The following is a 72,089-nucleotide window of genomic DNA, read 5'->3' as shown; positions in this document are numbered from 1 at the left end:
TTAGAATAGCGGTGGTCAAAATAACTATCCTGACCAGAATCCTGTATTTCTATAGAACTCTACCGATACCATTTAAAAATAAAGATATAACTGATCTTTAGAGTTGCATCACCAGAATTATCAGGAATAACAAAAAGCTGCACATTAATCTCAACACCCTAATAAGACCAAACCAGGAGGGACGCCTAGCAGTACCACATATAAAATCCTACAGCCAGGCGGCCTAGATGGCTCAGCTGGCGCTGTGGCATGTTTCACCCAGCTCCGTAAGGTGGGTTGATATATAGAAGACTCATACAGTACGCTAAATTTATACAGCTGAAATCTTCTGGATACCCCCATCTCACAGAGAGGTGGGTGACAACTTTCACCCTACAACCAGACACTCCCTGCAGGTGTGGAGTACAATAAGTTTAAAATATAAATTGTAGCCTGATGTCTCCCAACTCCACCATGCAACCACTATTTAATAACCCAATGTTTTGATTGGGCTGTGAATCACAAAACTATCATTGGTGGATAAAGCAGGGCCTTAGCAGAGTAGGAGACTTGTGGTGGGTGGTGGAATTCACCTTCAAATTCAGAAGATGCATCTGAGACCCAATTTGGAACTCTTCAGATAAATACAGCTAAGAAATTTTGTCACGCAACAAATAACTAAAAAAAACTAGCTAATAACACAACATTCAAGGAGATTTGGGTCTCAAATCCTCCACCACAGGACCCTTCCACTTGGGTGGATGGGTGAGAAGTGACATCCTCTATATCCATAAACACTAATATAAAGGAAAAAGCATATACTGTAAAGTGCTATATTGATTGTACTTGACCCAGACAGATTACACAAAATATATGGGAGTGGCTCTTGTTTTTGGATCTGTGGGCAGAGAAGGTCAATGGCACATATCTGGTCAAGCTGCACGATGATATCGGGCCTTTGGACAGAAACTGCTGATCTAATAAAGAGAGTCCTAAATAGAACGTTGAAATTGAGCCCATGGTCAGCCCTACTAAATGAGCCCCCAATTAACCAACCATACCAAGAGATCAAGCTCAATTTGCATATTTTGGCAGTGACTAGATGCAACATAGCTGCCTCCTGGAGGGGTCCTATACTGAATATAGCCAAAATAATTAATAGAGTCTGGCTTACATTACATTATGAAAAATGACAGCAGATTTAACAGACTCTATGCACAAATTTAGAAATATCTGGGGAACTTGACTAGACAGTATGGCAGAACCAGGGTTTGTAGGTCAGGAACTGGAGCTCTAGAGCCTGAGTCTAGTTGAGGAAAATAATTTTGGAAGGAGGCCCAGCACCTCAGCATTGTATCGGTCAAAATGATTATGGTGATGGCTCTTGATGTTGTCCTTTGGGAGAAGATCAAAATGGTGGTGCATTATAACAAAAAAAGCCATAAATAGTATTTAACACTCAATGTGTGTTAATTTAATTTATAACTGGCAGCAGTTGTTTGGAGGTAGGTGGCCCCTCCTCCCAGAGCTCACCCCTCCACACCTTTTAAACTTGGGAGGTGTTTACATTTTGCTGTATGAACAGGACCTACTATGGTTGTTTCCCCTCATACAGGGGTAAAAGGAAAGGTTCACAGTTTTAGTGTTAGGGCCTGCACAATTTGGTTATACCTTGACGTTGTTATGCAGGCGTATGACGCTTTGGCCAAAGGGTTTAACTAAATAACCAAGAAAAATATTATTACTGAAGTATTTACACTTTATATTTATTACTGTACCATATATGTTTTGTCAATTGGATTTAGCATTGGGCACCCCTGTCTTTTGTTGCATAAATAGAATTTATACAACAAAACTTATCACATAACTATGATTTGTGGCCATGCAACTGTTGTAACTGGTTCCCAACCACCCCAACCTTATACCCTTCCCATCACCCCAATGTTATATGAATATTTTAAACTTCTGTGTTGTCATTTACTATGTTACAAAAGAAATAAAAATACAAAGTAAAAAAAAAAAATCCTCACTTCAGAACTTCCACCAAATATACTGTATGATGTTTCTCCCTTGCACAATAAATAGAATGAGGAGAATTCAATGAGGCCCGGAGATATTACCCACCATTAATGCCCATTGACTTTTTGGTGTTAAGTGAAACTTTTGGATCAAAGCAAACATTTTTACTGAACTTAAATGGGTGAAATTCACAAAGTTTGGTTTGGTGTGCAAAAAAAGTTCACATAGTGTTGGGTAAAACATGCTGTCACCATCTAAATGGTGATTTTGAAGAAGAAAAAAAAGCCTGGACCTTATCTAGTAGTAATATAAACTGGTGTTGGCAAACCCTTGTGTGTTGTAGATGTACAGCTGCAGATAGCCTCACTTTTCTTCCAGGTACTTCAACATACACACACACCTAGGAATATCACAGTTTTCCAAATGACGTAATGTTGCTGCAGCATACTGCAGTATGCCCAGGAATACCTAACAAAAAGGAACTTTCGTTCAGAAGCCACGGAATGGAATGTGAGAAAAAACTCTATTCTCTATGGCAAATCGCATCTTCTAAACCGCTTATATAAAAAGTGACAAACCGCAAACCGCAAATCGCCCGGATTGTACTTGATTTAGAAGTGGAATGGCCTAAAGGTGGTGCTAACTCCCTCCAGAGCCTGAAATGGTGAAACGGGCTTCTGTGTGGTGGTGGTGGTGGTGGTGGTGGTGGTGGAGGAGGAGGAGGAGAGAAGGGGAGGAGGTGTCCTTTAGAAGTGGTTTGTCACAATTCTGAGCTACTGCAATAGGCCCCTATATCTGCACAGTATGTGCATTTCATCATTGTGTGCTTACAGTACCTACATGTGTAATCTTCGATTTCTTATATATGTAACGGATTTTCTGGCTTAGCCTGACCCACCCAATCTCATATTGGCCCCTGTGGTCTAACCAGTCCCCATTACAGTGTAGTGTCTGGTAGTGCACCTGTTGGCAACAGGGCTCCTGAGTGTTGTGTGGGGATTGCCAACCCAGACAGGCAGCTGAGGTAGTGTGCATGAGTCCTACCTATATCCAGTGCAGCGCCTCCACCTCATCAGGATCCCAGCGTCCGCTTGTGGATGGTCCTGGTGAGGAACTCCTTTGTGGTGCACTCCTCTGTGTAATCACTCCACACTTACACACGAGGGTATGGTTTAACAGGATTATCTTTATTGACTTGCGGCGGGCCAGCTGCCCCTCACAGTGGGTGTACTTAGCCTCTCATGTTCACCGCACTTCCCTTTGAAAGGTGTCCTTTCCCCAAATTGGTGGATTCCCTATCTCCCCTTAGGGAGATAGTCTCTGTGCCAGGTCCCTGGTCACAGTCTTATAAGCTGTCTCCTCCCAAGCTTGCACTCAGACTTGCTCCTTGTCTCATAACCTCTTACATAACCTTCCAACAGCTTAGCAACAACTTCTGAACTACTAACTTTTGAGCAGTGCTGTGCCTTATGTATCCTCTGGGGGCTGGCACAACTCTGACATCACTAATCATGGATTCAGAGCATGTGACCACTACCATCCATACATAGGGAACCTCACCAGGTTGTGAGGGCAAACCTCCATACTTACCGCTGGCATGCCCATAATTTACCAGGCCTTACTGACAGCAGGAGAGATGACTGTAGCCATTTTACAGCATGGTTACATATAGTACTTACATGAATTCATGAAAGAGCTTTTTTCAAATGCTGCTTGCTAAGAGCAAACACCGTATGCTCCCCTGTTCCTTAATCTGACATCTGCAAAGAAGTAACTTGTGCCATCAGTTCATAGAGTGGCCAAACCGGTCGCAATAAGCAACATGTTGCAAAAGCCTGGGCTACAATATATACAGAAAGGTACCATATTTATTAAAAAAGTGGAGTTGATACAGAAAATGAAGTTCCTGTTTGAAAACTTGGTTGCGGGGCCCCAGGATTTCTACCACAGGTCAATAGTGAATGTTACTAAGACAAGACAGAAAGACTGGGCATACAGTACTGTATGTTCTGCCCAGCACCACTGGCCTGAGAGACATAGAGCGCAAAGTGCTCTTAGAACGTGATTTTGCGCTCAACCCGATGCACTAAGCAACGCAAACAGGCACTTTGCGCTCTAAAACTGACTTTTTTCAGGAATTTTTTCTAAGTCCAACTTTGCTCGTTCGTAACCCTGTTTGCGTTAAATTCTGCCCTTAAGCGGGATGCACTAAGCAACGCAACCTTAGCGTACGCGAAAGTTGCGTTGATCAGAACACGTCAGGTCAGAGTAGACGCAAAAAAGCTGGACTTAGAAAAAATTATTGCTTCTCATTTTTGCATGCGCAAAACCCATACAACAGGCCGGCGGGTGTCCCCGGCTGACCCCGCGGGGGTCCCCGAGGGAGCCCGGGGGTCCCCGGCTGTCCCAGCGGGAGACCCGGGGTACCCGCGGTACCAATGTTGCACCTCCAAAAATAATAAACAATATTTATAACTAAATACACCCCCCTAACACATACCATACAGTAATGGGCAAAATTACTATTATCCACATATGGATAATAATGCATTTGCCCATTTTAAATACATATAAATTACAAAAAATACAGTAAAAACATATTACACTTACCTTTTACAGGCACCCACGATGAAGGCCGTCTTCATCCTCATCTTCATCCTGCCCATGCCCCTCCGGTGCTGCAAAACATGGACAACAATAACAATAGCCAATGTATGTCCCCTAACCCCTTAATCATCATAGCGGTTATTAACCACTACAGTCATTAAGGGGTTAACCCACCCTCACCCACCACTCGGGAGGCCTACATACCCTCCCCCACTAACCCCCCACCCCGTGAGGCCTAACCACCCTCACCCACTACCCAGCCGGGAGGCTTACCCACATACCCTTGGGGCCAATACCCCTCCCCCCACCCCCAGTACCCACAATAAAAACAATACACGGCCCCACAATAAACATCATTCTATTTATTAAATACATAACCCACCCCCTGTGCCCCCCATAAATACATGATTTATTCTTTTTCATACAGGGTTCATACCCCAGGCCCACGTGAGTCCCCAGTGGGCCTGACGGGTCACCTCACAGACCTACAGGTTACCAGCAACTTGTTTCATACAGGGTCTGGAGGCCTGTCTGTGGGTCCCGCCAGGTGCCATGGCCCACCAGGTGGTCTCCGCGGGTCACTGTGGGCCACAATTGGGTCCCCCCGGTAGGCCCGTGGATGTCTGGGGGCCCTGGGCCAGACCCACAGGTGTTTGAGGGGCCTCGGGTGGTTCCCACGGGGGTCTGGCGACCCACGGGTGGTCCCTATGGGTCCGCGGTGCCCCCACAGATGTGTGGCCACCGGTTCTTCCCCGCAGGTGTCCCCCGTGGACCACACAGACTGATACCCGTGAGAAGCCAGAGGATACCTCAGGTGGTCTCCAGAGGTCTCTCGCAGACCAAAGGAACCAACCCTGTATGTAAAAAAAATAAACCGGGCCTATACATTAAATACATACATCCACCCCCACCCCCCTACCACAATAATGTGCAAAATAACTATGATCCAGATAGGGATAATAGATTATTTGCCCATTATGAAACACATAAAACATGCATAAATCAAAACATGAATTCTTAATCTTAAAATCACCGCATTGCATGTTAAAATAAATCCAGCATCGATTGTAAATATAAACCAACAAACCAGCAGCTACACAAATGTATATGAAATGTCACACAATTGCATTGAGTGTGTACATGATGCAATTAATCTGTGCATCATGTAACACTATGCAAAATATATGTAACAATAAAATACACTATGAACAATGTCCCCTAACCACCAATGCCATTATGAAAATCAAATAGAAACTAAGCAACATCAATACAATTAGCATCAATCAATGTTACGCCGGAGTAGCCCGCAGACCAGACCTGTCCCTAGAACTGAGGTGGCAGATATGAATACACACACCGACAGAGCGAGGGACGTGTCCGGGTTGTGGTATTAGATGGTGCCAGGCCAGATGGGGTGTATTGCGAGAATACTTGCCGATACCGTTTTCCCAGAAGAATGGTCGTTGCCGTTGCCGAGATCAGGGGTAGGAGATGTATGGAGGAAACGAGATGAGTGCCGAGGTCGAAGGGAGCCAGAAGGTACTTAAACAGGAACAATCCGAAGTCGAGAGCCAAAGGGGGTAGTCTGCCAAGTCGCGTCTAAACCGAGAGAATCAAAGAACAAGCACTGTGAAACACCCATACAAAAACTATGACGAGCGAGGAAGCACAGAACAGAGAGGGTATATAAAGCTGGAACAGCCAACCAGGAGAGGGGACGTGCCTGGAGGAGCCCAGGGAGCTTCAGTGCATTGGTTGCTGTTCTTAGGGCTCAGGTGACACTCAGCAAGAGCCAGATTGTAACCATGCGGTTTTTGGGGGCGGAGCCTGAGTGGGAATAAGTTCAAGGGCTTTTGTGTGTGCACTGTAAGTCCAACGTGGTTTGCATGAGAGGAAGCAACGTGGGGTGCGCATGTGCATGCGGAGCGGCGATTCCGCGCCGACGGCTGCGGTGCAGAGCGTGGAGGAAGAACCTCGTGGAGCGTCCCACCATGCCGAGGGGTAAGTGATGAAGCTGAAGGGGGCTTGCGTGGTTGTAGTGGAAGGGTCTGAGCAGTGTAAGGAGAGAGCCGTGAGCTCCGCCTGAGACGCTGTGTGCTCACATTCCTAACAGTACCCCCCTCTTCAGGATCGGCCTCAGGACGATCCAAAAACGGCTTATCTGGAAATTTCCTCTTAAAAGTCTTCAGGAGGCTGGGTGCATGGATGTCTTTGAGCGGAACCCAAGACCTCTCCTCGGGTCCGAAACCCCTCCAGTGGACCAAAAACTGAAGCTGCCCCCTGGAGATGCGGGAGTCCAGTAAGGATTGTACCTCGTATTCCTCGTTATTGAGTACTGTGACTGGATCTGGCTTGCTGGTCTGTTTAGGAAAGAAACGATTGGCAAGGTGGGGTTTTAATAGCGAGGCATGAAAAACGTCTGGGATCCTCATGGAGGGTGGTAGTTTAAGGCGAAACGCCACTGGGTTAATCTGCTCCACGACGGGAAAGGGTCCCAAAAACCTAGGTGCCAGTTTAGGGGAAGGGACTCTCAAGCGGATGTTTCTTGACGAGAGCCAAACTAAATCCCCTGGCTTGTAGTTGGGTGCCGGCCGACGGTGGCGATTGGCCTGAAGTCTAGCAGTATCGGCGGCCTTGTGGAGAGACTTTTGTACCTTGGACCAAATGTCTTGGAGAGTGGAAATCCGTTCGTCTACCGCCGGTACCCCAGAAGTCAGATTAGAAATGGGTAGGCAGGGAGGGTGAAACCCATAATTGACAAAAAATGGAGATTCTCGGGTGGATTCACTTCGGGCTGAATTGACCGCATACTCTGCCCACGGGAGGTGTTGGGACAAATCATCCTGGGAATCGGAGATGAAACATCTGAGGTATTTCTCCAGCGACTGGTTAGTTCTCTCTGTCTGTCCATTGGACTGGGGGTGGTATGCAGAGGAGAAGGAAGAGACAATTCCCAGTCTCTTAGTGAAGGTCCTCCAGAACTTGGAGACGAACTGGGATCCTCTGTCAGAGACAATGGAAGACAGAATGCCATGGATCCTAAAGATATGCTCTGAGAAAATGTCTGCTAGGGCGGGAGAGGAGGGCAGTCCCTTGAGGGGGATGAAGTGGGCCATCTTCGAAAACCTGTCTATGACAACTAAAATGGTGTTGAAGCCCCTAGACCTAGGGAGGTCGACTATGAAATTCATGGAGATATGGGACCATGGACGAGCAGGCACTGGCAATGGGAGAAGTCCCTGAGGTCTCTGTGGAAGTGTCTTGTTCTGGGTGCATACAGGACAAGCGCGAGTGTATTCCGCAATGTCTTTAGACATACTGGGCCACCAAAAGTTCCGACGAATTAAGTCTAACGTCCTTCTGAAACCTGGGTGACCTGCAGTTTTAGAAGAGTGTCCCCAATCTAGAACCTCTGGAATGAATCTGGGCGAGACGAAGAGCCTGTTAGAGGGGATCGCCGTGTTTGAAGGGATCTGTTGCTGGTCCCTTTTGATCTTGTCTAGCGATTTGAAGGTGGAAGTAGCCAAAATTCTCTCGGGAGGTAGGATAGGTTCCAAAGCTGCCTCAGGCCTGTCTTCCGAGGAGTATTGTCTGGACAACGCATCTGCCTTCACGTTCTTCGTTCCCGGGATATAGGATAGATGATAGTTGAAGCGAGAAAAAAAAGCACCCAGCGAGCTTGCCTAGGACCGAGGCGACGTGCTCCTTCGATATAAAGTAAATTTTTGTGGTCCGTTAAAATAGAAAATGGCTCCCTTGACCCTTCCAACAGATGTCTCCACTCTTGTCGCCATTTTAACGGCCAATAACTCTCTGTTGCCGACGTCATAATTCCTCTCGGCGGAGGAAAATTTCTTAGAGAAATACGCACAAGGGTGAAGTTTATCCTTGGGCGAGTACCTCTGTGATAGTACAGCCCCTGCACCGCAGTCCGATGCGTCAACTTCTATGACAAAGGGAAGATCTGTGTTGGGGTGGCGCAGGATCGGTGCCGTGACGAATGCCTCTTTAAGGCCTGGAAGGCGGAGATAGCTTCGACGGACCAGGCAGAAGGATCAGCCCCTTTCCTAGTCAACGCCGTGATGGGGGCCACTAGAGTGGAGAAATTGCGAATGAACTTCCGATAGTAGTTCGCAAATCCTAAAAAGCGCTGGATAGCCTTGAGAGTCTCTGGTCTGGGCCATTCCGTAACTGCCTGGAGTTTACCTGGATCCATCAAAAAGCCTTCGTCCGAAATAATGTAGCCCAGAAATTGGGTAGAGCGTTGATGGAAGGTACACTTCTCTACTTTGGCATACAGGTGATGTTTGAGTAGCCGTGATAGGACGTACGAGGTGTGATGAATGTGATCCTGGAGATTTTTGGAGAAGATCAAAATGTCATCTAAATAGACAATAACAAAGATGTTGAGCACCTCCCGAAATACGTCATTAATAAAGTCCTGAAAGACAGCCGGGGCGTTACATAAACCAAAAGGCATGACGAGGTACTCATAATGCCCACAGCGGGTGTTGAAGGCCGTCTTCCACTCATCGCCCTGCCTGATGCGGACCAAGTTGTAAGTCCCACGGAGATCCAATTTGGAAAATATCTTAGCCCCACGCAGTTTATCGAAGAGTTCCGTGATCAAGGGGAGAGGATAGCGGTTCTTGATGGTGATACAGTTCAAGCCCCGGTAATCAATACATGGCCTCAGAGTACCATCCTTTTTCTTCACGAAGAAGAACCCTGCTCCCGCCGGGGAACTGGAGGGCCGTATGAATCCTTTCTCAAGATTCTCCTTTATGTAGTCTTCCATGGCTTGAGACTCAGGTATCGACAATGGGTACGTTTTGGACTTGGGCAAGGTGTATCCTGGGAACAAATCGATGGGGCAATCGTAGGACCGATGAGGAGGCAATTGTTCTGAGCGGACCTTGTTAAAGACCTCACGGAAAGGGTGATACACAGGGGGAAGAATGGAGTCCTGAGTCATTGTGTTAGCCAAGAGTTTGGGAGACTTCCCTGACCTCGGTTTCCAGGTGATGGGGGTAGGTGAGACCCAGTCAATTGGAGGGTTGTTCTTCTGCAACCAAGGTAGGCCGAGGGTTACTGGGTACCTGGGGCCTGGATGGCGTCAAGTGCCAGGGTCTCGCTGTGGGAGTAGGTAGATAGCAGGAGAGGTACGGTCTGTAGCGAGATTAAGGGTGGAGACAGCGAACGACCATCAATCCCAACCAAGGCAATAGGTTGGGCCTTCTTCACCAAAGGTATCCGGTTCTGTTTAGCGAAATCGAGGTCTACAAAGTTTCCTCCAGCACCGGAGTCGATAAAGGCAGCAGTAGATGTGCGAAACTCAGCACCTGCGAGAGAGATAGGAATCGTAAGTTTCTTAGGCAGTGCCTCCTTGGGGAGGGGACGAGGAGAGATAACACCCAGTGAGAGCCCCTCCATACTCACTGAGTGTTCCCATTTCCCGGACGCAAAGGGCATGCACGGACCAGATGTTCAGGGGATCCACAGTAGAAACAGAGTCCGCCGGCGTAGATGTGTTGTCGTAGTGGATTCCGGATCTGTTGCACCCCTAATTGCATTGGCTCGGGAGGCTCCAGTGCCAGCTGCTGTGAAGGAGGTGGTCTAGGAACAAGAGGAGAGTTGGGGAAGGGTGCTTGGAAGGTTAGTGGCCGGGTATTCTGACACTCCGAGCATCGTACCTGGATGCGTTGATCAATACGTACGGCCAAGTCAATGAGCGCCTCCAATTGGTCTGGCCGGGGTTGCCGAGCAAGCTCGTCCTTGATGGACTCCAAGAGACCTTGCCAGAAGACGGAGACGAGCGGCTCTTGTCCCCAGTTCGTCTCGGCGGTGAGCGTGCGAAATTCCACTGCATACTGTGTCACCGATCTTCGCCCCTGAGTTATCTGGAGGAGGGAAACAGACGCCATCTCCCAGCGTGCAGGGGAATCAAAGACTTGTCGGAACTCACACTTGAAGGCTAGGTAGTCTTGTGTCAGGTCCGGGCGCAACTCCCAGACTGGCGAGGCCCATGCCAGCGCGCTGCCCGTCAGTAGGTTGTACACGTAGGCTACCTTCTTCCGGCCGGTGTCGTACTGAAGGGGTGCCATTTCAAATTGAACCTCACACTGGTTAAGGAAACCTCTGCACTCCTGCGGGTTGCCAGCGTACGGCTTGGGAGGCGGTATCTTCACGTCCTGACTGCTGGGTCTGACTGGTTCTGCAGCCTGTGGAGGAGAAAGAGGAACAGGTGCTTCCGGTACCAGAGCCGAAAGTTTAGCCATTTGGCGTATTAGGGCCACAATCTGATCAGCCATGGCCTGGTTTTGCTGTATCAGCGTAGAGATTGCTTGCCTCATTTCGGCCTGGTCTGCGTCTTGTGGGCTCGTCATAATGTTACGCCGGAGTAGCCCGCAGACCAGACCTGTCCCTAGAACTGAGGTGGCAGGTATGAATACACACACCGACAGAGCGAGGGACGTGTCCGGGTTGTGGTATTAGATGGTGCCAGGCCAGATGGGGTGTATTGCGAGAATACTTGCCGATACCGTTTTCCCAGAAGAATGGTCGTTGCCGTTGCCGAGATCAGGGGTAGGAGATGTATGGAGGAAACGAGATGAGTGCCGAGGTCGAAGGGAGCCAGAAGGTACTTAAACAGGAACAATCCGAAGTCGAGAGCCAAAGGGGGTAGTCTGCCAAGTCGCGTCTAAACCGAGAGAATCAAAGAACAAGCACTGTGAAACACCCATACAAAAACTATGACGAGCGAGGAAGCACAGAACAGAGAGGGTATATAAAGCTGGAACAGCCAACCAGGAGAGGGGACGTGCCTGGAGGAGCCCAGGGAGCTTCAGTGCATTGGTTGCTGTTCTTAGGGCTCAGGTGACACTCAGCAAGAGCCAGATTGTAACCATGCGGTTTTTGGGGGCGGAGCCTGAGTGGGAATAAGTTCAAGGGCTTTTGTGTGTGCACTGTAAGTCCAACGTGGTTTGCATGAGAGGAAGCAACGTGGGGTGCGCATGTGCATGCGGAGCGGCGATTCCGCGCCGACGGCTGCGGTGCAGAGCGTGGAGGAAGAACCTCGTGGAGCGTCCCACCATGCCGAGGGGTAAGTGATGAAGCTGAAGGGGGCTTGCGTGGTTGTAGTGGAAGGGTCTGAGCAGTGTAAGGAGAGAGCCGTGAGCTCCGCCTGAGACGCTGTGTGCTCACATTCCTAACAGTACCCCCCTCTTCAGGATCGGCCTCAGGACGATCCAAAAACGGCTTATCTGGAAATTTCCTCTTAAAAGTCTTCAGGAGGCTGGGTGCATGGATGTCTTTGAGCGGAACCCAAGACCTCTCCTCGGGTCCGAAACCCCTCCAGTGGACCAAAAACTGAAGCTGCCCCCTGGAGATGCGGGAGTCCAGTAAGGATTGTACCTCGTATTCCTCGTTATTGAGTACTGTGACTGGATCTGGCTTGCTGGTCTGTTTAGGAAAGAAACGATTGGCAAGGTGGGGTTTTAATAGCGAGGCATGAAAAACGTCTGGGATCCTCATGGAGGGTGGTAGTTTAAGGCGAAACGCCACTGGGTTAATCTGCTCCACGACGGGAAAGGGTCCCAAAAACCTAGGTGCCAGTTTAGGGGAAGGGACTCTCAAGCGGATGTTTCTTGACGAGAGCCAAACTAAATCCCCTGGCTTGTAGTTGGGTGCCGGCCGACGGTGGCGATTGGCCTGAAGTCTAGCAGTATCGGCGGCCTTGTGGAGAGACTTTTGTACCTTGGACCAAATGTCTTGGAGAGTGGAAATCCGTTCGTCTACCGCCGGTACCCCAGAAGTCAGATTAGAAATGGGTAGGCAGGGAGGGTGAAACCCATAATTGACAAAAAATGGAGATTCTCGGGTGGATTCACTTCGGGCTGAATTGACCGCATACTCTGCCCACGGGAGGTGTTGGGACAAATCATCCTGGGAATCGGAGATGAAACATCTGAGGTATTTCTCCAGCGACTGGTTAGTTCTCTCTGTCTGTCCATTGGACTGGGGGTGGTATGCAGAGGAGAAGGAAGAGACAATTCCCAGTCTCTTAGTGAAGGTCCTCCAGAACTTGGAGACGAACTGGGATCCTCTGTCAGAGACAATGGAAGACAGAATGCCATGGATCCTAAAGATATGCTCTGAGAAAATGTCTGCTAGGGCGGGAGAGGAGGGCAGTCCCTTGAGGGGGATGAAGTGGGCCATCTTCGAAAACCTGTCTATGACAACTAAAATGGTGTTGAAGCCCCTAGACCTAGGGAGGTCGACTATGAAATTCATGGAGATATGGGACCATGGACGAGCAGGCACTGGCAATGGGAGAAGTCCCTGAGGTCTCTGTGGAAGTGTCTTGTTCTGGGTGCATACAGGACAAGCGCGAGTGTATTCCGCAATGTCTTTAGACATACTGGGCCACCAAAAGTTCCGACGAATTAAGTCTAACGTCCTTCTGAAACCTGGGTGACCTGCAGTTTTAGAAGAGTGTCCCCAATCTAGAACCTCTGGAATGAATCTGGGCGAGACGAAGAGCCTGTTAGAGGGGATCGCCGTGTTTGAAGGGATCTGTTGCTGGTCCCTTTTGATCTTGTCTAGCGATTTGAAGGTGGAAGTAGCCAAAATTCTCTCGGGAGGTAGGATAGGTTCCAAAGCTGCCTCAGGCCTGTCTTCCGAGGAGTATTGTCTGGACAACGCATCTGCCTTCACGTTCTTCGTTCCCGGGATATAGGATAGATGATAGTTGAAGCGAGAAAAAAAAGCACCCAGCGAGCTTGCCTAGGACCGAGGCGACGTGCTCCTTCGATATAAAGTAAATTTTTGTGGTCCGTTAAAATAGAAAATGGCTCCCTTGACCCTTCCAACAGATGTCTCCACTCTTGTCGCCATTTTAACGGCCAATAACTCTCTGTTGCCGACGTCATAATTCCTCTCGGCGGAGGAAAATTTCTTAGAGAAATACGCACAAGGGTGAAGTTTATCCTTGGGCGAGTACCTCTGTGATAGTACAGCCCCTGCACCGCAGTCCGATGCGTCAACTTCTATGACAAAGGGAAGATCTGTGTTGGGGTGGCGCAGGATCGGTGCCGTGACGAATGCCTCTTTAAGGCCTGGAAGGCGGAGATAGCTTCGACGGACCAGGCAGAAGGATCAGCCCCTTTCCTAGTCAACGCCGTGATGGGGGCCACTAGAGTGGAGAAATTGCGAATGAACTTCCGATAGTAGTTCGCAAATCCTAAAAAGCGCTGGATAGCCTTGAGAGTCTCTGGTCTGGGCCATTCCGTAACTGCCTGGAGTTTACCTGGATCCATCAAAAAGCCTTCGTCCGAAATAATGTAGCCCAGAAATTGGGTAGAGCGTTGATGGAAGGTACACTTCTCTACTTTGGCATACAGGTGATGTTTGAGTAGCCGTGATAGGACGTACGAGGTGTGATGAATGTGATCCTGGAGATTTTTGGAGAAGATCAAAATGTCATCTAAATAGACAATAACAAAGATGTTGAGCACCTCCCGAAATACGTCATTAATAAAGTCCTGAAAGACAGCCGGGGCGTTACATAAACCAAAAGGCATGACGAGGTACTCATAATGCCCACAGCGGGTGTTGAAGGCCGTCTTCCACTCATCGCCCTGCCTGATGCGGACCAAGTTGTAAGTCCCACGGAGATCCAATTTGGAAAATATCTTAGCCCCACGCAGTTTATCGAAGAGTTCCGTGATCAAGGGGAGAGGATAGCGGTTCTTGATGGTGATACAGTTCAAGCCCCGGTAATCAATACATGGCCTCAGAGTACCATCCTTTTTCTTCACGAAGAAGAACCCTGCTCCCGCCGGGGAACTGGAGGGCCGTATGAATCCTTTCTCAAGATTCTCCTTTATGTAGTCTTCCATGGCTTGAGACTCAGGTATCGACAATGGGTACGTTTTGGACTTGGGCAAGGTGTATCCTGGGAACAAATCGATGGGGCAATCGTAGGACCGATGAGGAGGCAATTGTTCTGAGCGGACCTTGTTAAAGACCTCACGGAAAGGGTGATACACAGGGGGAAGAATGGAGTCCTGAGTCATTGTGTTAGCCAAGAGTTTGGGAGACTTCCCTGACCTCGGTTTCCAGGTGATGGGGGTAGGTGAGACCCAGTCAATTGGAGGGTTGTTCTTCTGCAACCAAGGTAGGCCGAGGGTTACTGGGTACCTGGGGCCTGGATGGCGTCAAGTGCCAGGGTCTCGCTGTGGGAGTAGGTAGATAGCAGGAGAGGTACGGTCTGTAGCGAGATTAAGGGTGGAGACAGCGAACGACCATCAATCCCAACCAAGGCAATAGGTTGGGCCTTCTTCACCAAAGGTATCCGGTTCTGTTTAGCGAAATCGAGGTCTACAAAGTTTCCTCCAGCACCGGAGTCGATAAAGGCAGCAGTAGATGTGCGAAACTCAGCACCTGCGAGAGAGATAGGAATCGTAAGTTTCTTAGGCAGTGCCTCCTTGGGGAGGGGACGAGGAGAGATAACACCCAGTGAGAGCCCCTCCATACTCACTGAGTGTTCCCATTTCCCGGACGCAAAGGGCATGCACGGACCAGATGTTCAGGGGATCCACAGTAGAAACAGAGTCCGCCGGCGTAGATGTGTTGTCGTAGTGGATTCCGGATCTGTTGCACCCCTAATTGCATTGGCTCGGGAGGCTCCAGTGCCAGCTGCTGTGAAGGAGGTGGTCTAGGAACAAGAGGAGAGTTGGGGAAGGGTGCTTGGAAGGTTAGTGGCCGGGTATTCTGACACTCCGAGCATCGTACCTGGATGCGTTGATCAATACGTACGGCCAAGTCAATGAGCGCCTCCAATTGGTCTGGCCGGGGTTGCCGAGCAAGCTCGTCCTTGATGGACTCCAAGAGACCTTGCCAGAAGACGGAGACGAGCGGCTCTTGTCCCCAGTTCGTCTCGGCGGTGAGCGTGCGAAATTCCACTGCATACTGTGTCACCGATCTTCGCCCCTGAGTTATCTGGAGGAGGGAAACAGACGCCATCTCCCAGCGTGCAGGGGAATCAAAGACTTGTCGGAACTCACACTTGAAGGCTAGGTAGTCTTGTGTCAGGTCCGGGCGCAACTCCCAGACTGGCGAGGCCCATGCCAGCGCGCTGCCCGTCAGTAGGTTGTACACGTAGGCTACCTTCTTCCGGCCGGTGTCGTACTGAAGGGGTGCCATTTCAAATTGAACCTCACACTGGTTAAGGAAACCTCTGCACTCCTGCGGGTTGCCAGCGTACGGCTTGGGAGGCGGTATCTTCACGTCCTGACTGCTGGGTCTGACTGGTTCTGCAGCCTGTGGAGGAGAAAGAGGAACAGGTGCTTCCGGTACCAGAGCCGAAAGTTTAGCCATTTGGCGTATTAGGGCCACAATCTGATCAGCCATGGCCTGGTTTTGCTGTATCAGCGTAGAGATTGCTTGCCTCATTTCGGCCTGGTCTGCGTCTTGTGGGCTCGTCATAATGTTACGCCGGAGTAGCCCGCAGACCAGACCTGTCCCTAGAACTGAGGTGGCAGGTATGAATACACACACCGACAGAGCGAGGGACGTGTCCGGGTTGTGGTATTAGATGGTGCCAGGCCAGATGGGGTGTATTGCGAGAATACTTGCCGATACCGTTTTCCCAGAAGAATGGTCGTTGCCGTTGCCGAGATCAGGGGTAGGAGATGTATGGAGGAAACGAGATGAGTGCCGAGGTCGAAGGGAGCCAGAAGGTACTTAAACAGGAACAATCCGAAGTCGAGAGCCAAAGGGGGTAGTCTGCCAAGTCGCGTCTAAACCGAGAGAATCAAAGAACAAGCACTGTGAAACACCCATACAAAAACTATGACGAGCGAGGAAGCACAGAACAGAGAGGGTATATAAAGCTGGAACAGCCAACCAGGAGAGGGGACGTGCCTGGAGGAGCCCAGGGAGCTTCAGTGCATTGGTTGCTGTTCTTAGGGCTCAGGTGACACTCAGCAAGAGCCAGATTGTAACCATGCGGTTTTTGGGGGCGGAGCCTGAGTGGGAATAAGTTCAAGGGCTTTTGTGTGTGCACTGTAAGTCCAACGTGGTTTGCATGAGAGGAAGCAACGTGGGGTGCGCATGTGCATGCGGAGCGGCGATTCCGCGCCGACGGCTGCGGTGCAGAGCGTGGAGGAAGAACCTCGTGGAGCGTCCCACCATGCCGAGGGGTAAGTGATGAAGCTGAAGGGGGCTTGCGTGGTTGTAGTGGAAGGGTCTGAGCAGTGTAAGGAGAGAGCCGTGAGCTCCGCCTGAGACGCTGTGTGCTCACATTCCTAACAGTACCCCCCTCTTCAGGATCGGCCTCAGGACGATCCAAAAACGGCTTATCTGGAAATTTCCTCTTAAAAGTCTTCAGGAGGCTGGGTGCATGGATGTCTTTGAGCGGAACCCAAGACCTCTCCTCGGGTCCGAAACCCCTCCAGTGGACCAAAAACTGAAGCTGCCCCCTGGAGATGCGGGAGTCCAGTAAGGATTGTACCTCGTATTCCTCGTTATTGAGTACTGTGACTGGATCTGGCTTGCTGGTCTGTTTAGGAAAGAAACGATTGGCAAGGTGGGGTTTTAATAGCGAGGCATGAAAAACGTCTGGGATCCTCATGGAGGGTGGTAGTTTAAGGCGAAACGCCACTGGGTTAATCTGCTCCACGACGGGAAAGGGTCCCAAAAACCTAGGTGCCAGTTTAGGGGAAGGGACTCTCAAGCGGATGTTTCTTGACGAGAGCCAAACTAAATCCCCTGGCTTGTAGTTGGGTGCCGGCCGACGGTGGCGATTGGCCTGAAGTCTAGCAGTATCGGCGGCCTTGTGGAGAGACTTTTGTACCTTGGACCAAATGTCTTGGAGAGTGGAAATCCGTTCGTCTACCGCCGGTACCCCAGAAGTCAGATTAGAAATGGGTAGGCAGGGAGGGTGAAACCCATAATTGACAAAAAATGGAGATTCTCGGGTGGATTCACTTCGGGCTGAATTGACCGCATACTCTGCCCACGGGAGGTGTTGGGACAAATCATCCTGGGAATCGGAGATGAAACATCTGAGGTATTTCTCCAGCGACTGGTTAGTTCTCTCTGTCTGTCCATTGGACTGGGGGTGGTATGCAGAGGAGAAGGAAGAGACAATTCCCAGTCTCTTAGTGAAGGTCCTCCAGAACTTGGAGACGAACTGGGATCCTCTGTCAGAGACAATGGAAGACAGAATGCCATGGATCCTAAAGATATGCTCTGAGAAAATGTCTGCTAGGGCGGGAGAGGAGGGCAGTCCCTTGAGGGGGATGAAGTGGGCCATCTTCGAAAACCTGTCTATGACAACTAAAATGGTGTTGAAGCCCCTAGACCTAGGGAGGTCGACTATGAAATTCATGGAGATATGGGACCATGGACGAGCAGGCACTGGCAATGGGAGAAGTCCCTGAGGTCTCTGTGGAAGTGTCTTGTTCTGGGTGCATACAGGACAAGCGCGAGTGTATTCCGCAATGTCTTTAGACATACTGGGCCACCAAAAGTTCCGACGAATTAAGTCTAACGTCCTTCTGAAACCTGGGTGACCTGCAGTTTTAGAAGAGTGTCCCCAATCTAGAACCTCTGGAATGAATCTGGGCGAGACGAAGAGCCTGTTAGAGGGGATCGCCGTGTTTGAAGGGATCTGTTGCTGGTCCCTTTTGATCTTGTCTAGCGATTTGAAGGTGGAAGTAGCCAAAATTCTCTCGGGAGGTAGGATAGGTTCCAAAGCTGCCTCAGGCCTGTCTTCCGAGGAGTATTGTCTGGACAACGCATCTGCCTTCACGTTCTTCGTTCCCGGGATATAGGATAGATGATAGTTGAAGCGAGAAAAAAAAGCACCCAGCGAGCTTGCCTAGGACCGAGGCGACGTGCTCCTTCGATATAAAGTAAATTTTTGTGGTCCGTTAAAATAGAAAATGGCTCCCTTGACCCTTCCAACAGATGTCTCCACTCTTGTCGCCATTTTAACGGCCAATAACTCTCTGTTGCCGACGTCATAATTCCTCTCGGCGGAGGAAAATTTCTTAGAGAAATACGCACAAGGGTGAAGTTTATCCTTGGGCGAGTACCTCTGTGATAGTACAGCCCCTGCACCGCAGTCCGATGCGTCAACTTCTATGACAAAGGGAAGATCTGTGTTGGGGTGGCGCAGGATCGGTGCCGTGACGAATGCCTCTTTAAGGCCTGGAAGGCGGAGATAGCTTCGACGGACCAGGCAGAAGGATCAGCCCCTTTCCTAGTCAACGCCGTGATGGGGGCCACTAGAGTGGAGAAATTGCGAATGAACTTCCGATAGTAGTTCGCAAATCCTAAAAAGCGCTGGATAGCCTTGAGAGTCTCTGGTCTGGGCCATTCCGTAACTGCCTGGAGTTTACCTGGATCCATCAAAAAGCCTTCGTCCGAAATAATGTAGCCCAGAAATTGGGTAGAGCGTTGATGGAAGGTACACTTCTCTACTTTGGCATACAGGTGATGTTTGAGTAGCCGTGATAGGACGTACGAGGTGTGATGAATGTGATCCTGGAGATTTTTGGAGAAGATCAAAATGTCATCTAAATAGACAATAACAAAGATGTTGAGCACCTCCCGAAATACGTCATTAATAAAGTCCTGAAAGACAGCCGGGGCGTTACATAAACCAAAAGGCATGACGAGGTACTCATAATGCCCACAGCGGGTGTTGAAGGCCGTCTTCCACTCATCGCCCTGCCTGATGCGGACCAAGTTGTAAGTCCCACGGAGATCCAATTTGGAAAATATCTTAGCCCCACGCAGTTTATCGAAGAGTTCCGTGATCAAGGGGAGAGGATAGCGGTTCTTGATGGTGATACAGTTCAAGCCCCGGTAATCAATACATGGCCTCAGAGTACCATCCTTTTTCTTCACGAAGAAGAACCCTGCTCCCGCCGGGGAACTGGAGGGCCGTATGAATCCTTTCTCAAGATTCTCCTTTATGTAGTCTTCCATGGCTTGAGACTCAGGTATCGACAATGGGTACGTTTTGGACTTGGGCAAGGTGTATCCTGGGAACAAATCGATGGGGCAATCGTAGGACCGATGAGGAGGCAATTGTTCTGAGCGGACCTTGTTAAAGACCTCACGGAAAGGGTGATACACAGGGGGAAGAATGGAGTCCTGAGTCATTGTGTTAGCCAAGAGTTTGGGAGACTTCCCTGACCTCGGTTTCCAGGTGATGGGGGTAGGTGAGACCCAGTCAATTGGAGGGTTGTTCTTCTGCAACCAAGGTAGGCCGAGGGTTACTGGGTACCTGGGGCCTGGATGGCGTCAAGTGCCAGGGTCTCGCTGTGGGAGTAGGTAGATAGCAGGAGAGGTACGGTCTGTAGCGAGATTAAGGGTGGAGACAGCGAACGACCATCAATCCCAACCAAGGCAATAGGTTGGGCCTTCTTCACCAAAGGTATCCGGTTCTGTTTAGCGAAATCGAGGTCTACAAAGTTTCCTCCAGCACCGGAGTCGATAAAGGCAGCAGTAGATGTGCGAAACTCAGCACCTGCGAGAGAGATAGGAATCGTAAGTTTCTTAGGCAGTGCCTCCTTGGGGAGGGGACGAGGAGAGATAACACCCAGTGAGAGCCCCTCCATACTCACTGAGTGTTCCCATTTCCCGGACGCAAAGGGCATGCACGGACCAGATGTTCAGGGGATCCACAGTAGAAACAGAGTCCGCCGGCGTAGATGTGTTGTCGTAGTGGATTCCGGATCTGTTGCACCCCTAATTGCATTGGCTCGGGAGGCTCCAGTGCCAGCTGCTGTGAAGGAGGTGGTCTAGGAACAAGAGGAGAGTTGGGGAAGGGTGCTTGGAAGGTTAGTGGCCGGGTATTCTGACACTCCGAGCATCGTACCTGGATGCGTTGATCAATACGTACGGCCAAGTCAATGAGCGCCTCCAATTGGTCTGGCCGGGGTTGCCGAGCAAGCTCGTCCTTGATGGACTCCAAGAGACCTTGCCAGAAGACGGAGACGAGCGGCTCTTGTCCCCAGTTCGTCTCGGCGGTGAGCGTGCGAAATTCCACTGCATACTGTGTCACCGATCTTCGCCCCTGAGTTATCTGGAGGAGGGAAACAGACGCCATCTCCCAGCGTGCAGGGGAATCAAAGACTTGTCGGAACTCACACTTGAAGGCTAGGTAGTCTTGTGTCAGGTCCGGGCGCAACTCCCAGACTGGCGAGGCCCATGCCAGCGCGCTGCCCGTCAGTAGGTTGTACACGTAGGCTACCTTCTTCCGGCCGGTGTCGTACTGAAGGGGTGCCATTTCAAATTGAACCTCACACTGGTTAAGGAAACCTCTGCACTCCTGCGGGTTGCCAGCGTACGGCTTGGGAGGCGGTATCTTCACGTCCTGACTGCTGGGTCTGACTGGTTCTGCAGCCTGTGGAGGAGAAAGAGGAACAGGTGCTTCCGGTACCAGAGCCGAAAGTTTAGCCATTTGGCGTATTAGGGCCACAATCTGATCAGCCATGGCCTGGTTTTGCTGTATCAGCGTAGAGATTGCTTGCCTCATTTCGGCCTGGTCTGCGTCTTGTGGGCTCGTCATAATGTTACGCCGGAGTAGCCCGCAGACCAGACCTGTCCCTAGAACTGAGGTGGCAGGTATGAATACACACACCGACAGAGCGAGGGACGTGTCCGGGTTGTGGTATTAGATGGTGCCAGGCCAGATGGGGTGTATTGCGAGAATACTTGCCGATACCGTTTTCCCAGAAGAATGGTCGTTGCCGTTGCCGAGATCAGGGGTAGGAGATGTATGGAGGAAACGAGATGAGTGCCGAGGTCGAAGGGAGCCAGAAGGTACTTAAACAGGAACAATCCGAAGTCGAGAGCCAAAGGGGGTAGTCTGCCAAGCCGCGTCTAAACCGAGAGAATCAAAGAACAAGCACTGTGAAACACCCATACAAAAATTATGACGAGCGAGGAAGCACAGAACAGAGAGGGTATATAAAGCTGGAACAGCCAACCAGGAGAGGGGACGTGCCTGGAGGAGCCCAGGGAGCTTCAGTGCATTGGCTGCTGTTCTTAGGGCTCAGGTGACACTCAGCAAGAGCCAGATTGTAACCATGCGGTGTTTGGGGGCGGAGCCTGAGTGGGAATAAGTTCAAGGGCTTTTGTGTGTGCACTGTAAGTCCAACGTGGTGTGCATGAGAGGAAGCAACGTGGGGTGCGCATGTGCATGCGGAGCGGCGATTCCGCGCCGACGGCTGCGGCGCAGAGCGTGGAGGAAGAACCTCGTGGAGCATCCCACCATGCCGAGGGGTAAGTGATGAAGCTGAATGGGGCTTGTGTGGTTGCAGTGGAAGGGTCTGAGCAGTGTAAGGAGAGAGCCGTGAGCTCCGCCTGAGACGCTGTGTGCTCATATTCCTAACAATCAATTAATCCATTTCCTCAAACAATTACAATACAAATCAATTATATTTATATATAATTCCCTATTCAATTCCTAAAGCCAAACCATTGCCAAAAGAATTCTAATTTAAAGTAACCACCATCATTCCAATCTAACTACCAGAAATTAGCCATTACAAATTACCTGTCGCTAAATACAAATTACATTTTTCCCAACAATGACAAAATAAAGCAGATAAATACATTAGCCATACATGAAAAGAACATAAACATTAGCAAAACAATCAATTATTATCCCTGTATGTCTATCCATATAGATAGATAAACATAACATACAGGGGCAATAATAGAGCATAAAATACAATGCATTTACATACAAAAATCACATAGAATACACCCATTCAGTGTCCGTGAATGTATGTATATACATAGATACATTCACGGGCATTAAATGGGACTTGGGGCATCGGTGCCAGTGTGGACGCCATCTTTATAGAGCCCACGTCATGTCTTGGACGCTATAAAGATGGCGGTGACACTGGCATCCGATGCCACATACCGGGGCCTGTAACTCGGGAAACAGGGGGTCTCTGAGGCAGAAATCAATGCGGTTCAGCTCAGGGGACCGCCTGCTCCCGCACACTATTATTAAAATTTACATTAATGCAGCTTCATTACCTTAGCGGATAGCCGCAACGGTAAGGAATTATTGTTTATTGTTATGTGTGTTTTAATACTAGTGTAGATGTGCAGGGGGTCTCCTGAGCTGAACCGCATTGGTTTCAGGTCCGAGGACCCCCTACTTCAGGAGATATAGGCCCCTTTATGGGGTGCCGGTATCCCCTGCAGAATTTAAATGTCCCGGTTACGTGACGCGGGAGCTTTAAAGTGCAGGGGATACCGGCACCCCATATCTCCTGAATGCGGTTCAGGTCCTGAGACCCCATGCTCATTTACACTATTATTCAAATTTATTTATTTAGTGTACGATCGCCTGTAACAGCCTTGCATGGAGATAGCAAATCTCCATGCAAATGTTACAAGCGGCTTTTTTTTCTATCAGCTAGCGTACGTAAAGGTTAAGAACGCTAGCAGGGGGGAAAAAAGCAACACGTACGCTGTGGCTATTCTAAGCTATTTTGAGCAGGTACGTTAAAAAATGGGCTCATGGCCTTAGTGAATCGCGCCCTCGGCCTCACTTTTTAACGAACCTGCTTTTTGGCCAAATCAAAACGCAAAGCCATTGAGCTTAGTGCATAGCCCCCTAAATTTGGGCCATCTGGACATTTACATGCCAGATACAGGTTGCTTGTCACTCAGTTAGAGTAGGCTAGCATTTTCTTTAGCTATAAGTTAGATGTTTTTGTTGCTTTTCTTTATTTTTATTTAAAAGCTTTTTAAATAAGGTAGTTTTAAAGCATTTTATGTCTGTTTGAATAACAAAATTGTAGACAGCTTTTACAGTAGACAACCATCGCTTTCAGACTATAAGGCTTGGAACCTCACTATAAGCATGTCTCTCAAATCAGGAAACGTTGTCAAAACAAGCTGTATTTGCTGCAATTAAACTGTCTTATAAAAGATATATAAGAAATAAGTCATGCCCTCAAGAGCCTTAATTGTACATTAGACAAAGAAGGCTTAAAAGAGGTTAAATCAATGTAATGTTTGATGTGCTCATGTGGTTATTTTCCATTTTTTGCATAATAATGTTCTTGTATCATGCTGCATACCTGTGTCTTTATTAAATGTTGTTAACCGTGTATTACTGCTGTGAAGCGCTATGTACATTAATGGCACTATATAAATAAAGACACACATATGTTAACCAGGAGTTAATTTGTAGTATGTTTGCTATTATGCAACTCAGCTATTTGTCCCTAATTGAAAAGTAAAAATAATATTTGTTTAATGCATTGCCTTTGAACATTGCAAGTTTCATTTTTTTCTGTTTCTATAATAAGAATAGATATTTGCTTCAGAAGGAGCCCACTGTTTGAATAAGCAGCACATGTTCTAGATGGGCATACAGTAAATAAAGAAGAAAACAGTTGACACTGAGATTAGTAGAGAATTATTGTTGTTTACCATACAGGAAAGATGATATCCTGCTTCACCTTAAAAAAAAAACATTGGTGGAGAAACAAGAAACACAGTAAAAAAAAAATATATATATATATATATATATATATATATATATATATATATATATATATATATATATATATATTCTGTACTTAAAAATTGGAAAATAAAGTATAATCCTTTACATTCTTAACATTTCTCAAACACATATATTTTGTCTCCCAATATCATTGATTACTGGTATGGTCAATAAAGTGTGTGTGTGTGTGTGTGTGTGTGTGTGTGTGTGTGTGTGTGTGTGTGTGTGTGTGTGTGTGTGTGTGTGTGTGTGTGTGTGTGTGTGTGTGTGTGTGTGTGTGTGTGTGTGTACGTGTGTGTGTGTGTCAGAGTGTGTGTCAGAGTGTGTGTGTGTGTGTCAGAGTGTGTGTGTGTGTGTGTGTGTGTGTGTCAGAGTGTGTGTGTGTGTGTGTGTGTGTGTGTGTGTGTGTGTGTGTGTGTGTGTGTGTGTGTGTGTGTGTGTGTGTGTGTGTGTGTGTGTGTGTGTGTGTGTGTGTGTGTGTGTGTGTAATCAGAGCGCTTTGTGTGTGTTACTGAAGCCTTTGTGCTGGCTTTTCTCATATCTACAAACGAGCATGGTCCAAGGGCAGCCTGGGTAAAACAGAAATTCTTTTCCCTTCTGTTGCTAGTGCCTGTGGCTTTTCTTCCTTCCTTTCACTAGGACACAATCTACAGCCTGGGGTAAAGCTGTGTAAAACAAGAAAGGCACAAGCCTCTTTGGCCCAGATTCACTAAGCTCCATTAGCCTATTTAACGTGGCGTTAACCTTATTTAACATTCTTTAATTCAAATGCAATATTCACAATTTACTTAAATGAGCCTAAATGATATCCATCTACTGTATATTCACTATTTTTAATATTATTTCCATTTTTGTTTTTTTTATTACTGTAAGTTTTTCAGCTATATTATTTTAGTTTCTTTTTTTGTTTGTATGATTTGACAAGTATTTTAAGCACTTGTTCATGATTTATCATGCTATTTTAGCAGTTACCTGCTTAATTTTCTATAATTTGGTAAAAATACAAAACTCAAACCAAACAAGAGCAAAACCAGAACCAAAACATGAACCTTTTTTTTAGAACCAAAGCCCCTTTCAAAATCCCACCTGAAAGTGCCCACCTTTAATTTAAACGTCAGACTACTGCATTATCTATTTAACATTCCCCAGTATGATTACGTAAAAGCCTACAGTACCACCACGATGCTTGATGATCCTTCAAATCCAAACTCCTTATCAACACCCTTGAGAAGAAATAGCTTCTAGTGCTAAACAGCTCCAAAACCCTAAGAGTGTAGAAGCGAGACGTGCGTTTACCAGGGGTTATTGGGACCTTTTGGATGCGGAAGTAGAGAGCCTATGGTGAAGAAACAGCTGATCCCAGAGAGCGGGATATACAGATGAACACCGATACGACCTCTGACTCCTTCCAGGATTAGGAGCTGTGCAAAACTGACATTTTAATGGACGTACCTGAATCATCATCACCTTACTTGTAAGTCTACACTTACTTTTATTTTTATTGTTGAATACATGTTCACCTGACCTTTGGTTCACTCTGTGTCCCTTTCTTTGCATGGTGTGTCACCCGCGGAGCTTGCCTTCGGTAGGTGTTTGTGGAGGAGAGGAGAATCTCCCTTTACAGTAGCAGCAAGAAGGAAAAGCCGCACCACACAGGAACTTTTAGGAAGCACGAGCGCGGATCATAACTCTTTCATGGCTAAATAAACATATACCAAACTAATCTCCAAGGCTTGAGTTGGAGGATTTAGGGGGCCAATGCAGGGACACCTTGCAGGTGTATACCAAACAATGTTACCGTATGTCCCCAATCTAGATAAATAAGCCTCAGCTCAGGGCGCTCAAAACCTATGTGGTAAATGTAAAAGATATTGCAAAAAATAACATACATCAATATAAACAAGTAATGCCAGATATAACATGACTGCACAAACATATACATATCTTCAATAGAAACAAAAGGATGCAAAGTTCAGTCCAGACGGTGCTGCTATCTTCAAAAAAAGGATGCAACCCAGGCATTCCAAAGGGGTACTATATAGAGACAAAACAAAAGAACAGTGCACACCTCATAGTATAGTAAATTATACAAATGTGAGAATAAATTCTCTTTGAATAACTGAAATCTCTGGTTCCTCTTTGAGAAAAAAACTCTATCACCTGTACACCCGATTTGTGTATTATATTGGTACATAGTGATTCGACATCACAGGACACCTAGAGGTATCCTGTGTGCCAGTCAACTTCTTGTATACGGTTCAGGAAGTGTGTTGTATCTTTAATATGTGAACGTAGTGTAACTACTGTGGCAGGACGACCTCACGGCAGGGTCAGTAAGACGTATGAAACATTAAACTGTAGTGCTTAATTAGCCACAACCAAATAAACTCTGGGTGCACTGTCACTTTAAGAAAGCCAAATCATAGAAAATAAACACGTATTCCCTTTAGCGAAAGCTAACTACAGTACACCATAGCTTTTGTCCTCACTAACTGCATTGCCAGCTAAGCTGGTTCCCAAGCCAAAACATGCCCTGGCATATGCTACAGTGTAACACAGTCTCGGCATACAATAATAAGGGTTTTGTTTATCTTAGTCCTCTTTGGAGCAGACGTCCCTGCTTCAGCACGGTCTCTTCTCTTTTCTTCCTAGGGAACTCAGCCCCACGTTGAGCCCTAGAACTCCTCTGTAGGTACTCTATACCAGCTTCCGCAGCTGGGGAGCACTCTTATCTCCCCCCCTTCTCTGGGGAAAACAGTCTCTCTCTCTCTGTATCACTGCCTGCTTTTTTAAACCTGCAGTCTCTCAGGAATCCTGCTTAATTATGCTGCAGGTAAAAGCAATTTTCTTGAAGTAGGTTAACTGGTTGAGTGTTGGACAGTACACATAGCCTTCATTCCAGCCTACTAAGTCAGTGACTCTGTCACACTACATATTGTTGAAGATAAAAATCTAAATATTTTGACAAATTTCCTGTCAAAGAGTTGATCCCGGAGACAATTGATCTTTCAGAGGGGTTAATAACATCTTTGTGGATTTTAGGAAGGTGATACAAATGAGGAATCCTAGGGTATTCTATATTCAAAAATGTCAATTCTTTGGGATTTAAGATACCATTAGCCGCTGCTACTCCTAAAATGACATCCAGATCATTTTTGAAGTCTAGTGTCAATCCCTTCTTAAAATCTGATAAGACGTACCTATACTTACCTTAACCCTTTTGTGAAGAACATTATCCCTTGCATCTTAAGGAGAGATTGCTTGGTGTGCTCATGAGAGAACTGGACTATCAAATACCTAATAGAGGCTTGCATATACTCATACCTATTGTCATACACCATAGTATTGATACCCTGCTAGGGTAGGTCATGGTCCATGTCATTTGACCTACATATTTGTTACAATGATATTGATATTTTTGTATATTTGTCAACTCTATTAGTCATTAGTCCCTGTGGACATTGTTGTACACACTGATATACTCACCTTAATAGCTGTGTCTGATCTAGCGCACTCTTTTCCCACTATCCCCTCCCCACTTGTAACAAGACGTAACGTCTTGTAACAATCTTCTAGCTTCAGAGAGAGAGAGCGAGAGAGAGTGAGAACGAGAGCGAGAGCGAGAGAGAGAGGTATCTGTACCGTGTTGGCCAAGCTTAATATATATATATTAATATACACATATATATTGTGGCAGGATGGCCTCGCAGCAGGGTCAGTAAGACGTTAAGACAGGGTGTGAATCTTAACTATTGTGGTTTTATTATCCACCAGGCAAATGACCATCAGGGTACTGTCGCATTAAGGCAAAATAAAAGATAAAATAAACACCTCTTCTCGTTACGGAAACTAACTAACTTTTTCAGCTTCAGCCCTTTCTACCGGGCAGCCAGCTAATCTGGTTATTGGACCCAAAACAAGTGCTCCACATACAATAAGAAAGTTTCTTATCTGAATTGCAGCAGCAAACAGTCTTTTAACATTGCAGAGTCTTATTTGAGGCTTATCTGTTTTGTAGGGGATTCCGATCCCAGGGTCTCTGTGTCACTCCTTCAGTCCTTCAGGAACGTCAGTTCCGGGGAGCAGGCTGTGTCCAGCTTGTAGCAGTCTTTTATCCTGGGATTGGGGACCCAGCTAGTCCTAGTAGCAGAGCTCCTCGCAGGGCTGGGGACCACCGCAACAGCCAGGGTTCTTCCTAGCTGGGAGAAGTCTCTCTACCCTCCTGGGGAAAAACGAACTCACTTGCGCAGGTTACTTCCTGCCTTTTTAAACCTCAGTCTCTCAGGAGTCCTTCCTGCTTAATTAGCTGCAGGTGCATGAAGTTCTCTAGCAGAAGGTTACCAGCCTGTATGCTGGAAGCACACATATGCTCCTTACTCCAGCATACTGAGTTAGTGACTCTGTCACAAAAAAACAAACAAAAAAAATATATATATATATATATATATATATATATATATATATATATATATGTGTGTATTATTATTTTTTATTATTATTATTAACTAATAGCTGTCTTAAATCACTCCTGTATTCACTAGTAAAAACCCATATGTAGAATTATAGACTGCTATTAATAGAGGTCTTTAGTTGATACACTGTTAGGTACAATGTCTCAGAGTTGCACAGATATGTGCTACAGTATGGATATTTGTAGCCCAGATTGCTGCAGCTTAGTGATACGAGGGACCAGGACTCTTTCATGAGATCAAGCACCAGACAGGACACAGAGATCAAATACATGTGTGTTTATTTTGGCCAAAGCCAACAGCTACAGCACAAAGTCACCTCACAGAACTATACTCACCCCAAACAGGGAATACAGGAGGGATCCTAGCAGTCCTAGGTGCCCTGCTCTATGCTGAGAGTGCAAACCTCTCTCTGAGAGATTTTCAGCTCTGCGCTGAGACTGCAAAACTCCCTTTGAGAGATTCCCAGCTCTCAGCTGAGACTGCGAGACTCCTTCTGAGATAGTTCAAGCTCGATAGAGATTCAGTCAACAGGCAACATGCATAGAACTGAAGCACTTATGGTAAACAGAAATCACCTGCTCTGAGCTACAGAATGGAAAACTCCAGAATTTAAATGCAGGTTATCTACAGCAAGCTTGCTTATACAGTAGTAAAGGAACAACTAGAGGATAGTTCAACCCTCATAAAGACACTTTAAATTCTCACTTCAAAGTTTGAAATACTGTATAAACTCCATCAACTGGGAGGTTTGGTGGAAAAGGCTTTAGATCAATATGTTTGCTACAGACTTTAAAAGTAGATATACAGTGAAGCTGGAGGTTTAGGGAGGATAATGGAAGCGTTAAAAGAATCAACCAGCAAACTCTGACCAACACATTTTCATGATGAAAGTAAGGCAGGATTTGTTCTCAAGGGCTGGTCTTTTCTCACATGGGTCAATATGCAGACATTGAAAACAAATTCATAATCAACTACTGTACAGCAGAAAACCATTATTGTGTAAGTGTACAGCAGTCATAGTACAGTATAATAATAATGGACACAGGTGTATGGGCGTATATTATTGTATTTTATTAAATTGTTTGCCCTAACTTTTTTAGGGACTAAATAGGGCTCATCCTAGGGAAGAGCTGGAGATGAGTATGAAGTTCCTACACGTGTTTCTATTTGTATGCTCCAGTTAGACTTTTGCACACCAACATATATTTATTTTGTAAACATCAAATGCAAGAGATTAATGACAACTGTCACCCAGTACTTCATATTAGTTATCTGACACTTTGATATTCAAATAAAAACATTTTTTTTAGGGCTGGATATTTATAGCACATTGCTTTATATAGGAAATGGTGAAGGCAAAGCTCCAATTGAATTTTATGTCATTACTAATATTTAATTTCTATTTAGTCAATTCAAAGCTAAAACCAACAAACTTTCGGCAAAACAGAAAACCTACATGTCTTATAGAGGTAAAACCAAATGGAAACACCAGTTTGCATCTCAAATTAATATTTGCAACAGAGACAGAGGACTGACTACACTGTGGATAATGTATCATGCGATTTAAGGAGACGCCAGAAAGATAAAAAAAAAAAAGCTGAAAAGCGCACACCTCATAGTGCAGTATTAAAGGCTTTTCTTGGCCAAGTAAAGACTTTAATACTGCATTATGAGGTGTGCGCTTTTCTGCTTTTATATCTTTCTATAGTTTACTTGTGGAACGCCTGGGTTGCTTCCAGTTGAAGACAGCAGTACCCTCAAGATTGGACTTTTAAATCTCTATGGGTTTTATTCATTCATATTTATAAGTGTATTAAATGTGGAATTGATTTTGTTTGTACATGTTTTGTTAAGGCTGTACTCACCACATTATTGCGCGCCCCCAGTTGACTATTGTTTTCTATTTTAATAGAGGACCTAATATCAATATTAAATTTACTTTAATTATACTATTATAAACTTTTTAATCATCAGCTATTTAAATTATTTATTTCTCACCATTTAAGGAGACGCCAGAAACAATTCATGTTTAGGTAAAATTATGACCTTGTTAAACAGTACATGATGTATGATTAAGCATTTGTGATTTATGTTTTAAAATGTCTGTGTGGGAAGTATATGTAGGCCAGTCAAGGAGAAAACTCAACTTAGGGCATTAAGCATGTCTGGCTGTCATTTAATGGGCTAATGAAATGTGATTTATTCAGGTCATAATATTTCATGGTTCCATCTTGATGGGCAGATGTTAACGCTGCTCCTAAGGGAAAAGTTCAGGTAGATTGGCAGGCAGTTTACCATTGAATGATATAAGTGATAAGCCATTTTATATGCATCTCTTTTCTCTTGTTCTCATACAGAAGATAATGATATGAAAAGCTGCTTAGCATTACCATTAGATGCGTAGATGTACATTATTTACCGATTTTGTACATAGCCAGGTCCCCTCTGGCTCCCCGGTCCTCCGTTTTCCGCCCCCTTACCTCTGCTGCTGTGGGGTCTGTTGCGGGTGGCGACGGGCTTGCCGACTGCTCCCTCTGCAGGGCACCACCATGTTTGTTATGCGTGTTCATGCGCGCAGGGCTCGCGCATGCGCAGCTGCGCAGGTTGACTCGCGGCGGCCTTGTTACGATTGGCCACGCATGTGCAGAACGGATAGCATGCGCGGCGGCCATTAGGGATCTTCGCGCATGCGCAAGTGGTGAGGTGCTGCCGGGGGGGGAAACGATCAGCTGCGCGACAGTTGAGGCCCAAAGATAGGGCGAGCGGGTCTCCGGAGGCTCCGGCGGCTACTTTTGCAGGGCGCCGCCATTTTGCAGTTGATTGCACGTGCGCAGAACTCACGCAAGCGCAGTAGGATCCCACGAGGGTGGCTAATAGGGAAAGGCTCAAGACAGGGACTCCAAGTCACATGAACCTCAGGGGAATGTCAAATGCTGCAGCTTAGCCAATAGGGTGGCTGCATTTGCAGTTAAGGCCTTTTTAGTGCAAGGGAGCTCGCGCTGGCAGTTTTGAATAGGGACAGTTAAGAGAGGCTGCAGTTACATGTTGCTAGGCAACCAGTGAAGCTGTGAGATGATGACAGTTTTAGGCAGTTGAGGGAGACAGTTAAGATTAGGGCAGCTAAAGGAGATGACAGTTATAACAGTTGAGAGACACAGTTAGCACAGTTAAAAAGGGACAGGGCACACAAAAGATGTGTGATGGACTAGAGACAAATACTGACCCAGAAGTACTGATTCTGAATGGGAACGGGCACAGAGGGAACTTGCTCTGAAGAGGGCATTATACAGGGAACCTGTATAATTAAGTATCATGCTCTATATGAGAATAATTGATCCTGTGCAAGCCTGGAACTGTTGTGCCTGACAATAAAATACCTGTAAGTTGCAAAAGATCCTGGCGCCCTATTTCTTGTCCTGTTATTCCAACCACCAACTATCCTCCATTACAGCCAAGGCCTGAACCCACCAGAGGGAACCCTGAGATCACAGGTAACTGACCAAGGAGCTAACACTCTAATCCTATCGGGAGCGGGGCAGAACCCTGTTCACACATGTACACCCTACCCCTGCTGCCGGGGGGATAGGGGTGTTACATGTACATTACTTACCGATTTTGTACATTATTTACTGATTATCCATCTTGCTGCTGCACAACTGGGGGGCATATTAGAGCAAAACACAAAATGTATCACATACAAATTAAATAGAAAGCAATACCAAATAGCTACACCTTCCCATTGTGTATTATTGCTAAAAATACAAATACGGCACATGTCCAGTGATATGAAAGGATTCTTTTAATTGTTTACACAATATTGTAGCAACAACTCCTCAACAATTTAAGCAGCATATGTAAATTATCTATATACACAAGTTTCAAAAATGTTCCACATTTCTGCTACGCTGTCCCCTGAACCCTGTTTGAATTAGTGCACACTTTGCTGAACATTCACCAACGTACAGTACAGTATGTCTTCCAAAGACAGGGAGGCCAATATTTATTAATCAGTTCTATACCGTAAGACTAAAGTCCGTAATGTGTCTTCCAGTGATGGAAGGTGTTTTATACAGTATCACATCACCTTATAGGCCTTAGTATCTTGACAAGCTTGACATACTGTGCAGTATGTATTTTCAAATGCAAATAATAGATTAATGTCCTATTATATTAGTTACAAAAGTAACTTAGTATCCAGTGCAATTCATATTAGATACAGTATAAATTAGAAAAGCATATTTCTTAATTACAGAAATGCTTTTCTCTTAGATAATGGACAGTGGTTGGCTGAGCTTAACTCTGAGAGGATTAAGGAAATGTGAACTGACAGCTGGTTTTAATTCTAGGAAGCATGGGGATGATGTTGTTGTTGTTAAAGCCTGGCAGTGACAATGTGCAATGCAGGAAAATGAAGGTTTCGTTAATCTACAAAGGAACACTTTCCCCATCTGCATATATCCCCATAAGGCATTGATTTGCTTTTTAAAACATTAAAAAAGGGAATCTGGCTGGGTCAGCTGTAGTGGTGGGGATCAGCTTTACTCTTTTTTCCCTGTGGGCATGATTCTGCAATTCTTTTTTTCAGCTTAATACAAAGCAAAGAACGGAATACAGCATCAAATCAAACAAAATTGCTGTCATTTTTAATAAAATAGTTGTTGATAATGTAGCCCTGGTTCCTAGCGAACACAGGCCACTACCATATGCTGTATACCTGTAGGCTCACAGGGTCTGAGCCTCTGCCACAGAGAGCCTGGGGTACACAAAATATCTATAACTTGGTGCAGCGCCTCCACCTGCGACAGCTTCCGCCCGAGGGGAAGTGGGTCTTCGCAGGACTTATGTACATAACACACACACACAGCAATATCCCTTAATCAATTAACTTTACTTGCAGTAACCATATATGTTATACCAACAGGTGTCCCTCCCTAGAGGAGACACTATACTCTGCGTCTCGCCGAACGCTCACCCTCCCTACTCCTTTCACCGGGTGATCCCACTCAGTGTCCAGTTCCCCTTGGGAATAGTTCTCCCACCCTCAAGTGAGTCAATGAATGTGTATGAGTGTAACTGCGCAGTCACTGTGTCCCGAATGAAGGATGGTACCGTTGGTGCACTTTAGAATTACCTGCCGGCACTCCAGTACCCGGTGCGGCTACTATCTTCACAAAGGATCAGCGAGGTGTAGATGACGTCACCCGTAAGTGTCTAGGGCGATCCCACCCAGACACGCTGTGGCTGGATAGCGGGGTCTGTGCCCAGACCTCCCGCCAACTTAGAACTGTCCCGGTGGTGATAGTGTGGCAATAAAGGGAACCGGAACCTGACTATGGCCAGTCCCTAGCTCCGCTTGTCTCTACGGGGACTCAGGGCCTAGCTGGGCCTGGGGCATGCGGCCTAGATCGGAGGCGGTCTGCCTCCCCACACCGAAGCTCCTCCTCTCCAACCAACTCTGACCTCACGTGCACGCAACCACTTCCTTTTCCTCCTGGCCTCGCACCTCATTGGTCCAGGCGCATCACGGGGACCCACGGGGGCTGCTAGGACCCATCGTGCTCTACCTCCTTCGCGGGCCTTTCCTCACCCTTGCTCTGCGCATGCTCAACCTCTGCTAGGCTAAGTCTGCGCTGATGCCAACCATAACATGGCGGCTCTCTTATGCTCTAAATCAGATTGTACATCTCGCTAAACATCACAATTACGGATTTCACTCGAGTGCGAGCCCACTGCTGAGCCTCATAGTGGGGTGCCCCAAACTGATCGTAGGCCATCCTGATTAGAGGTTGCCCATTCCTCTGACTTCGCCTTAACTGCTGTTCGGTCACTCCCGTGGGAGAGTGACTATCTGAGTCTTGCACCAGGAGTTCTTTCCTTGAGGGGGTTGCGATCTCTACATTGTCATGAATGGGTACGAAGCACGGGCTCAGCGGGTCCAATACTGAATCTTCCTGAGCCACCCCCTGGGGCGAGCGCTCCCGGAGCCCTTTACCCGAAGCTCCGCCGGGAGGTGCTCTCTGTTGAGGGCCCCTTTGAGAGGTTCCCTCATGTGGATCTTCCGGAACATCGGAGTTCCCTGACTCTTCTTTTTCCATTGATATATCCCCATCCAACGAGGATGACGGCCATTCCAAATCCCCCTCTTCTACTCGGGGAATAGGGAGTAAATGATTCCTATGCCATGTCTTCACCCGGCCATCCGAGTCTTTAATGCGGTAGACTGGAAGGCCGGGCATTTGAGAGGCTACCTCGTACACTCCCTCCCACCATCGGTCAGCCAACTTATGTTTCCCCGGTACTCCCAGGTTACGGAGAAGCACTGCATCGCAAGGTTTAATGGCTCTGTGTTTAACTTTATGATCATACCGCCTTTTATTCCCAGCATTCAGTTTTTCGGTGGACTTCTCGGCTTGTAGGTAGGCCCGTTGCAGATTCTCTTGCAATCGCTGCACATAGCGGAAATGTGTAGTATTATGCACTCCATCGGTGGAGACTCTCAACCGTATGTCCACACGCAGTCTAGCTTCTCGGCCAAACATGAGAAAGTAGGGTGAGAACCCGGTGGAATCGTGTCGCGTGCAATTGTAAGCATGCACTAATGTTTCCACATGCCGACTCCATTCAGTCTTTTCCACCCCCGTTAACGTGCCTAACATGTCTAGTAAGGTACGGTTCAATCGTTCCGGCAGTGCATCCCCTTCGGGGTGGTATGGAGTAGTGCGGGACTTATTGATATGCAAGAGTTTCAGCAGTTCTTTGATTAACTTGCTTTCGAAGTCCCTTCCTTGATCTGAGTGGAGGCGTTGAGGAAGCCCATAATGCATGAAGTACTTCGCCCAGAGCACCTTGGCCACCGTAATGGCTTTTTGATCTTTGGTCGGAAAGGCCTGGGCGTATCGGGTATAGTGATCCGTGATGAACAACACATTCCCTATGCCACGGCTATCAGGTTCGATACACAGGAAGTCCATACATACTAAGCCCATGGGTTCCGTACTTTTTAAGTGGCCCATTGGGGCGGCCCTGGTGGGTAAGGTCTTCCTCTGAATACACCGCACACACCGTCGGCAGTGATACTCTATGGCTTCTCTCATCTTTGGCCAGAAAAACCTATCTCTCACTAGTCCAAAAGTCTTGTCTACCCCCAAATGGCCGTGTTCATCGTGTAGAGCCTTCAGTACCAAGTACTGTAGTCTTTTTGGCAGTACTAATTTTCTTCTGTTCAGGTGATTATGATACTCCACAACTTGGTATAGCAAATTGTCTCGTATTTCAAATTTGTCAGCTTCCCACATCAGTAGACCTCCTACATCCCCCGGGGCCTGTCGGAGGAGGGCCGGGCGATTTTGTCGGATGGCATAACGAATGGCCCCTGCAACCGGGTCTTGTTCTTGGTATCGTACCATATTTTTCCAGGCTATGATCTTGTCTGGAGTAATATGCATACCACTGGGGTCTCGATAGGCTTCCGGGATAGCGTTTGATGTACACCCTAGAGAGTCAGCCACTCGTAGTTCAGAGAATGCCACTTGGTCATTGACTATGGCAGCTGTACAACATAGGGCCCTTATTCCGGGTCCCGGAATTTCTTCCCACTGATCTTCGTCGGGGGTAGTGGCCAGCCCTGGTCGTCTAGACAGGGCGTTCGCTCCAATGTTCAGGGGGCCTGGCTTGTATTTCAAGGTGAAAGTGTAATTGAATAGAGCGGCCAACCAGCGATGCCCGGCCGTGTCGAGTTTGGCGGAGGTCATGATGTAGGTGAAAGGATTATTGTCGGTCCGTACCTCGAACGAGACACCATACAAGTAATCACGAAGTTTGTCCACAATGGCCCACTTGAGGGCCAAGAACTCGAGTTTGTGCACGGGGTAGTAATGCTCACTGACAGTAAGACTGCGGCTGATATACGCTACAGGTCGCAATCCCTCGGGATATTTTTGATGTAATACTTCTCCTAGGCCGTTGAGGCTAGCATCCACATGTAATATGTACGGTTGTTCGGGGTTGGCATAGGCCAGCACAGGGGCCGCAGTCAGACTCTGTTTCAGATCTGTAAAGGCTTGTTCACACTCGGGTGTCCATTTGTCCCCGAAGGACAGGGCAGGTGTGGCCTTCCGTCCTGTGTCCTCCGGATATATTTTGAGGAGGCCATTGAGGGCTTTGGCCCGTCGGGAGTACCCTTCCACAAACCTGCGATAGTAGCCGCAGAACCCCAGGAACGACCGCAACTCCCCCACAGGGCGGGGCCAATTAACAACAGCTTCTATCTTGGCGGGGTCCGTGGCAATTCCCTCGCCGGACACTATGTCTCCCACGTAAGTCACCGACGTCCAGCAAAAACGGCATTTATCCAAGGAGAGTTTGAGCCCTTCTTGCGCTAATCGGTCAAGTACTTTCAAGAGTCGAGCCTCGTGCTCTTCCAGGGTTTTCCCGAAGACTATGATGTCGTCTAAATACACGAGGCATTCTCGGGGGTTCAAGTCACCTAGAGTCTTCTCCATTAGCCGCTGGAAGGTGGCGGGGGCACCGCATATGCCTTGGGGCATACGGGTGAATTGATAGAACCCTAGGGGGCAAATGAACGCCGTCTTCTCTTGATCCTCTGGGCTCATAGGTACTTGGTAGTAGCCAGACCGAAGGTCCAGTACGCTGAACCATTGGCTCCCATGTAGGGTATCGAGGATTTTTTCTTTGCGGGGAAGGTTATACTGGTCCGGTACCGTTCGATTGTTCAGTGTCCGATAGTCAACACATAACCTCACGGTCCAATTCTTCTTTCGCACGACCACTATGGGTGAGGCATAAGGGCTTCGTGATTCCGTGACAATTCCGGCTTCTTCCATTTCATTGATCGCAGCTCGTACATCCTCTACGTCCCTAGGGGCTAGCCGACGGGAACGCTCCCGGAAGGGTTTTGTATCAGTCATCCGAATGGTGTGTTGGGCGTTGCGGCTACACCGCACATCCATTTCCCTAGTAGAGAATACTGATCGTCTTTCTTCCAGCTGTACTCGTAATCGTTCTTTCCAGGCGTCCGACAGTCCGGATGAACCCAAGTCATAATCTAACGGTGATCCGGGTAAATTCTCCCTATTCGCTGTCCCGCGTCGATGGCCATGGGGAAGGGCGAAAGATTCTGCACCATCACAAATTCGACGGGGAATGGCTGTTGGCAAATCCCGGAATTCCGGCACTAGCCGATATCCTCGGCAGACATCTTCTTCGGGTGTGCTTTCTAAAGAAAACAGCTGCTCCTGGCCTACTCGTTCAGCGTAAGCACACCAGGCGGGTACCCTCTGCGTCTCACCGGGTAAGAGTCTGGTCAACCCTCCCCGCCCGCAGAACAACAGTCCGTAGTCCTCCGAGGGGGATAGAGGAGGAGCTGGATCCACCTGGACTAGCTGCAATTGTAGGCTGGACATGGGCAGTTCATTAGCTTCATGTAGATAGGCCCGGATGACGGCTTGTACAATGTCCGCATTCGTGCCTAGGATGATCGGATACTTAGGTGTATCTTTGGGTTCAGGGCACACCAAGGCGTCCACCTTCATGGGGTGACACTTCCCCGTGTTGAGCTGCTGTATCTCCAGATCAACGGTCACCAGCCCATCGATGGGGTAGTCGTCATCGCTTAAGCCTCGTACTTTGATATGCCCTGCAGCTCACAGAGGCCGCTTCTGGAGGTGTCGATCATAGAACCCCCGATATATGATGGTGACTTGAGACCCCGTGTCCAGTAGTGCGGAGGAGTAAATCCCATCCACTAACACCCGGATCAGCGCTACTGGTCCCACGCGGTTACCCTCTGTCACGGAAGACTCCTGTGGTGAGTAGGATCTCAGTGGCCGGAAAAGCAGGAGGTAGTAGGGGTCACAATCAGAGGGTCCGAGGCAGGCGGCAGACAACGAGGTCAGGTAACAAGCAGGGGTCCGAGGCAGGCGGCAGGTAGCGAAGTCAGGTAACAAGCAGAGAGGTCGGCAACGAGGAGACTGGAACAGGACAGGCGGGGCAGGACAGGTCCGGGAGCAGGGAATGAGAATGGGGAGCAGGGACTGAGACCGGGGAGCAGGGACTAAGACCGGGGAGCAAGGAACAACCAGGGACAAGCAGATTACCAGCAAGGGCCTTTACTAAGAACAGAATCAAATACAGACAGGTTCAGGAACAGATCAGGATCAAAGACAGAGGCACGAGCATAGGAGTCTGACTTGAAACAAAGGAAAGGGAAACAGACAGGAAACAGAACTATAAGACAGAGAGAGGAGCAACAAGAAGACAGACAGACAGAGGAACCCAGAGCAAACAGAAGGCAGCAGCACACCCGGTGGACAAAGAAGCTATGGCTAGGCAGGAGGTCTAGGCGACCTTGACACCCTCCTCTTCAGGGTCCTCGCCACTTTGGGGGGACACCGGAGTTTCTGGACCGACCGCATACACACCGCAGACCATGGCCTGGGGCGTGAACTTCTTGGGTGACGGGCTTCTGTGGCGAGACTCTCCCATCCGACAATCGTAGGAGATATGTCCTTTCTTCCCGCATTTGTAGCAGGACATATCCCGGGGTAGGGTACGGCGGTCATACGGAGGCGAGGTTCGTCCAGCATATTTCGGCCGTTCGGGACCTGGTTTGTCCGGTGGGTCCTCCTTCTTTTCAGCACTTCCTTTTGGCTTAGTGCTGCTGACTGCTTTAGCCTTCTGGGTGAAGTGAAGCATAAGATGCATCTCGTGCTCTTTGACTTGCTGCAAGAGTTTGATAAACGAGGGAGGGGGCCCTCGAGTTAGGTTGTCGCGAATCATGTTGGCTATAGGGTGAGTAGGACTGGACCCTCGTAGGTATTGTTTGTGGAGGTATTCGTCCATCTGGGAGGCGGCCACATATTTATGATGCAGCAGGGGCCCAAGGGAGATTTGCACTCGGTGTATATAGGCAGACAGGTCCTCACCATCCATTTGATTTATGGCATAGTATTTGGCCCACAAGGCCCCATCATCCTCGGTCACACTATAGGCCTCAACTAGGAACTCGATCATCATATGAGCGGTTAGGTCGGGGTACTGCTCTCGATGAATGCTGATCAATGTGGACGCCGGGGGTCGTAAGCACTCCATGAGTGGTTGCCGTTTCACCACGTCGGTGCAAGACCATTCCTCCATTACTCCCCTAGTGTGCTCCTTCCACGGGTCTATCCCATCCTCTCTTGTGGGTACAGGTAGCGTCCCCGAGAAGGCCTTTAATTTCCGGTAGCTTTGTGAATGCATGGCTAAGGTAAGTGTTTCTACTAATGGCGGCAAGCTGGAGGGGGCAGTTAACTGGTCTATCTTGTCATTGAGTTTCTGCAGCATATCACTACGCACCCCTACTTCGGCGGATGTGCTAGACCCGGGTTAGCTAGAGTCTGACCGACAGCTAGCCGCCACGCTCGCGGGATAGTGAGCAAAAGGAAGTGTGGGGTCATCGTCATCTAGTACCCCCACAGGAGGGTCCCGAAGTGGATAGACAAAAGGGCTGCCGCTAGGTGGAGCATCAGGCAGCGGCAGATATTGAGGGATGGCAGGTTCTAGTACTACTAGGTCTCGCCGGCAATCTACTAGCAAGGTGTTCCATTTAGCATCTTGGTCTATGAGCACATCTACTAGGCGGGCTTTGGCAAAACCCGGTAGTTGTCGTAGGGCCATTTGCAAAGTCTCTAAAGGTAAGGCCATGGGTACTCGTGTCACAGCTACGGTGCGGCGGGCATTTGCAGCGCCCAGTCGCTTATTTGCTGATGGGAAGGAAGGGCCATTGTGGCGGTAAGTTTGTCTCAAGGGGCACCCCAGGTCTAAGATCTCAGCAGCGCCTCCAAAATTAGCCCTGGTTCCTAGCGAACACAGGCCATTACCATATGCTGTATTACCTGTAGGCTCACAGGGTCTGAGCCTCTGCCACAGAGAGCCTGGGGTACACACAATATCTATAACTTGGTGCAGCGCCTCCACCTGCGACAGCTTCCACCCGAGGGGAAGTGGGTCTTCGCAGGACTTATGTACATAACACACACACACAGCAATATCCCTTAACCAATTAACTTTACTTGCAGTAACCATATATGTTATACCAACAGGTGTCCCTCCCTAGAGGAGACACTATACTCGGCATCTCGCCGAACGCTCACCCTCCCTACTCCCTTCACCGGGTGATCCCACAGCGTGTCCAGTTCCCATTGGGAATAGTTCTCCCACCCTCAAGTGAGTCAATGAATGTGTATGAGTGTGACTGCACAGCCACTGTGTCCTGAATGAGTGATGGTACCATTGGTGCCCTTTAGAATTACCTGCCGGGCACTCCAGTACCCGGTGCAGCTACTATCTTCACAAAAGAACAGGCGAGGTGTAGATGACGTCACCCTTAGGTGTCTAGGGCGATCCCACCCAGACACGCTGAGGCTGGATAGCGGGGCCTGCGCCCAGACCTCCCGCCAACTTAAAACTGTCCCGGTGGTGATAGTGTGGCAATAAAGGGAACCGGAACCTAACTATGGCCAGTCCCTAGCTCCGCTTGTCTCTACGGGAACTCAGGGCCTAGCTGGGCCTGGGGCATGCGGCCTAGGTTGGAGGCGGTCTGCCTCCCCACACTGAAGCTCCTCCTCTCCAACCAACTCTGACCTCATGTGCGCGCAACCACTTCCTTTTCCTCCTGGCCTCGCACCTCATTGGTCCATGCGCATCACGGGGACCCGCGGGGGCTGCTGGGACCCGTCGTGCTCTACCTCCTTCACGGGCTTTTCCTCACCCTTGCTCTGCGCATGCGCAACCTCTGCTAGGCTAAGTCTGCGCTGACGCCAACCACAACATGGCGGCTCCCTTATGCGGAACCTCCGTTATCGGAGTGTTCCCTAACTGCAGCATACCCACCCATAACAACCAAAGGGTGGAAAGAGGTTCCTGGCTACAATAAGTATTAAGTACAATATTTAGATTCACCTATAACCCAAATAGTTAACAGAAGTCTAATATCTTTATGGGAATAAAGGACTACTAGAAGTACTATACAATAGAACCTGAAATTTTATCTGGGGGAAATATTATGGCCGCTAGGGGACATGACATTGTGACTTTTCCAGTGGGTATCTTTGATATTTTCACTGGAAATAAAACTAGAAATATCTCCAAAGCCTATTGGCTATTTTACTGATTTTCTGTATGGGCCTACATATAATGCACGTATATGCAGAGGTGTTTACCAAATGTTGCATTATTGTCTATATATATATATACACACACACAAAGTATATTTATAGATATTCAACAGATATTAATATTTGGTTTTGAACTGGCCCTTTACATTTTTGCTTATCTCCAGTTTCATAAGTACAGTAAGTGACACTGCTAACCAGAAAAGCAATTGATCTTAATGGCTAGTGCTTATTGTAGTTCTTGACAAAGTGCTAATTATTATTAGTGCCAAGTTGCCCATTCCTCTGACTTCGCCTTAACTGCTGTTCGGTCACTCCCGTGGGAGAGTGACTATCTGAGTCTTGCACCAGGAGTTCTTTCCTTGAGGGGGTTGCGATCTCTACATTGTCATGAATGGGTACGAAGCACGGGCTCAGCGGGTCCAATACTGAATCTTCCTGAGCCACCCCCTGGGGCGAGCGCTCCCGGAGCCCTTTACCCGAAGCTCCGCCGGGAGGTGCTCTCTGTTGAGGGCCCCTTTGAGAGGTTCCCTCATGTGGATCTTCCGGAACATCGGAGTTCCCTGACTCTTCTTTTTCCATTGATATATCCCCATCCAACGAGGATGACGGCCATTCCAAATCCCCCTCTTCTACTCGGGGAATAGGGAGTAAATGATTCCTATGCCATGTCTTCACCCGGCCATCCGAGTCTTTAATGCGGTAGACTGGAAGGCCGGGCATTTGAGAGGCTACCTCGTACACTCCCTCCCACCATCGGTCAGCCAACTTATGTTTCCCCGGTACTCCCAGGTTACGGAGAAGCACTGCATCGCAAGGTTTAATGGCTCTGTGTTTAACTTTATGATCATACCGCCTTTTATTCCCAGCATTCAGTTTTTCGGTGGACTTCTCGGCTTGTAGGTAGGCCCGTTGCAGATTCTCTTGCAATCGCTGCACATAGCGGAAATGTGTAGTATTATGCACTCCATCGGTGGAGACTCTCAACCGTATGTCCACACGCAGTCTAGCTTCTCGGCCAAACATGAGAAAGTAGGGTGAGAACCCGGTGGAATCGTGTCGCGTGCAATTGTAAGCATGCACTAATGTTTCCACATGCCGACTCCATTCAGTCTTTTCCACCCCCGTTAACGTGCCTAACATGTCTAGTAAGGTACGGTTCAATCATTCCGGCAGTGCATCCCCTTCGGGGTGGTATGGAGTAGTGCGGGACTTATTGATATGCAAGAGTTTCAGCAGTTCTTTGATTAACTTGCTTTCGAAGTCCCTTCCTTGATCTGAGTGGAGGCGTTGAGGAAGCCCATAATGCATGAAGTACTTCGCCCAGAGCACCTTGGCCACCGTAATGGCTTTTTGATCTTTGGTCGGAAAGGCCTGGGCGTATCGGGTATAGTGATCCGTGATGAACAACACATTCCCTATGCCACGGCTATCAGGTTCGATACACAGGAAGTCCATACATACTAAGCCCATGGGTTCCGTACTTTTTAAGTGGCCCATTGGGGCGGCCCTGGTGGGTAAGGTCTTCCTCTGAATACACCGCACACACCGTCGGCAGTGATACTCTATGGCTTCTCTCATCTTTGGCCAGAAAAACCTATCTCTCACTAGTCCAAAAGTCTTGTCTACCCCCAAATGGCCGTGTTCATCGTGTAGAGCCTTCAGTACCAAGTACTGTAGTCTTTTTGGCAGTACTAATTTTCTTCTGTTCAGGTGATTATGATACTCCACAACTTGGTATAGCAAATTGTCTCGTATTTCAAATTTGTCAGCTTCCCACATCAGTAGACCTCCTACATCCCCCGGGGCCTGTCGGAGGAGGGCCGGGCGATTTTGTCGGATGGCATAACGAATGGCCCCTGCAACCGGGTCTTGTTCTTGGTATCGTACCATATTTTTCCAGGCTATGATCTTGTCTGGAGTAATATGCATACCACTGGGGTCTCGATAGGCTTCCGGGATAGCGTTTGATGTACACCCTAGAGAGTCAGCCACTCGTAGTTCAGAGAATGCCACTTGGTCATTGACTATGGCAGCTGTACAACATAGGGCCCTTATTCCGGGTCCCGGAATTTCTTCCCACTGATCTTCGTCGGGGGTAGTGGCCAGCCCTGGTCGTCTAGACAGGGCGTTCGCTCCAATGTTCAGGGGGCCTGGCTTGTATTTCAAGGTGAAAGTGTAATTGAATAGAGCGGCCAACCAGCGATGCCCGGCCGTGTCGAGTTTGGCGGAGGTCATGATGTAGGTGAAAGGATTATTGTCGGTCCGTACCTCGAACGAGACACCATACAAGTAATCACGAAGTTTGTCCACAATGGCCCACTTGAGGGCCAAGAACTCGAGTTTGTGCACGGGGTAGTAATGCTCACTGACAGTAAGACTGCGGCTGATATACGCTACAGGTCGCAATCCCTCGGGATATTTTTGATGTAATACTTCTCCTAGGCCGTTGAGGCTAGCATCCACATGTAATATGTACGGTTGTTCGGGGTTGGCATAGGCCAGCACAGGGGCCGCAGTCAGACTCTGTTTCAGATCTGTAAAGGCTTGTTCACACTCGGGTGTCCATTTGTCCCCGAAGGACAGGGCAGGTGTGGCCTTCCGTCCTGTGTCCTCCGGATATATTTTGAGGAGGCCATTGAGGGCTTTGGCCCGTCGGGAGTACCCTTCCACAAACCTGCGATAGTAGCCGCAGAACCCCAGGAACGACCGCAACTCCCCCACAGGGCGGGGCCAATTAACAACAGCTTCTATCTTGGCGGGGTCCGTGGCAATTCCCTCGCCGGACACTATGTCTCCCACGTAAGTCACCGACGTCCAGCAAAAACGGCATTTATCCAAGGAGAGTTTGAGCCCTTCTTGCGCTAATCGGTCAAGTACTTTCAAGAGTCGAGCCTCGTGCTCTTCCAGTGTTTTCCCGAAGACTATGATGTCGTCTAAATATACGAGGCATTCTCGGGGGTTCAAGTCACCTAGAGTCTTCTCCATTAGCCGCTGGAAGGTGGCGGGGGCACCGCATATGCCTTGGGGCATACGGGTGAATTGATAGAACCCTAGGGGGCAAATGAACGCCGTCTTCTCTTGATCCTCTGGGCTCATAGGTACTTGGTAGTAGCCAGACCGAAGGTCCAGTACGCTGAACCATTGGCTCCCATGTAGGGTATCGAGGATTTCTTCTTTGCGGGGAAGGTTATACTGGTCCGGTACCGTTCGATTGTTCAGTGTCCGATAGTCAACACATAACCTCACGGTCCAATTCTTCTTTCGCACGACCACTATGGGTGAGGCATAAGGGCTTCGTGATTCCGTGACAATTCCGGCTTCTTCCATTTCATTGATCGCAGCTCGTACATCCTCTACGTCCCTAGGGGCTAGCCGACGGGAACGCTCCCGGAAGGGTTTTGTATCAGTCATCCGAATGGTGTGTTGGGCGTTGCGGCTACACCGCACATCCATTTCCCTAGTAGAGAATACTGATCGTCTTTCTTCCAGCTGTACTCGTAATCGTTCTTTCCAGGCGTCCGACAGTCCGGATGAACCCAAGTCATAATCTAACGGTGATCCGGGTAAATTCTCCCTATTCGCTGTCCCGCGTCGATGGCCATGGGGAAGGGCGAAAGATTCTGCACCATCACAAATTCGACGGGGAATGGCTGTTGGCAAATCCCGGAATTCCGGCACTAGCCGATATCCTCGGCAGACATCTTCTTCGGGTGTGCTTTCTAAAGAAAACAGCTGCTCCTGGCCTACTCGTTCAGCGTAAGCACACCAGGCGGGTACCCTCTGCGTCTCACCGGGTAAGAGTCTGGTCAACCCTCCCCGCCCGCAGAACAACAGTCCGTAGTCCTCCGAGGGGGATAGAGGAGGAGCTGGATCCACCTGGACTAGCTGCAATTGTAGGCTGGACATGGGCAGTTCATTAGCTTCTTGTCGATAGGCCCGGATGACGGCTTGTACAATGTCCGCATTCGTGCCTAGGATGATCGGATACTTAGGTGTATCTTTGGGTTCAGGGCACACCAAGGCGTCCACCTTCATGGGGTGACACTTCCCCGTGTTGAGCTGCTGTATCTCCAGATCAACGGTCACCAGCCCATCGATGGGGTAGTCGTCATCGCTTAAGCCTCGTACTTTGATATGCCCTGCAGCTCACAGAGGCCGCTTCTGGAGGTGTCGATCATAGAACCCCCGATATATGATGGTGACTTGAGACCCCGTGTCCAGTAGTGCGGAGGAGTAAATCCCATCCACTAACACCCGGATCAGCGCTACCGGTCCCACGCGGTTACCCTCTGTCACGGAAGACTCCTGTGGCGAGTAGGATCTCAGTGGCCGGAAAAGCAGGAGGTAGTAGGGGTCACAATCAGAGGGTCCGAGGCAGGCGGCAGACAACGAGGTCAGGTAACAAGCAGGGGTCCGAGGCAGGCGGCAGGTAGCGAAGTCAGGTAACAAGCAGAGAGGTCGGCAACGAGGAGACTGGAACAGGACAGGCGGGGCAGGACAGGTCCGGGAGCAGGGAATGAGAATGGGGAGCAGGGACTGAGACCGGGGAGCAGGGACTAAGACCGGGGAGCAAGGAACAACCAGGGACAAGCAGATTACCAGCAAGGGCCTTTACTAAGAACAGAATCAAATACAGACAGGTTCAGGAACAGATCAGGATCAAAGACAGAGGCACGAGCATAGGAGTCTGACTTGAAACAAAGGAAAGGGAAACAGACAGGAAACAGAACTATAAGACAGAGAGAGGAGCAACAAGAAGACAGACAGACAGAGGAACCCAGAGCAAACAGAAGGCAGCAGCACACCCGGTGGACAAAGAAGCTATGGCTAGGCAGGAGGTCTAGGCGACCTTGACACCCTCCTCTTCAGGGTCCTCGCCACTTTGGGGGGACACCGGAGTTTCTGGACCGACCGCATACACACCGCAGACCATGGCCTGGGGCGTGAACTTCTTGGGTGACGGGCTTCTGTGGCGAGACTCTCCCATCCGACAATCGTAGGAGATATGTCCTTTCTTCCCGCATTTGTAGCAGGACATATCCCGGGGTAGGGTACGGCGGTCATACGGAGGCGAGGTTCGTCCAGCATATTTCGGCCGTTCGGGACCTGGTTTGTCCGGTGGGTCCTCCTTCTTTTCAGCACTTCCTTTTGGCTTAGTGCTGCTGACTGCTTTAGCCTTCTGGGTGAAGTGAAGCATAAGATGCATCTCGTGCTCTTTGACTTGCTGCAAGAGTTTGATAAACGAGGGAGGGGGCCCTCGAGTTAGGTTGTCGCGAATCATGTTGGCTATAGGGTAAGTAGGACTGGACCCTCGTAGGTATTGTTTGTGGAGGTATTCGTCCATCTGGGAGGCGGCCACATATTTATGATGCAGCAGGGGCCCAAGGGAGATTTGCACTCGGTGTATATAGGCAGACAGGTCCTCACCATCCATTTGATTTATGGCATAGTATTTGGCCCACAAGGCCCCATCATCCTCGGTCACACTATAGGCCTCAACTAGGAACTCGATCATCATATGAGCGGTTAGGTCGGGGTACTGCTCTCGATGAATGCTGATCAATGTGGACGCCGGGGGTCGTAAGCACTCCATGAGTGGTTGCCGTTTCACCACGTCGGTGCAAGACCATTCCTCCATTACTCCCCTAGTGTGCTCCTTCCACGGGTCTATCCCATCCTCTCTTGTGGGTACAGGTAGCGTCCCCGAGAAGGCCTTTAATTTCCGGTAGCTTTGTGAATGCATGGCTAAGGTAAGTGTTTCTACTAATGGCGGCAAGCTGGAGGGGGCAGTTAACTGGTCTATCTTGTCATTGAGTTTCTGCAGCATATCACTACGCACCCCTACTTCGGCGGATGTGCTAGACCCGGGTTAGCTAGAGTCTGACCGACAGCTAGCCGCCACGCTCGCGGGATAGTGAGCAAAAGGAAGTGTGGGGTCATCGTCATCTAGTACCCCCACAGGAGGGTCCCGAAGTGGATAGACAAAAGGGCTGCCGCTAGGTGGAGCATCAGGCAGCGGCAGATATTGAGGGATGGCAGGTTCTAGTACTACTAGGTCTCGCCGGCAATCTACTAGCAAGGTGTTCCATTTAGCATCTTGGTCTATGAGCACATCTACTAGGCGGGCTTTGGCAAAACCCGGTAGTTGTCGTAGGGCCATTTGCAAAGTCTCTAAAGGTAAGGCCATGGGTACTCGTGTCACAGCTACGGTGCGGCGGGCATTTGCAGCGCCCAGTCGCTTATTTGCTGATGGGAAGGAAGGGCCATTGTGGCGGTAAGTTTGTCTCAAGGGGCACCCCAGGTCTAAGATCTCAGCAGCGCCTCCAAAATTAGCCCTGGTTCCTAGCGAACACAGGCCATTACCATATGCTGTATTACCTGTAGGCTCACAGGGTCTGAGCCTCTGCCACAGAGAGCCTGGGGTACACACAATATCTATAACTTGGTGCAGCGCCTCCACCTGCGACAGCTTCCACCCGAGGGGAAGTGGGTCTTCACAGGACTTATGTACATAACACACACACACAGCAATATCCCTTAACCAATTAACTTTACTTGCAGTAACCATATATGTTATACCAACAGGTGTCCCTCCCTAGAGGAGACACTATACTCGGCATCTCGCCGAACGCTCACCCTCCCTACTCCCTTCACCGGGTGATCCCACAGCGTGTCCAGTTCCCATTGGGAATAGTTCTCCCACCCTCAAGTGAGTCAATGAATGTGTATGAGTGTGACTGCACAGCCACTGTGTCCTGAATGAGTGATGGTACCATTGGTGCCCTTTAGAATTACCTGCCGGGCACTCCAGTACCCGGTGCAGCTACTATCTTCACAAAAGAACAGGCGAGGTGTAGATGACGTCACCCTTAGGTGTCTAGGGCGATCCCACCCAGACACGCTGAGGCTGGATAGCGGGGCCTGCGCCCAGACCTCCCGCCAACTTAAAACTGTCCCGGTGGTGATAGTGTGGCAATAAAGGGAACCGGAACCTAACTATGGCCAGTCCCTAGCTCCGCTTGTCTCTACGGGAACTCAGGGCCTAGCTGGGCCTGGGGCATGCGGCCTAGGTTGGAGGCGGTCTGCCTCCCCACACTGAAGCTCCTCCTCTCCAACCAACTCTGACCTCATGTGCGCGCAACCACTTCCTTTTCCTCCTGGCCTCGCACCTCATTGGTCCATGCGCATCACGGGGACCCGCGGGGGCTGCTGGGACCCGTCGTGCTCTACCTCCTTCACGGGCTTTTCCTCACCCTTGCTCTGCGCATGCGCAACCTCTGCTAGGCTAAGTCTGCGCTGACGCCAACCACAACATGGCGGCTCCCTTATGCGGAACCTCCGTTATCGGAGTGTTCCCTAACTGCAGCATACCCACCCATAACAACCAAAGGGTGGAAAGAGGTTCCTGGCTACAATAAGTATTAAGTACAATATTTAGATTCACCTATAACCCAAATAGTTAACAGAAGTCTAATATCTTTATGGGAATAAAGGACTACTAGAAGTACTATACAATAGAACCTGAAATTTTATCTGGGGGAAATATTATGGCCGCTAGGGGACATGACATTGTGACTTTTCCAGTGGGTATCTTTGATATTTTCACTGGAAATAAAACTAGAAATATCTCCAAAGCCTATTGGCTATTTTACTGATTTTCTGTATGGGCCTACATATAATGCACGTATATGCAGAGGTGTTTACCAAATGTTGCATTATTGTCTATATATATATATACACACACACAAAGTATATTTATAGATATTCAACAGATATTAATATTTGGTTTTGAACTGGCCCTTTACATTTTTGCTTATCTCCAGTTTCATAAGTACAGTAAGTGACACTGCTAACCAGAAAAGCAATTGATCTTAATGGCTAGTGCTTATTGTAGTTCTTGACAAAGTGCTAATTATTATTAGTGCCAAGTATGCCAAAAACTGATCTACTGGTGAGGTGTAAGTGTTGTGAATCCTTTTTTTTAAAATCAAGCCAAATCAGGGAGATCCCTGAAGATGGTCAAGTGGTGATATTACTATATGGTATTAGTGTGCATGTACAAATAGTAACGCAAATAATAATAAAAAATACAATCAACTATTTGTGGGCAAGTAAATTGCACATATTTATGTTGTGTATAGGAAACACATATCCAACTGTCAATATTAACAATCCATGCTGAAAAAAATATTTTCGTGGCAAAATACTGCTATTAATATGTATAGACACAACATTATGAAAACGGCCATTGGTATTAATCAATCCTGCTGGATAGGAGTGCTGTGCACAAAGGTGGCTATTCTATTTGTTGAGAAGTGGCGAAACACCTAGTTATTTAGAAAGTAACTAATGTGAGTTTTACGTTACGACACTTTCAACAATTGATTAAGAAGTTTTAATCAGGACTCCAGAGATTTGTAACAATTCCAAGTCAAGGGTTACCTAACATCATATCCACCAAGAGTAAAGAAGAACTCCAGTATCATTCCTGTAATAAAAAAAGGGTACACTACTAAATGGGCATTATAGTGAAAAGATCAGGAATAAAATGTTCAGTTATTAGATCAACTCACCCTACTATAGAGATGATTCATTGAAGGTTGTGATACATTTTAGCGGGCAAACATTAGAGTTCTTCATAGATTAAATGATAGTGTACAGAGCTTTATTGTACATTGAAGGAAGAAACCTATGAGGTTTTGAAAGCTCTTTAATTTAATCTACAGTATGAAGGTTTGATAAATGGTCCAATAAGGCTACTATCACTTTATATAGATAAAACCAATGGCTAGTTTTCTGGTTTCATTTAACCAAATGCATATCATTGTCAATTAATTAAAATAAAATCTGTCCACTGAAAACAAAAGTTCTTAAATGAACAGACAGATTGTTATTGGGGACAGGTCAATCCAGCAGGGCCTGCTCTGAGTTTTTCTAAGTGCTTATGCCATGTTATATAACCAATGGGTTGAACATGAAGCAGAAGATTGGTTATGATTCTAATGCCCCATTTTAACACACTTCTAACCAAAGTTTGATTACAGTAGTTCAACCTTAAAAACCAGACATAACAAAAAACAGTAATTGGAACATATTGTAACACATTAAATACAGTATTTCCTTGATTGTAAGATGCCATCGATTGTAAGACGCACCGTTGACTTGGCACTTACAATCGAGGAAAATAACTTTTCACTTAGCATGTTTCAGGAGCGGTCCCATGTCAGCGGAGGATGAAACGGGCAGCAGCGGCAGGAGAGGTCCCACGTCTGCAGAGGATTGAAGATGGACTGCAGGCGAGCGTGAGGTGTACGCAGGAGAAGATCATCATCGAACAGAAAGTCAGACACCGATCAACTTCTGGTGTTACAGCACGCTCCTCCCCAGCCGTTCCGCTATGCCGCTCTCCTACTGCTCAGGTCTCCAGCTCTATGATGATCTTCTCCTGGTGCCGCCACCGCACACCCGCTGTCCATCTTCAATCCTCTGCAAGCATGGGACCTCTCCTGCTGTCACCGTCGCCGCCCAGCTCATCCTCCGCTGACATTTGACCGTTCCTGAAACATGGTAAGTGAGGAGGGGGTTAGTAGACACTTTTTTTTCTTAATTTTTTTAAAAACATCGATTCTAAGATGCAGCCCGATTTCAGACGTGAAAATCGGAAAAAAGGTGCGTCTTAGAATCGAGGAAATACGGTAATCACATGAAAAGCACAATTAGGCCGAGATTATAGTGGGCTCACGCACGTGTGTGCAACCAAGCGCATGGCATCGCCCGCGCCTCTCGCCCGAGCGATGGGTGAACTCAGCTTCCAGCGATTGGGGAGGCATGGGAAGGCGTGGCGGACGTGTCACCAGGCTGGTTCGCCCTCAATGGCTGAACCGCTCACGTGATGCGGCCGCCGCACGAAAAGACAAGATCATTTGTCTTTTTAAAAAAACTGCCGCGCGGTCGCTCTGCAACACTAGCTCGGTCGCGCGCACTATGGGTAAGATAAGAAGTATGTTCTCGATAAAAACGCGCACCGTTGCGAGCACCATAATCTCAACCTTACTGTAGCTAGCAAAGCTATCACTCTTGCTGGTATAGTTGCCACTTCACAAAGAAAAATCTATCTAAGCACACATATCCAACTTCATATATGCAACTATTCTCAGTTAGCAACTATTCTTAGTTAAAACCTGCTGAGAAGATAATTCAGTTACACTGTTGTACAATACCTCCAAGTCACTCATGAGTAAAGGCTACAATATAAACCATTTGACCTTTAAGTTATAATGAAGTTGAAGATGTTTCTGTCCCTGTTTAATATACTTTAAACGCAACATGTGCTCACAACATCAATATCTTTCTGCAAGTCTTCATAACGATATTCCATGAAAACAATTGAGGTTATTGTTTCCTAGCTGACAGCACCTGTGAAAACAGCAATATTAGGTTTGGTAAGAAAAACGAAATTGACTGAATCAGCTCATTTCACAATTAAATCCTGCTGAAAGTTATTAAAAGTACTCTTTCGTCCTAATGATAGCTTTATACTGTATGATCTAATGTAAAATTAGAAACAAAACAATCCATAATCCTTTTTCCTAGCTGATTCAGCAAATGTATGAAAAGTTACAGAAATACTGACATAAAAAACAAAAATTAAGTAAGAGTTAAATGTGTGTCAAGAGTTTAAATGTGTGCTTTTTAGAAGCTCAGATCTTTCAAGCTGCAAAGATTTAGATGAGACTTGGAAACGTTTTTGTGTCACAATGTACATGTCTATTATTAAATGATCTTGAAAAAATCAAGCTTTCTGTAATGCCATTGCTAAAATATTTTGCAACCAAAATCAACTATTGTGGAGCATAAAAGAGTTGTAAGAGTTGACAAGATTGTCAGGTCCAGAGGACGGAGAGAGAGAGGAGAGGTTAGCGTTCAGGGTATATAGTGCAAAAAGAATGGGTGTACCCAGGTACTCTTTAGTGAAATGGCTTTTTTTTTCAAATCACAAAATGTGAATTAAATTACATCAAATGTGCTATAACCCAAATGTATAAGTTCAAGCAAATATTACAAATAAAGTCAATATCCAAAATATTCAAAAACCTATATTATTCAATAAAACCTTCACCCCAATATAGTGAAAAAAGTTATTAAAGGTATAAACGCAGCAGCTCCAAAAATCCTCGTCGATCGTCCTCTGGTCCCGAAATAGCGTAGTTGTCTAAGTATGGGGAGCGCTTGCAGATCTCGTAGTGAATATGAAAGATAAAAAAATATGAATATTAGTCTAGCCAGTTGGTGAAAAAAAATGTATAACAAAAAATGTGTTAGTCCCACTCACAAATTATGATGGTAATATAAGCAAATCAGTCTGTTTGTATAGATTTCCAGAGAGGGGGCCTCTCGAACTGTATGAGGCAGAATGTTCTAAATAATGGGAGCAGTGTGGCTAAAATTTCAGGCCCCAAAGGAAGTCAAGGAGATGCTGGGAACTGTTAGGAGTCCTTAATCTGCAGATCAAAGTGAGCAAATAGGAGTGTAGCTGGGACCCAGGTCAGGAAGTGCTTTGAATGTCACCATGCCAATCTTTAAATAAATTCACCCTTTTACAGGCAGCCAGTGCCGGGAACACAAAACAGGTGTCATTTGGAAAGTATGGGTCTGGTTAGTTACCAACCTGGCCGCAGCATTCTGCTCCAGCTGCAGGCAGCGCAGTTCTTTTTCCGGAAGAATCAGGTAGAGTTCACTGCAGTAGTCCAGGCGTGAGGACACAAAGGCATGGACGAGCATAGTAAGGTCCTCTGGGGGGATCAAGTGCTTAATCCTAGCTATGTTCTTTCGGTGGAAGAATGAAGATTTGATCATGACTGTGTCAGGAATAAGTAGAAAGGGGGTGGGGGGTATATAGGATGGCGCTCTCTACTAGAACAAGTGATGGAGAAACGCACTGTATAGGTTGTGAGCAAATAAAGTGCACAGTGCAAGTGACATAAATAATAATTATTAAACAGTGACTGTGTTATCAGTGTTAAAAATATAATAAGCTGTGAGCCTCCACTTTTTCTTGATATGGGGTTCTAAAATCCTAACCCCATCTCAAGATAAAGTAGTAGACAAAGGCTTAAAGTTTGCACCAACTGTAGGCCCAAGTGGCTTCGAATTATTTATAGATTCCAACAGGTTCTTAAGAAAACTGACAGTCAAAGTTTTTTCCTCAACAAAGATACCAAAATGAGGACAGCGGGCAATCCTAGGATAGATCTCTCTATCACCAGTGATATTCCGAAACAAGAATATATACATACACTAATTGAAACAAAAATCCACCTTTTATCCCCGGGGAAGCAAGAGGATTTTTTTAGATGTATTTGAAGTCACTTGTGAATCCTTTCCGGTAGACTGATAATCTTGGGGATTAACTCTCTGACTCAAAATCTATCAGAGTATGTCGATATATATTCCTACAGAAGTACGTAAAACACCAAAGATCTTATCTAAGAGACACTACAGATGTTTTAAATCTCTTAGACAATTTCCTGTGGGAGGAAGGATTTCTGCTGGCCACCTGTGATGTGACCTCTGTATATACATCCATAGGTCACAAACAGGGGTGCGAAGCAAGCAGCAAGGTCCCGAGAAAAGATAAGGACATGACTGATATTCAAGCAGCATTTAATAGAGAGCATAGATTTTATTTTAAACCACAACTCGTTCTATTTTAATGGTCCTCATTATTTGCAAAAATGTGGAACTGCCATAGGGACCAAGTTTGCATCGAGCTACGCGAACCTCTTTATTGGGTCATGGGAAGATGAGCACATCTGGTCATCTACGGTGCTCGGTGCGAGCTTGGTCATATGGCGGCGTTTCATTGATGACATAGTACTAGTGTGGAGGGGCAATATACAAAGCCTCAATGAATTTATGTCTGTATTAAACACCAACAATGTGAATCTTAAATTTACCCATCAAGTTAGCAATGAATGTGTTGACTTTCTTGACCGGACCATTTATGTTGATGGTGGGAAATTAAAGACCAAGACATTCTTCAAAAGTGTGGATAGCAATAATTTTATTTAGCGAACAAGCTGCCACCACCCCAAATGGGTAGATAACGTACCATTTGGCAATTCAAAAGGCTCAAAATTAATTGCACTTGGGGAAACTTTCAAAACACAATCACATTTTCTGCACAAACGTTTTATAGAAAGGGACTACAAAGCTGACATTCTGGATGAAGCACTCAATAAAACTCGCAATTTAGATTGGAAAGATCTGATTAAAGTAAAAAATAAAACAATCCAACTATGAGTAAGAGTGAAAACAACTTTGAATGAGCATTTCTGACCAGCTACAATAAGGATGCCATGAAAGTGGTTTTATTACCTAACCATGTATTTTCTTTTTGTAATGGCAACTTTCTTAAATACACTTTGTGCTAACTTACTTTTTAAGCTCGGTGCTTTAATAAAAACGACACAGGGATTTTATGGTAGAAATTATGCTTCTTAATCTTCTTTATTTTATTTGAGGCTCTATTCAATTGTGTGATGAATGAATGGCACAAAATTCAGTTCAGCTTTATCTTTCTGTTTTCTGTTAGAAGAATCATTGTACAGGATTCATTTACAGTATCTAAAAGGCCTGCCTTTTCTTTGGCCATTTGATGTTTTCTTTGAGATAGTTTCTTTCTCATGGATACAGATTGTTATTCTCCCTCATTAATACATATTACCACTCCTAAACGTAATTCCCTGTTCATTGTGTATCATAAAAATGTATAGAGTTTTGTTTGTTGTCAATACTAAGCGTATTTCGGTCCGTCAAGACTAGTCTGACGTCATGGCGCTGATGGCACACGATGACATCACAGACTATACGGTGGCGCATGAATTGATGCTATTCAAAAAATTGGACTTCTGAACACTTGGATATTGAGCCCCTGAGGAAGCCGATTGCCTTGTGAAATGTGTAGGGCGAGTTGCGTTACTCTACTGAGCCTGAGAGGACCTTGCCTAGTCTGAACCTACACCCCCCGAGGACGGCCCAAGAAAGGACTGGGCTCCATGTGCAGGTGGCAGAGTGGAGAGATTGTTTGTTCTTGCTGCGAGCTCACAATGCTCCCTATCAATATACAATTTGTGAGCACATTATTATTTTTTTTAAATAATTATGCTATGTTGGCATTCTATCTTTTTCATTCTTGAAACGTCCTGGAGTTACTCTCTGATCCTTGCCTATTCCCAGACCATTGCCATACATTCCACTGTTGGTTCCCAATGCTGAAAAGAATTTGGAGTGTGTGAGTGCATTTGACGCTGGTTTACTGATCTTATGCGATTTTTTTTTTTAAATATACTATGATGCATTATTTTGTGCTATCTTTCTCTTTTCACATATCTCACAAGAGCTGCGCCCCTGTTTTAATACTGTGTGTTTTGACCCTGGAAAGGTTTTTTGGAGCAGCACCTCGCATTCACTAATGGGTTGTATTTTATTTTTTTCTACTTTCTATTTTATCACTGTAGTACTGCTTCCCTACCCCACTCCCCCCCTCCCCCCCTCTGGGAGATCTTGCCTAGGCTACAGGTCTGTGTGGTGCTGGTTACCTGTGAGGGTCCAGGAGGGATGAGCTTCCGCGATGTTGTGGGGAACAGGACAGGCTTTAGGTGATCCTCAGGTTCTTTTCATTTGGTGACAGCGCCTCCGTAGCAGGCTACAGCAGAGCTGCAGGCAGTCCCTACCATGACAGTTCTTTTCTCCTATACTTCTGTCCAATAGACTGCGACTTAGCCAGAAGTATATAAAAGGGTCTTTATTTGATGCAGCCACTGCAGATTGTATAACAGCATTTGCATATAGTGGAGAATGGGTTTCCGGCCCTTGGATAGTGCTGGCCAGCAGATAATATTGAGGCCATATGCTCTGCACAGAACTTGATTCCCTCGGCCCCAGAAGGGGCTGAGCTCCACTCCCTTCCCCGGTTGGGAAGGCACACAACTGACAACCCCAAGAGGGGAAGAGCTGGACTGACTAATAATTTGAAAGGCATCCTCTCTAATGCAAAAGGGGAGGCCACATGGGTCTGCACCATGATTGGCTGCAACACAGACCCAATGTTACCACCTCTCCTGTCACTCAGGCAGGCTGTGTGTGGGGGGGGGGAGGTAACCCCCACAGGATAGCCCATCACTGTCTGTAGCTATCAGAACTTACATGACAGAAGGGCAGAAAGATAGTCTGGACCAGCCATGGCTATATCACTAATTCGAGTTACTATCATCACTTGCACTTGAAATAAGTTTTTCACTGAGGCAACACTTTTTGTTTTCAGAAAAGATAATGTGGTGACAAAATGTTGGAATTTCCAAAGATATGTTTAGATTCCCAGAGTCCCATGAAAATATTAACATAAGAGGGTAAAAAATATTGTGAATCAAAACTTTAAATGTGGGTACTGTATTGTTTGTATTTCTGAAAACCCTTTTTTTTTAAAAATGAACGTTAAGAGAATCAGATCTCCTTATGACATAATCACTTTTATGAATTGTAATTTGAGTTATATAAATTATCTCCTGAAATGTGGCTATGGGAAAGACTACATTAGTAGGACTATGAGACCTCTCAGTACTTGCATCATGGAATATTATATATCAGATATTCTGTTTCAAGACATTTTACTACCTGTCCACAGAGAGGGATTGAGAACTTCATACTCTCGGGCATTGAATGTATTCCAACCTCAATTAGGGGAGGAGATACACTCCAACTCCTGAATAAACAAGAGATTGTTTGGATTTTAACACTAGGAACACTGTATTCACCTGTAAAAAAAAATGTTGATTGGGAACTTTGTTATGTCCCTTAATTTTGTCATATTATGAAGAATATGGTTTATACATCTCAGATACATACTCATTTATACCCATTATAACCTGACCTACTCCCATATCAAAGTTCCTACGATTCTGTGTCCCTGTCCTACTGCTCGCTTCCCAATTCAACTCTATTTTGTCCAAGACCTGGAAAACTTGTTGTCCCAACTTCACAGTGGGGACACAAAAACACTGTTTCAAACTACATGCCAATCTCTATATTCCCAATACTATCTAAAGTCATGGAAAAATATGTCCACTCCCATTTAAGCGATTACTATACCAAGACAAATTTCCTTAGCCTATTCCAATCTAGCTTTCGCCCAACACACTCCATAGTAATTACCCTTCTAAAAGTTTGCAATGAGATCCAATGTGGAATGGAACTGGGACAACTTACTGGTGCAATAGTTCTACATTTTGCAAAGGCTTTTGATAATGTTTATCATGTTATCTTGGTAAACAACCTGCAGTGCTCTGGTATAGGGGAACATGCTTTAAACTCGTTTCACTCCTACCTCTCAGATAGGTCCCAACATATACAAACAACAAAATCTGGAGTGCACAAAAAGTGTATTGTGAAAATATTGGAAATATTAAACGTGTATACCCAGTGATAGCACAGAAACAATTTTTTCAGAAAAAATATGTAAATGATTGAATACAAAGTGTAGGTATAACATACAAGGGAAAACAAACAAGTGAAAAAATGACGTGAACCAGAATAAATATTACAAATAACCTCCCTTTTGAATATATAAGTCCGCTGCTATTTTAATAAGATGTCTGGGCATCGGGTTTAGAAGGAATACAGAATAAATGGGCAGAGAGCTCTCATAGTATCGTATTATTGAATAAAAATGGTTGGATAACAGCAATTGTGAGATATACACGTACGGAAATAAAATGGATTAAAAGCATGTCATTGTCATGTCATGGGGAAGCTGTGGGTCGCCCATTACCACCCAATCAGGGACATCAAGGTAAGTAGGAAATGTCCTCTGTGGCTCAAAGAATGAGCTGCCAAACGAAGAGATCTTCCAAGAAAACCGACTGCAGCCTAGATCTAATGGGTCTCTGTGCTCCATCACTAAGCACCATGGAATTGGAGCTGCTCATCCGGGAAAGGACTCCCAGTACAAGGCGTGCATCCTACAGTATGATGTCAACGCCTGGTGTGCCATATAAGTCCAGCAAATACCGCACAAGTAGATAGTCCATAGATACTCCTATACGTTTCGTGGCTACAGGGCAACTTCATCAGGGTTCACAAATGTGATTTCGATCAAGTCTTATAAACCCATCCTTGGTCAATCAATGGTTAAAAAAAATAATGTATCATGTGACAACATACACTATACAATCATGCTGACATTTAAACAACACCTAAACTTTATACAAAAAATATATACTGTGATAGCACATAAAACGACATATAACAAATGATAAAAAATAAAATGCATATTATTAAACATGGATACATAAAGTGAGATTAATCCATGAATAGAGCTGAAAAGAAAAAAACAAGAGATAATTCAATGATTAGAGAAACAGATATGTAATCAAATATACATAAATAAGCGTAATAGGTGGTACAAGATTATGAAGAAAAGAACCACCATTAAGCGTAGCTGAAAAAACATAAAACATAAAAGTAAAAAGTAAAAACATAAAAGTAAAGAGAGAATTAAAAAATGTACCCTACCATAAATAGAGATTATAGAACAAATGAGTTCAAGAGAACCCACATTAAACACATCAATGATAAGACAAATCTAATAAAAATCTGGACAAGATCCATCAGTCTTAAATGACAAAGGGATTGATGTTGTTCCAATCAATAGAAGAACAGTAGATCAAAAGAGAACCTTATCTAGACTTGAGAGTTATTGGGTCTATAAGCTTAAAACTCTAATTCCCCTAGGCCTCAATGAGGATATTGATATCATATCTCTCCTTTAACTTGAGATAGAGGATATAAGTCCTCCCTCTGTACATTACCCTGTTGTACTCTACTTTAAAGTATGCAATTGTAGTATATACTTTGTATGTGTTCATGAGTCTATGTTATGTGTACACACCTCACATACTATATAATATTTTATGTACACTTTTAAATACCTTTTCCCCCTCTTTTCTCATACCCTATAGTTTATACTGTAGATTTGGATTTTAATAAATTTGTATTCAATTTTTATTAGATGTTTCCTATATTTGATGTGTTTAATATGGGTTCTCTTGAACTCATTTGTTCTATAATTTCTATTTAGGGTACTTTTTTTTTTCTTTGATTCATCCATTCATTTATATTTTTATTTATCTCTAAATATTTTCATTTTTCGATAGGTCTGCTCCATTTGTCTCTTAAAATGAATGAACACACAATCCCTACAAGCTCTAACCCCAGAACCCCACCACATCATATATTTGTGTCAAAAGGAGTGCTACTGAGCGTGGCCAAATGTATACAACAAAAGACAAAAATACACAATGCTACATCCAATGTGACAAAACACATAGGTAAATACTTCAATGTAAGTATTCTCATGAGTAAAAGTCATTTAGTTAAGCCCTTTGACCAAAGCGTTATAAGCCTAGAGCAACTTCACGGCATGACCAGTACTGTATGCAGGTCCTAACACTACCTGTGAACATTCTCATTTACCTCTGCAGTGGAGAAGGAATGGTCTCAGTGGACCTGTCCTGCACTGGTAAATGGAAAACCTGCTACTGAAAAAGTGGGGAGGGATGAGCTTTAACTTAGGGAGGAGGGGCCACTAACCTCCAACCAACTGATACCAGTTGAAAATTAAAATTAATGAACACACAATCCCTGCAAGCTCTAACCACAGAACCCACCATATCATTTTGTCTCTTCACTGATTACTTTTGTCTCACGTTTTTTCAGCTACAGTACGCTTAATGGTGGTTCTTTTCTTCATATAATTAGCGCATAGATGGTCTTTATATTAGCAATAGTATCTTGTACCACCTACTAGGCTTTTTTTATGTATCTTTGATTATTTGTCTATGTTTCTCTAATGATTGAATTGTCTCTTGGGTTTTTCTTTTCAGCTGTATTCATGGATTCATCTCACTTTATGTATACATGTTTTATAATATGCATTTTATTTTTATTTTTATCATTCGTTTTATGTAGTTTTATGTGCTATCACAATATATTTTTTGGTATAAAGTTTAGATGTTGTTTAAATGTCAACATGATTGTATAGTGTATGTTGTCACACAATAGTGTATGTTGTCACAGGGGCAGCAGCCTACATGTAAAGAAGCCCATATTTAAAGTGGCCCTTTAAGCGTCATTGTGGCGTTTTACAGAGAAGATTATTTGACTCATCACTTATCCTAACAGATTTCAGCTTTATCTTCTCTTCTCGGGTAAGACATCTTAAATCCTGTCTCCAACTCAATCTGTGCTGTGCATAGAGTATTATAGAAAATTAAGCTAACAACACCTGTGTAGGACAATTTACATATTTAATTTCTCTGAAAGTTAGGTTGGAAGAAATGTACCCTCGCAATTTTACCAGAATCGGTCCAGGTGTTTGGCCTGTGGAGAGAGAACACACAAATAAAAACATAAACACACATTCATAGAGGTTTCAAAGTATAGTTGAAGTTTTCACTTTGCTCACTTATTCAATATGTTAAAAAGCAGGGGTCCCAGTATCGATCCCTGAGGTACTCCACTCATAACTTTAGCCCAACCTGAAAAAAAGTTTAAATTACGACAAGTCTCTGTCTATCCTTCAACCAGTTTTCAATCCAGGTGCAAATATGTTTACCAAGTCCAATTTTCTTTATTTTGTACACCAACCTCTTGTGTGAAACCGTATCAAAAGTCTTTGAAAAATCTAAGTAAACCAAATCAACTGCATTACCCTGATCTAAATTCCTACTTACCTCCTCAACGAAACTAATAAGGTTAGTTTGGCATGACCATAAATCCATGCTGACTATTACTAATAATTTTGTTATCCCCTAGGTATTTCATACTAAATCTTCAAGTTGCTTCCCCACTATCAAGCTTACAGGTCTGTCATTCCCCAGTTGTGATCTACTGTAGCACCCTTTTTAAATATAGGCACCACATCTGCTTTACACCAAACTTGTGGTACTGAGCCTGTGTAAATGGAGTCCTTGAATATTAAATGTAATAGTTTAGCTATTACTGAATTTAGCTCCTTAAGAACTCTTGGGTGCTTGCCATCAGGGCCTGGTGCTTTATTTACTTTATTTTATCAAGCCGCCTTTGCACTCCTTCCTCGGTTAACCAATTGACTGTTAATATAGAGGTATATATTGTAGCTTCCTTCCCGTGATACTGTACTATTTTTGCAATTAATTCCTTCCTGGTAAATACAGAGGCAAAGAATGTGTTTAATACCTCTGTTTTTTCCTTATCTTCCATAATTTGCCTGCCCATCTCACGCTGAAAGGGTCCTATATTTTCTTTTTTAATCTTTTTGTTATTCTGATACCTAAGGTACAGTTTGCTTGTCGATAATCTCTTTTATGTTTGAAACTAATTTATCATTGTTGTATAGAATTGATACTTACTATTACTTGGTACTATTACTAATACTATGTATTGTGCTTTTGTTTCCTACCTGCCTGTCTGTTGCTGTTCAGGACTCCTTAAGAACCTTCCAATGAAATGCATGTGCACATCTTAATTTGTACTGTAGATATGTACCAGAAACATTTTCTTGTTGGAAAAGGAAAGTAACATAATTGCATTAAAAAACAATCCTTCACTGTGTCATAATACTGTATTTCTTATTTGATATACTGGCTATAAGCCCATCATCTTGCTGGGTGCCTTTTGTTATGTTCTGACTCTGTGCAACTCTACATTCAATGCCTTTTATTGTTCAGTTGCATGAATTTAAATATATTACAGAGCAGGAAACACTGCATAATATAAAGCTAATGTGACATTTGTTTCAGTGCTGAAGCAGTATAATTTTTATTCAGAAATATTATTCCTGACATTTTGCTATGGCGTGTTTTCCACATGCCTACAGTATGTCGAATTTTCTCATTGAAGTGGGAGTTAAAGTTACAGTAAGACCTTCTTTGTATCTTCCACACCACTACAACATGCTATCCTACAGTAGATCCACAATCAGTGATCCCAGGTAACCTGCTGACCTGAGCTTCTCCCCTGTTGCAGGCTGAGGAGGAAACTCAGCTACAGTGTCTGCCCTCCTCTCTAGCTGCTCAGGGCCTAGAAAGTGCTCATGGAGGTAACAGTAATTGCCCAAAGTGACTGAACTTTGTTTGTCCGCCTTTTTATTTATTCTGTTTCCTGAACTTGTAAAACAGATAACTCTACTTGACACATTTGTGCAATGTCGACATACTCTCGCTATCCTGGCTTTCTTTGTTAAAGATCTCATGGCACATTTACAGCACAATTTCTAAAGACCTACGGTAACAATTAGAAAATTGTCCTACAAAGCAACATTCATGAAATCTAGTTAGAGTACATCAAAAGGAAGAAAAGAAACATATGAGCCAAGGCAATTTAGAGTGGATCATAATATCAAGGAACTTGCTTGCCTTGAAACATAGATGCCATAGTCTCAAGTTGTAATAGAAGAACTGCCAATACTGTGTCAGACTAAATTGTCAATTAAGCCTATATCCTGCCTTCCACATCAGCAAATTCTGGACCCTTCTGGGTGAGCGCATCACTCATTCCTGCCTCCTGAAATGTCCTTGCTGCTAGTATTTATTTATAGATTTCCTCTCCATGAATTGATCTAGTCCTCTTTAAAAAATGATTTTTGCTGTCACAACCTCCAGTGAAAGTGATGAGTTCTAAATGTTTCACTGAGTGAAAAAGTGCTTTGTTTTAAACAGTATAATTTCAGTATGTGTCCTCTGATCCTTGTGTTATGTGAGTCAAGGGAATAACAGTTATTTATTTATTCTCTGTACACTATTTAAGATTTTGTACAATTCTATCAAGTAAACCCTAAGTTTTCTTCTTTTTTTTTCATGCAAAAGTTGTGCAATTCTGATAAAAAAAACAAAATGCAAAGAAATAATCCTATTGTGCATGGGATTCAATGAAATGTCTTTATTTTATACATGTAGGGAAGATTTATTGCCCTGAAAATTGCAACACATTTCTATCGATGCATATTCCCCGTAATCTTTTTAACCTGTCCATACATAGTATCCTTCTTGTCACCCTTCTTTGAACTTTTTCTAGATACATTATTACCTTTTTAAAGATAAACTGACCAGAACTGTATGCAGTATTCTAGATGTGGGTGAGCCATGGTTTTATACAGTACACAGGCAATTTTATATTTTGTTTGATTATTTCTAAATTTGACTTGATTTTATTTGATTTCCTTACTGCTGCTGTTTTTATTCCGTTACAGTATCTACAACACTTCTCTATCAGGATCTCTATCCTGAGTCACAGTAAATGATTCAGATTCCATCAGCGTATATATAAATTCTGGATCGTTTTCTCCCAATATACATTCTTTTACATTTAGGGGGTAATTAGATATCTGACAAGGAGGCCAATAGGGTCATTGTCATGGATGGCCAGACAACTTACATAGGGATCACCGTACAAGGCAGAATAAGGGGTTAAATAAACAGGGGTTTATTCTGGCAAAAGCCAACAGGGAAAATCACAAGCATAAACATAGTTAAAACACGCAAAATACAGTATAAGACCCTTAAAATAGTCAGATTCAGAATCTATGGGGTTAACGAGAGTCTCATCTCTACGTGCTTGGCACTGCATAACCCCATTTACCCGGGTCATCTCCAGCAAATCTAGCCTTGTCCACGTCTACAAAGGCCTCTGACCACTGCTGGCTAATATTTCCAGGCAGGCTCCAATCACCGAGACTACCCACGAGTAACAACCGGCTGTCTGGAACTCTGGAGCAGCCTGGCATTTGTAGATTTCCCCTGCCATTCGAAAGCATGGAGAAACGAAGTTGTGCCAATCACAGCGCGGCAGGAAAGACCATTTCCACTCGTGACATCAGGTGAAGCGGGAGGCAGGGATCAGCCAATCAGAGGAAGCGTCTATGGCCACCATTGCCAGATTAAATCATCCGAGCTGTAGATCCACAAGGTCAGATTGAATGGCGCCGATCAAGAAAATTACTCCGTTTTCAGTCCGTGTGCAAAATCAGCGAAAATCCTTTGGTCTCAACCTCCCCTGAACTCTGCCCTTTCCTCCTGGTCCTCCCAAGTTCTGGAAAACTGTCCAGAAAAGGGAGCCTAAGTGCTCTTACTAGGGCAGCCCCCCATATCCAGCCTAGAGTACAAAATTGTAAAGTAGGGGGGCATGGTTTTCAGGGAGGAAAGGATCTTTGACCTGTCCACCTGTGTCCATCAAGGTGATACTACAGCTCCACATATTGAAAAGCATTACATACACAGGATTACTACTTTCAAAATACAATTACGTTTAACAATTTCATATGGTTTTGGGAAATATATTTAGAGGCAATCTCAGTCCCTCACAATAACCCTTGGCTCATGGGCAGTGACTCTGACAAAAGTTATGGCAGGATCGTGCTTAATCTCTATTTTAACCACTCTACTGTCCTTTTTGACACAGCTGTTTATGGATGTAGCCCTTTTTCCCCGTCCCTAAAGGACCTACCGGTGCTGCCTTTACCTGCTTGGCTAACAGAAGGCCTGAGCCTCTGCTGCTGGGAGCCTGAGGTGCGCTCTCGATCTCCTTGGTTCAGCCCCTCCACCTGCGAGGGATCCCAGCGTAGTGGGATACATCCCTGACAGGAATCAATAACAATAGTAAACACACACACGGGGTATATATCAACTGGTTTACTACACATAGGATACAGTAACCTGTACCACACAGTATAACACACACACAATACAATAACACAGGGTGAGTGTCCGCAAAGTACATAGGGTGCGAAGCACCAATAGCCCTGAAGTCCTTCCCCCAATGTCAGTGCCCACCCAAAGTGTAGGGAGTAACGCTACCCATGCGGACCGTTGGTGCACTTAGATGTGATACCTTCCCGGGCACTCCAGTACCCAGGTACCGCCGAATAATACAAGTGATCTGCCTGATCCACCGACGTAGTTCGGTCCGGTCCGTCCACGAAGGCGTCCGCCTCTGCATGGGGTGAACTCCTGCTGGAGGGTCTCACCGTAAGAGTCTCTTAGTTCAGTGGTGGTCTGGTCTCAGACCACAGGTGGCAAGTCACCACGTGGCATCTTGACACTGGTGCCTAACACTTATAAGACTACGGTGGAATTGTCCCTATCTGGGGGCCTTTCCCTGTAGCAGCCACAAACTAGCAATAGTCGAGACCTAACTGGGGCCTGCGGGGCAATGCTAGGCCTAGTCCAGGGAACCACTGCTCCCTGGATACTACCTGCTCAGTCACCGTCCTCCCAACTGCGCACGAAGCCCTAGCGTGCCAAATGTATTTCTCTTGCCTCAGGAGATCCTGGAAGCCCTATTGGCTGTGGCGCTCACGTGATTAGCAGCCCCTAGGCCTGCTGGGACTTGTAGTCCCATGTGGAGATGGTTCATTAATGGCCACCGCAACTCAATCCTATTGTGCATGCGCCATCCCCACACTGCGCATGCGCAAGTATTACAATTGCGACGCCCTCACAACATCCTGCCGCGGAGCTCCAGCGACCTGATCGCCACGCTCCCAACTCCCGGCGGGTCCGCCACCACTCCGGCGGCCCCCCCACGTACCACAGATGCAGCCGTAGCCTCCCCCTTCTCCGCACCCACATCGGAGGTAAGGGAGAGAAAATGGAACTGGCTACACGGATAAAAATCCCCATTGAAGTGTATAGGGATTCTTTGACTGAACATGCACCAAATAGCTGCTTTCGCAAATATAGAACTACCCCATAAGTATAGTTGAATGTCACTTGTTATTTAACTGCCCAGTTTCCAAGTGTGGGAAGTAAACTATTTTACCTCTTATGCTATCTTTTAGATTTTGATAATCTATGGACAATAAACGATAATCCTTTCATTTCCAAAAACCTATTTTGAGTATAATTGTTTAAGTTGCGTTTCCTTACTGCCCTATAATGCTCCGTTAATAACAGTGGGGATACCAGATCCATTATACCAAAGAAGACCATGTTAGCATGTGTTCTTGTTATGTCAAGAGTGCTTTTCACCTTTTGCATTATTTACCATTAATATTATCAAAGGTCACACAAAGAGGTATTGAATGTATTAATATTCTTTTTATCACATTTGTGTGACCTCTAAATTCAGAAGGACAGATAAGAGAACATGAGTGTAAAAGATTAAATAAGACCATACTGTAGTACTAAAATTAAACGAATCAGATAGGTCTGTTCCCTTTATTAAAGTAACTGTACTGAACTGTACAGAAACTATGCTTCTATTGTGGGACTTAAACCTTTGAGCAGAGTGAAATCTGTTTATGGTTCCCCTATCAAAGAGTCTTTCATCTCCACAAAACAAATTATTAACACATTCCATTGTAGACATGGGGGTGGATGCCTGGCCTTGAAAAAAAGTTGGCCAAAAATGAACATTTTTTATAAACACTTTAATGATAGTGAAGGGCTTCTTGCCAAAGCCCTTGTGCCCAGTGGAGCACTGCAGGCTGATTGTTTGTCTGCAGAAGTCTTGTGGGCTGAGCCTTTTGTGTCTAGGAATTTTCAATTTGAAAGGCAGTGGTGTAGGAGGTGTTGGCCTCCCCAATTCCAAGTGAAGCTTGTTAAAGCACATATAGTAGACTACTTTAAACTCGTTACAATCTATTTTTTTGCTGGATGAATAAACATAATCCTCTGTTCCAGACTGTAAATTATATTTTCATAAACTTAGAATAAGAAGATACTGTAATATAGTGCAAAGTGTTACAAGAAATATAAATCTTTATTCATGGTTTTACTTGTTTCTGATAAAACAAAACTACAGCCTAAATCTTATATTTGCATTTGTCCTTTAATAGTCTGCAATATTGTATTGTTTCCATTCAATATATAAAAAACAAATGTATTTTTAGCAATAATTTGTTCCATCTGGCTGCTACATTCAGATCTATAAAACAGTTTGTTGCAAAATCTTGTCCGCTTATGTTAAAATTAAGTAAAGATTTGCTAAATGTTTTAAGGTGACAGAGAAAAGCAACACAACAAACTGTTAAGAAGTGCAATACATACTGTAGACCTGCACAATTCTGCATAAGATCCTCCCACTTGCTCCATAAATCCCTCATCTCATTGCACTCATATTTGAAAATGGTGCAACTGAGATTAATATATACCTGCCGCAGGTATATTTCCACACGAGTTGCGGGAAAAAAAGACTGTGTTTAAATGTTGATATTGATACATAGAGCAAGCAGAAGGCATTCCACGTGCGCTAGACTCTTCACAGTAGTTTTAGTATATATCCAAACGGATCCATAAAGTTTCTAATTCCAGCTTTGGTCTTGAGTGAGTGCTTTGTTGATTCACCAAACAAACCCAGGCGGATCTCCAATAGCAGAAAGACAAAAAAGACCAAACGCACCAGGGATAAGTAAACATGAAAATATATTCAAAATCACAAGTATTTTCTGAAACTTACAATTAAAAACATGATATGGAGCTCCAAAAGTTAGGTCCCGTGGTTCATTGATGTACTTCCTTGAGGACCGAGTGCACCATGTCCCCGAACCAGCCGAAGAGCACTAGATCCCAGGAGCATCCGGCCGTACAAGTTCGCATATAGACATGATGACACACAATGACGAAAACCTCAATTTGTTTTACACACAACCGTGCTTCATCAGGGGTTCCCGTGATATGTTGAGCTCTACTTCTTACTGCTCAGTTGTCACCTAAGTAAAAAGTTCACGGCAATAAAAATGAATAGACCTTTAAGTCTCCTGGATATTTCTTGAATATGTGATGTTTTTTTTACGGTTTATTTGTAGTTTATTTTAACAGTTTACGGTAGGCAAAATCAGGGAGATGTGGTACACCACCAATGGAAATAAGTAGAGAGAGGGTGATCTCCATAAAAAATTAATGGATTATTCGGTCATGGAGAAAATTGGAGGCACAGCAAACCACCTACATGTTTTGCTCCAAGTGCTTTCTCAAGGGGACACCTTGGTGGTGCACCGCAACTTCCTGCTTTTGCCTACCGTTCCAGTACCTTGGCGGACTGCACACCGGAGGATCCCATCAGTTGATGATAACCATTTTCAAGTCAATCAAGGATCCACACCATAGCAGCATGTGAGTTTCTTTTGACTACAGTATTTAATACTGCTTGTTGAAATGAGCTTAACTTGCAAACCATAAGGGTTTAGAAGGAATCTTGGACGTCAATTCATCCTGGTTGCTACATGTTCTTATAGAGAAATAACCAGTTAGACGTTACCTTCACAAATAGAAACTAGCCCTGCATTTGCTTGCTTTATATGGACATCTGTATAAGGGAAAATCTACTTATAAAGAAAGACATTATCTATATATATTTCTTTGTCAGTGCACTCTTTGAGCCCCAGATTCCATTTTGGACTTCTCACATTATTTTAACAGCTTAAAATGACCACAGACCTCTTGTGATCTCAAGGACAATAGTGATGGTTGGGGACTTTAACTGTCCGATTAAGATGTTAGAGCGCAGCCCCAGCAATTCAGCAAAGCTTTATTTGATGTTCTGACGTCTCGGGGATATGGTCAGTGAGGCATCCTTGCAGGATGTGGTCAGATCCATGACTTTCCACTCCCCTCCAGGTCTGTGAGGCACAGGAAGCACTCCATCATCTCAGTTAATTTCTCTGACCACAGGGTCATTAACTTTCAGGGTAATTATGGAGAAGGTTTCCTCCAAGGTATAGGATCCTGGAAGCTGAACTATGCCCTGTTGGAAAGAGAGAAGATTATGGAGGTGTTGAGCACAGCATACACAGTGTGAGGGGCCAATGACTGTTTCCCCACTACTGCACAATGTTTAGAATTCACAAAGACAAAGATCTGATTCCTGCAGGAACAGGGCAGATGCCTGGAGGAATGGGAACTTGGGGGCCTACAGAGCAAACAGCAGTCCCTTCCCATCCTCCACCTAGAGAGCAAACAGCAGTCCCTTCTCACCCTCCAACACTGCAGATGGATTGTGGATGAGGACATGAAGAAGACAAGAGGGGCATACAAATACATTTTAAGGAAGAATCAAGGTGAATCATCTTCCATTCCAAGTTGGAGAACCTGGAGATGGGTGAGAAATGTAACTCTTTCTTCTTAAGGAGTCGTCAGTCCACCCACACGCCAATGACAAAACTGAGAGACAGAAACAATAACATACAGCAGGGAAAGGAGAAGGCCATGGGCCTCATGAGAGACTTCTACTAGGACCTCTACTCCCCAAAGACTTCAGAAAATATCCAGGTTTACAATTTTTTGTCAGGGATTACAAGTGTCATCCAATTACACCGCATGGATGGCAACAATGGATGCACCACTCACACTGAAAAAGCAGGGCAGCCAAATCCTTTAAGCAGTGTCAGACTCTGAACAGTGACGGTCTTCCAGCTCAACTATATACCAAGCTGGTGATCTCATTGTTGCAGACCTGCTCTTGCTTAACAAGGAAATGGTGGCAGTCGACAGGATGCCTTCTATGCTGAAGTAACAAATGCTGAGGTTCTTATACCAACAGATGGGGGACCTTCAAAATTGGTTCATCTTTCTCCTTAATGTGGACTACAAGAGCCTCGCTAAAGTACTGCAAACAGATTGTACAGTAGACGTGCAGCATTCCTGGCTGCAGTATTGCAGACAGCCTTGAGACACAGTCTACTTAATCAAAGAGACCCTGGTAAGCATACAGTATGACTGTGTATACCACTATTTCCTGTGCAGGGTGCTGAGAGGATTTGGGTTGGGGCAGTAGCTCTGCTCTTATGTTAACCAGATGTGCCTTTATTTACAGTGTGGCGCTTGTGAATGACTGGAAGACTGACCCCTTTCTAGTGCTCTCATGGGCCAGGCAAAGCTGTCCTCTCTCACCCCTTTTTGGTACAGACCTCTTCGCTGCTTACATCCGATGAGACGTTGGGATCAGAGGGCGCCAGGACAACAGAGATGGGTAATGAAGTGCTCGCTCTACATGGATGATGTCAACTTCATCTGCTGTGTATATCAGTAGTCAGTGAGGGCACTCTTCCAAACATGCAAATACTTCAGGAAAGCATCCTGATCAATGGTCAACTGAGTTGAAAACCAAGCTATTCAGGCAGTGGGACCTTCCTTATGACCATTTGCCTTGCCCCAGCAGAGCAGACTTCATCAAGATGCTTGGTATTTGGTTCGGTGGAGAGGGAGCAGCCCTAAAATCTGAGATGAGATACTGGCCAAATTGAGGCAAAATATTGGACAATGAATACTCAGAGAATTTACTATTGATGTTAATAAACTGGTATTTTGCAAAGCGAGATCTTTTCCGTTCTGCAGTACATGCCCCATACATGGTAACAGTTGGCACAGTTTGTAAGGCCACCACCAAGACAGTGTCTACCTTCATCTGGAGCTCCAAATGGACAGAGTCAAGCATATAGTGATGTACAAGGAGCCGCACAAGGTGAGGAATAGTGTGCCTGCGAGACTTCTTTGAGTGCAATTGTGCGCAAATTACTTTTGGGAACTGTGACAAAAACTTTGCTGGTTACTCCATGTTTGATATTTTCCTCCTGCCCATCTGGAGGGGTCTGGCATGGTACAAGTGGGACTGTTCCATCCCTTCTAGGCGGTCCAAACCCTGGTACCATTTGTATAACAGGGCATTTTGTGAGAGAACACCACCTGGAGCTGGTAAAACTGGACTTGTGGCGGCCCAAGGTTATTAACAAAATAATCAGGGCAAAGGATATTCCATACACTGTGCTTTGCCTCCCCTTTTCCCCTGTGGACATTATTTAGAGGAATTTGGCATCAAAGAGGCTTACAAGCAAAGAGAAGGACAGTGGATGGCCATTCAGAGGGGTCTCTCCATGGGGCTTTAATTCAGTCCGAGAGTCTTGGAGGTACAGGAAGTGCCCTAGGGTTTGCACTGCAAATGAAACTCCACGGCACCTGATTAGGGTTTGTCCTTTTGTGCAGTCCTTGTTGAAGGAGCTGAACAATGAACTCGGGAATGGTATACTGAGGAAGTAACTCACTTTGTCTTTTATAGACTGTGCTGAAGCACACACAATTTCCCAGTGCCAGTGTACAAGGGTATACGTAGAGTGGAATGGGACATTTGGTCACGGCCATTTTGCTGCGATCAAATCACTGCCGGCAGTGGGCCGCAGATGAACCCTCCGCCTCAACCAATCCGCCGCTAGAATCCCCGCCGCAGCCGCTTCTAAGGTAAGTTTTTTATTAC

The 72,089-nt window shown here is 45.9% G+C and overlaps 1 long non-coding RNA gene across 1 annotated transcript; it reads left to right on the top strand.

Moving 5' to 3' along the window:
* Window positions 1-31,764: 31,764 nt before the first annotated feature.
* LOC142489076 (uncharacterized) lies at window positions 31,765-60,997 on the top strand. The gene is made up of 3 exons (XR_012799792.1): window positions 31,765-32,126; window positions 60,023-60,210; window positions 60,945-60,997. It is a non-coding gene; the product is annotated as an uncharacterized LOC142489076 (long non-coding RNA).
* The last annotated feature ends 11,092 nt before the right edge of the window (window positions 60,998-72,089 follow it).

This window comes from Ascaphus truei, chromosome 1 (assembly GCF_040206685.1).
Source record: "Ascaphus truei isolate aAscTru1 chromosome 1, aAscTru1.hap1, whole genome shotgun sequence".
Taxonomy (NCBI): Eukaryota; Metazoa; Chordata; class Amphibia; order Anura; family Ascaphidae; genus Ascaphus; species Ascaphus truei.
Note: the sequence above shows the minus strand (reverse complement) of the source record. Positions and strands in the feature narration are given on the sequence as shown.